This window comes from Callospermophilus lateralis, chromosome 10 (assembly GCF_048772815.1).
Source record: "Callospermophilus lateralis isolate mCalLat2 chromosome 10, mCalLat2.hap1, whole genome shotgun sequence".
Lineage (NCBI taxonomy): Eukaryota > Metazoa > Chordata > Mammalia > Rodentia > Sciuridae > Callospermophilus > Callospermophilus lateralis.
The window spans coordinates 1,533,851-1,603,957 of record NC_135314.1 but is presented as its reverse complement, the minus strand read 5'-3'; the positions used below and the strand labels follow the sequence as shown (position 1 = coordinate 1,603,957).

The window sequence follows — 70,107 nt, the reverse complement described above, 5'->3', positions numbered from 1 at the left end:
GCTACCAAGAGCAACGTGGCCCAGAGAACTGGCTGTCCCTGCTGGGTGTCTCCGCCAGAGCTGTTTGTGAGGTGCTGAGCTTCACCCAGAGTGGCTGCAGGCGCTCCCCACGAACAAGACAGGATCCCAAGTCGCAGGAGGGACTGGCAACCCATCCCAGTTCTGCCACTCCACCTCCAAGGGACAAACAGGACACACCCTGCTGACCAGCCTGCTGACCAGCCGCCCCCGCGGGCCTCCCTGCCTGGTCTGCTTCAAGGAAACCAGATGGTGAAGGAAGGAGGGTGTCTGACACTGGGAACAGGCATTACTCAGGAATGGTCCCTAAGACAGCTCTGAAGGTCACTCTTCCAGACAGGGAATGGCGCTCTCTCCAAGAACGAGGAAGAGACAGGGGGAGGAGAATTTGGAAAGGGTAGTTCTAGGTTACAGAACAAGGCCCTGGTATCAATCAGCTGTTCAACTAACACATCACTCGGTGGGCCACGGCCTGTGGTCACGTCGTGGGTCTGGTTTGAGGTGTCCTGAAAGCTCGCGGCCAGGGGCTGGGAGCTGCGCCCTGGTCAGTGGATCCATCCGTTTGGTGGGTGTGGCCGGGGGCGGGATCTCGCGGGGGGAGGGGAATCTCGCGGGGCGGGGGGTGGTCTCACCCGGACCCGGTCTCATCGGGGACGTGGTCTCATCGGGGGCGTGGTCTCATCGGGGGCGTGGCCTCATCGGGGGCGGGGCCTCGCCGGGGCAGGGCCTCGCTGGGGTGTGCCTGCGCCCTCTGTATCTCGCCAGGGTGCTCCAGCTCACCTGGCGCCCAGAGCGATGGAGTCCGCTGACCGTGGCCTGCTCCTCTGACCCAGGGGCCACGCAAGCCTCTCCTGCCCTCAGCCATTCTTGTCGGGTATTTTTGTCACAGTGATGAGAAGCTGACACCCAGTAGAGAACAGAACTGCCAATCAGCGGCCTCCCCTGGCGGCCACTGAGGCAGAGGGACCCCGGACAGTCATGGCCAATTGAGAGCAGCCCGGGAGGGCCTGGCCAGCCGCAGTGGGACTCCCTGCTCGGGAGCAGTGGGCGAGTTCACGGGCACCAGGACTCAGGCGGGGGCGGGCGTCCAGGGACGCAGGTGGAGCTGCCCTTTGAAAGTGACTGGAGCAGAGAACCCACGGGGCTGCTCCCAGCAGGGACCAGGCCCCCTCAGCCCACGCGTCCTCCGAAGGCCGCTGCAGGCCCTGCAGACCTCTCCCACGCCTCGGCCCGCGCTCTGGCTTAGCTGGCCTTCTGGCCAGGTGCCTCCCGGTTTTACCTGGTCAGGAACACCTTCTTCAAGACTCGCAGGTCGTGCACCTGATTCCTTCACCTGCGGAGCAGGGTGTGTTCAGGACTGGATTCCGTGCACCTACCACCGACGCTCCTCCCTCCACGGGAAGCCAGAGGGGCGACGGGTCCGGCGGCCTGGACCCACACCCGCTGGGTCAGCCTTTCACTAAGTCCACCTGATAGACAAAGGGCTCGCACAGCGCCGTCCAGCCCAGGTGTATGGTCGCTCCTCACCTGAGAATCCGCCAGGTCAACTTCAAAACGGCTGATGGCAGGTACAGGCGGGTATAGCCCAGTGTAGAGCACCTGCCTAGCTCGTGGGCGTCCAGGGTTTTGTCCCCCATTGAGGAAGGAAAGAGGAAGGAGGGAAGGAGGGAAGGAAGGAAGGAAGGAAGGAGGGAAGGAGGGAAGGAGGGAAGGATGGAAGGAAGGAGGGAAGGAGGGAAGGAAGGAGGGAAGGAGGGAAGGAAGGAAGGAAGGAAGGAGGGAAGGAGGGAAGGAAGGAAGGAAGGAGGGAAGGAGGGAAGGAAGGAAGGAAGGAGGGAAGGAGGGAAGGAAGGAGGGAAGGAGGGAAGGAAGGAAGGAGGGAAGGAAGGAGGGAAGGAGGGAAGGAAGGAAGGAAGGAAGGAAGGAGGGAAGGAAGGAAGGAAGGAGGGAAGGAGGGAAGGAAGGAGGGAAGGAGGGAAGGAAGGAAGGAAGGAAGGAAGGAAGGAGGGAAGGAAGGAGGGAAGGAGGGAAGGAAGGAAGGAAGGAAGGAAGGAGGGAAGGAAGGAAGGAAGGAAGGAAGGAAGGAGGGAAGGAAGGAGGGAAGGAGGGAAGGAAGGAAGGAAGGAAGGAGGAAAGGAAGAGAAGAAGGAAGGGGTTCCTACCTGCATCTTCCAAGCCAAGGTCAAACAACAAGCAAAAACCATTGCAGGAATACCTAGTGGAGTGGCCACGCTTACAGACTGAGGAGGGTGGGCCTTTTATGGTATGAAGTGTTCCCACTCAGGGTCATGGTATTTCTCTTTGCTTATTCAAGTCTTAAATTAGGTTCATCAAAAAAAAATTTACAGTTTTGGCTATGATTTTTTTGTATTTTAATAGTTTTTCTGTAAAGTAGGTCCTGTGAGTATCCCATAAATGCACTTATAATTTTATCATTATTGGGAAAAAAATTCCCCCATTTCCACTTGTAACTGGTTATTGTGAAGAAAATTGGCTCATTTTATGTAGTTATCTTGTATTTAGCAACCTTAAAGTTAGTGTAGAATCTTGTTTTTCTAGTTAAACATAATCTGCGAATAGAAATAAGCTTGACTCCTCTGTTTTAATATGTGTGCCCATTTATTTGTTTTCTGATCTTGCAGTATGACTTAGAGCATTCGAACACTCCTCAAGGCAGGGTGGTAGCAGACCTCATTCTGATCGCCGCAGGGAGATGGGCGTGGGGTGTGGTAGTCCTCACCAGGTTAAGGAGTCTTTCTTCATTTTCTCTCAGAGTAGGAAAGCCTGCTGAATTTTCTCAAGTGTTTTTTCACATCAGTGGATGTGACTTGACATGTTTTCAAGCCTCATTTTCAACAAAACTAGTGGTCATTCTCCATCCTGGTGCCCAGCCGTCCTTGGGTTCTTGCAGAATCACCAGGTCCACCAGGCTTTGCTTGCACTTGAGCTGGGGATGCCGAGCGGGCATCCTGGCCCTCACACCTTACTCACTTGCCTCTGGGTGTCCAAAGCCCCATCCAGGGCTGCAGGCACCCCAGAATCCATGCAGCCACCTGCACACTGCGGTGCCCTCCCCCGGGCCCAGCCGCCTTCCTTCCCCAGGCCGGCACGGGTTACAGTGGCTTCCAGTTGCTCCTAGAAGGAAGACCCCTTCAGGATGTGGCCCACAGAGCCCAGGGTCAGTCTTGCCTGTGGCCTGCAGTTTTGCCTTCCCCACTCCCCCCGTCCTCAGTACAGCTTCCTTGCACAGGCTGTCCTGAGGCAGGTCCTTCCCCACACTGTCCTCCTTCCTTGTTCTGAAGCTCTCAACCTTAGCTCTGGCTTAACTTCTGGGGAGCCCCTCCTCGGTAGGCACCTCCCTCTCCCTCACGGGTTCTGATCCCTTTCTCAGGTGGCCACTGCCCTCCTTGTCCCCAGACTGGAAGCTCCAGGTGGCCCAGACCACACCTCTTAGGGTTCAGCCTGTGTCAGTCAAGCATTTCAGAGTTAGGAGCTTATTATCTCCCTGTGGGTGGGCGCCAGGGATGCGGCGGCCTCTGGGTCGTGGGCGTGTGACCGTGCTTTTCCAAGGTGGGCAGCACTTGGACTGTCCTAAGACTGTTTCCTGGAGGTGAACTAAACCCACTAGTGAAGAGATCTGAGTCTTCCCTTTGCAACGTTTTTAGAGCCTTTCAAGCCTACAGAAAATGTGGCCACGCACAGAGGCCTCGTCCCATGGTCTTGCCCACTGTGTCCAGGTGCGCCTGCAGAGACGTCTGCCCTGGTTCACTCACTGGGACATAAACTGCGAGGTGACCTTCACCCTTACATATTTCCTCAGCTTCCTCCTTGAGATCATCCTGTCCAAGAGAACGGCCTGAGCCCCATGGGATTAGCCACCTTGCACCGGCTCCAGCCCCCGTGGGGCTCGCCCGGCCTTCCCACTTCTCCCATTCCTGGCTTGTGCAGTTTCCTGCTCCTTCATCACTTGTGCTGACAACGGCCTGCTGCCTGGAAAGGCACAGGCTGCTTGCAGATTGGCTTCCCAAGAATCCACGGCTACTCCTCCAGGAGATCTCCTCCTCCTGACCCAGGGCCACGCCCTCCTCACCCAGGGCCACGCCCTCCTCACCCAGGGCCACGCCCCCATCACCCAGGGCCACGCCCTTCTCACCCGGGGCCACGCCCTCCTCACCCGGGGCCACGCCCTCCTCACCCAGGGACACGCCCTCCTCACCCAGGGACACGCCCTCCTCACCCAGGGACACGCCCTCCTCACCCAGGACCACGCCCCCATCACCCGGGGCCACGCCCTTCTCACCCGGGGATACGCCCTCCTCACCCGGGGACACGCCCTCCTCACCCAGGGCCAGGCCTTCCTCACCCAGGGACACGCCCTCCTCACCCAGGGCCACGCCCCCCTCACCCAGGGCCACGCCCTTCTCACCCAGGGCCACGCCCTCCTCACCCAGGGACACGCCCTCCTCACCCAGGGACACGCCCTCCTCACCCAGGGCCAGTCCTTCCTCACCCAGGGCCACGCCCTCCTCACCCAGGGCCACGCCCTTCTCTCCCAGGGACACGCCCTCCTCACCCAGGGATACGCCCTCCTCATCACAGGGGGCAGCTTTGTTTTCTGGCCCACCCTTTAGGTTTGCCATGAGCTCATCTGATTTATTGTCTGTCTGTTTTGAATATCTAAGTTTTCTCCTAAGTACATATTAAAATCTCCACCTCTTTCTCTGTTTCTGTGCACTGGGGACACCCAGGGTGCTGTGCTGCCGAGCCCCACCCTGACCCTCTTCACTCTCTGTTTCTTCTTGTTCTAGAGGACACTGCGTGTTGTGGCTGCGGAGTGCTTGCGACCACGCCCACTCCCAGTCACCTCTCGGAGGTTGGTGTGTGCCATCCTCGGGGTCTGGGAGCTCTCTGGGCAGCCGCAGCTGCACCTGTGCCCCCGCTCCCTGACCTCCTGGTGTTGTACACACCTGTCCCTCCTCTCTGCTCTCACAGCCGGACACCACCATGCAGAGGCCACCTGTCCGCCTCCCTCCCTTCCATGACAGGCCTTGGCTTATTTCAGACACCACATTCTGTTCGTCTTATCCCTCAGGTTAGCTTTACTCCCTGGTTACCGAGAAGGCAGGGTGTGACCTGCGCTAGGCTTTTATTTACTGCTTCTCTGCTCACAGGGGTGAGAGCCCCGAGCAGGCTTTCTGCTTTCTGCAGGACCAGACCACATGCTCTGAAGGCCGAGCTGCCTAGGGACAAATGACCTTCCTGGCCACAGCCCGAGGCTGCAGGCCTCCTCCCCTGCTCCACCCAGCGTGCCATTTCGGCTTCCAGGGCCACCGGTTCCCACCTCCAGGCAAAGCCTACCTTCGCACACAGAGCATGTTCTTAAAATTCTTTGCAGATGAACCCACACACATCTGAGCCCGAGAAAAGCACAGGCTTTGCCTTCGCTCCGAGCCGCACTGTAATTTCCCCCAACAACCTGCTGACAAGACCAAGGGAAGCTGCCTGCCTGGGCCCTGGGGGATGGCAATTACGGGGTGCGAGGCCCAGGGGGGCAGCAGCACCCACTTCAAAGGCTCGGGCTGGGGCAGGAGGCTGGAGGAGGCCGTAATTAGTGGCAGCGGGCAGCCCTGGGCGTGCTCCCCAGCGCCCAGCAGCAGGGTGCGGGGAACAAAGGGCCCGCTGTGTGCCGGGGATCTCCTGGGACAGAGGGAGCTGGGCACCTCTCAGGGCCACGCCAGCGCTGCCCTCCCTCCCGGCATGCCCAGCACGGCTGCCCACCCACATTTCCTGAGTCAGGGGATGACCGGGCCTGGGCTGCCCACAGCTGGTCCCAGGCACAGGGCAGGCTGTGCAGACCCTGGACCTCTGCATGGGAAGGGCCGGTAGGAGACCTACCCTCATCGCCCTGGGGACAGCCAGCTGGGAAAGGTGGTCAGTAGGGGAAGCTTCCAGAAGGACCCACGCAAGGACAGGAAGGGACTCAGTGTGACCCCCACCAGAGGGCAGGGGCCCCACAGGACCAGAGCAGAGTATCTGGCCTGTGTGTGTGCCCAGGCTGTGGTCTGAAGACGTTTGAAGCCACGCTCAGGACAGGGCTGTGATCCCTGGGAGCAGGCGAGGCTGAGGCTCAGCTCAGGGCTGTGGGTGTGCCTGTGCCTGGGGGCTGTCTGCAGAATGTCCATCCAGGTGGGTGCCCTGCCCGAGGCCAGGGGAAGAGCTCCTGCGTGTCTGAGAGGCCCAGCCTTCGTCAGCATGGCTTTCTTTCTAGAAAGACCAAAGGGGTTGTTTGGGATTATGGGCTACTTATTTCCTTGTAGATTTCTAGTGTATTTTTAAAATCTAGTAAAGGCTAATTAAATAAAATAAAAGCTTAAACCATGGCCATGCTTTCCGAGCCTGTTCCAATGGTCTGGGGTGCAGGGTAAGATGCAGGGACTGGCCCATTTGGAGAGGGGTCACTGGACCAGCTCTTCCTACTGTTCTTCCTGCCACTGTCGAGATGGAGGAGGGGACAAGTGGAGGCCATTACTGAGCATGGAAACAGTTCAAAAAAAGGACGTTAATTTTGCAAAGGTTGTCACCGAGGGTCCCACGGGTTGCTTGTGTTGTGTGGCAGGTGATAGTGAGGCTGTTTAGTTAGTGCAAGGACGTCCAGCTTCAGCACCATGGCCTGGGGCAGCGTCCCTGCAGGTGGTGAGCTGGTCCCCTGGACTGCCTCTGGGGTTGGGGGCCAGGTGTCAGGTGGGTGTGGGTCTCCACCCAGCCAAGGGCCCCTACCGCTGTGCACCGCCTCAGGGCTCCCCTGCAGGACTCACGCCCTGCCTGCCACAGACCCTCAGCAGCTCAGGACCACACACGGGCCCTGCTGGGTGGACCCTCCTGCCCGGCTCATCTCCCCACCCACGGCTACAGAGGAAGACATCCCTCCCTCTCCGCCAAGGCCACCACGCCCTCAGCCGCCCCCTCCTCTCCAAAGTCCCCGTTCCTGGGGGTCCTCTCCCTTCTCCCCTGCCACCTCTTCCCTGGAAGGGAACCTGCTAAGGACCATCCTAGGATAACCATTCTCAAAGTCTAGTGCCCAGGAACCCTGAGGGTGAACTCAGCGTGGACCTGAAGTGCCCACTCCACGTTAGGGAGCACCCAGCTCTGCCTCCCAGAGGAGACCCCCTCCCTCCTGCCCGTACCCCTGGGATCTGACCTTCTCCATCCCTGTTTACAGAGCGAGCCCCTCCCCACTCTCCCGCTTCTCCCACCCCCTGCTGTTCCTTGATGCCCTTGAGCCTGATCCCCGCCCCTGCCCCTCACAGCAGAGAGCTCAGCCTGGGCCTGGGAGTTGCTGGGTCTAGCTCCAACGCGCAGCTCTCAGTGTGCGGATGCGCCAGCCCTCCCTGCCAGGAGCCTCCTTGGTGCTTCTGGAGAAAACCTGTCACCTCGTCCCTAGCTGGCTCTGATGGCCAGTTTCTGTGCCTTCCCTCAGAGCTGGTAACAGAAGCCATTCTGAGGTCCCCTGCAGCCCCACGGAGCACCCACGGTGCCACCACGGTGGTGCCAGGGCTGTGGGGAGCCAGGGAGGCCCATCCGCGCTCAGGGAACAGCAGTGGCGAGGGCGGGGCTGGGAGGGGTGCCCAGGCCAGGAGGGAGACCCAGGGCGAGGACACGGCTGTGGTGAGCGGTCAGGCAGCTTCTCCGAGGCGCCCTTGGCGCTCAGGCCCCATGTGCCTCCGGTCAGGGGACAGCGTGCGACCTCAGGCGGAGGAGCTTGGCGGGTCCCAGCCAGAGCTGAGCTGGCCTGGGGGAAAGTGGGGCTGGAGCCTAGGAGGCAGGAGATCCCGGAGGCCACGGGAGGAGCCACGGGCCACGGAGGCTCAGGAGGAGCCACCAGTGAGCACATCCACGGGAGCTGGCTGCTGCAGACCGCCCAGGAGAGCCAGGCGGCGGCCAGAGAAGGATGGGGAAGCAGAGAAGCACCTAGCAGGCCTGGGAGAGGACTGGGGGGACAGTCGGGGACGTCACAGGTCACAGGGTGTGGGGAGGCAGGACCAGAGGGGAGGAGAACACCACCCCCAGGGCACCGCCCTCAGGGCCGGCTGCAGCAACACCAGCCCCTCAGGAGTGCCCAGGGTGGCCCTGACCACCCAAAGCAGAGGCCACGCAGGGCAGAGGCGGCTGGGAGACGGGCCGGTCACCAGGGCAGGTGAGGCGAGGGACACAGCCGGTGGCTTCCACGCTGGGAACCACTGCTTGGTCCTGGGGGCTAGAGGTCACAGTCAAGGTGCCTCAGGGCTGGTCCCCTCGGAGGCCTCTCCTTGGCTGTGGACAGCATCTTCCTGGGACCTACAGCGTCATCCTGTGTCTGTGCCCAAATTTCTTCTTATAAAGGCACCATCATGTTGGATCAAGCTCACCCCCATGGCCGCGTTTGACCTTGGTCACCTCCTTCCAGCTCCTGTCCCCCAACATGGTCATATTCTGAGGAACTAGGGCCAGGACTTGGAGATAGGAATTTGGGGGACATAAAGATCATCATCATGGCAGAGAAGTCAGTACTTCTTCACAGGTTAACCCAGGCACAGAAAGGCACCCTGTGTTTTTTCCTGTGGAGCTGGGGATGCCTTTGTCCTCCTCTCAACCTGTCCGTCAGATTTGCACCGCTCTGACCACAACACCCAACAAACAACGTGGAGGGGGAAAGACTCACCGTGGCTCATGGTTTCAGGAATTTCAGCCCAAGGTTGGCCGGCTCCAAAGGGCTCAGCAGCCGGGAAGCAGAGAAGAGAGGGGAAGGGGCCGAGGAGAAGACAGACCCTTTCAGGGCGGGCCCAGTGCCCACTTCCTCCAACTAGGTCCCAACTCTCCATCAGCCCAGCCACCAATGGGCTATTCCATTGAGTGGACTGACCCAGTGCTGGGGGCAGAGCCCCCGTGACCACCGTTGCCCGAGTGCCCACTCTGAACCTGGTCGCGTTGTGGACGGTGCTTTCAACACACAAGCTTTTGGGGTACACTCCAGATCCAACCACAACCCTCAGCACTAGGAATGGAACTGGCAACATGAAAACGAGTCATGTGACCTCACCGGTGACACTGGTGGGACAGTGAGGAGTGCAGAGGACTGCAGACGTCAAACACACCCATGCTGGTCCAGCTGTCACCTGAACAGCTGTATTGTCCTTGGGTGGGATTCTGAAGTCACGGGGAGTTATAGCGTGGATTGGCCCCGTCACGAGGATCCACTTCCTGGATGAGAATGTGCTCATGTCTTATTTGTGTGATTTGTTAAGATAACAGTGACAGTAAAGCCACGAGTGCTCACAGTTTATCCCTGCTGACAGATCTGGGGATTGCTGTCAGCCATGAAGCCTCTGCGCAGGACAGCCCCCTCTATTATACCCAGCAAATACATTACATCACCTGGACACACACTTGCTTTTTAAAATAACTTTATTTTTCTTATTACTCAAGTCATAATAGGCTCATTGTTGAAACCTCATCTCATACCCATGAGACAAAGAAGGAAATGAAAATTAACCCTAACCCACAGTCAGAGATGACCACTGAGCCAGCATCTCTCATGTGCAGCAAGAATCTATGCACACACTCCCACGCTACATACAACGCACATGCAGTTCTACACGCAGACCCGGGCGGCTCTCTTCCCTCCTATGGTCTTTCCATAACCACCGAAGCAGCTGGCGTGGGCAGCAAAGCATCGAATCTCGGCTGTGAACGGCTCTTGATGGGGACCACCCGCCACACCCCCTACAGAGATGGGGAGGGCAGGAGCCAGTCCGGATGCCGGGTGTGCCCCTCTACCCTCCTCCACGTGGCAGAGTGGGTGTGCGTGAGCTCACCAGATGGCTCCCCACTGAGGCCAGAGGAGGGCGTGCACCCAGCCCAGGCTGGGGCTCTGAGGGCGGGGAAGGGGCAGGTGGAGAGGACTCCGCCCACCGTCCCCACACCACCCGAGCCCAGCTGCAGCACAGCAACCCCAGCAGGCCTTGGCCCGCCCGGCCCAGACAATGTGGCCAACCCGAGCGGTCCACAGGCTGAAGGCACGGCCACCAGAGGCAGTGCAGGGGACAGGGCAAGAGACACAGCCAAGGGACCTGACCCCAGGGAGAAGAGGGGCAGAGAGTGGGTTTCTTCTGATCCAGGGAGTCAGGCAGCATGTCCATAACCCCCAAGTCCCTCATGTACCTGCAGCCCCTTTGTGGCCGTGCAGCCCTGTAGGCCTCTGGCCAAGGCCAGTCCACTGACCTTCATCATAGAATTAAAGGGGTGAGGCACTGATGAGCCAGACCCTCATGACTCGGTCATCCTAGGTCCCACCTCTGAACCTCACTTCCCTCGGGGCCTTCAACACACAGAGGGACACGCAGGTCCAGGTCACAGCCTTCCACACTGGTGTCCAAGGCTCAGGTCTGTCCCACATGCAAAATGTACTTAGCCCATCTCCAAGAGTCCCCAGATTCTCAACAGTGCCAGCTCTTCCCCAAGCACAAGTCCTGCGTCTCCTCCGAGACTCGAGGCAAACTCTTGCTGTGAGTCCTGTAAAACTCCAAGCAAGTTCCACGCTTCCAACACACAGTGGTGGCACAGTGACAAGGTAAAACACACAGTGGTGGCACAGGCACAAGGTAAAACACACAGTGGTGGCACAGGCACAAGGTAAAACACACAGTGGTGGCACAGTGACAAGGTAAAACACACAGTGGTGGCACAGGCACAAGGTAAAACACACAGTGGTGGCACAGTGACAAGGTAAAACACACAGTGTTGGCACAGTGACAAGGTAAAACACACAGTGGTGGCACAGGCACAAGGTGCACACCATCACCCCGAGGGAGAAACAGAACACCCATCAAAGACCAGACAAAAGCAAGACTGAAGCCCAACGTGGCAAACCTCAAACCCTACAGCTCCACCTCCATCACAGGACAGTGGGAGGGGCGCCCAGAGCCTGGCACCCCGCCCCACAGTCCTGCTGGTCACCTCAGGGCCCCTCTCCTGGGCTGCCTCAGCGTCTGCCCACTCCTGGCACCGCTGACCTCTGGAGTCTCCCTGCACTGCAGCCTCAGTCTCTCCCTGTCACTTAGTGCCTGCCACACGCCGCCTGACCCTCTAGTTCCTCCTCTCAAATTGGGTGGACGCCTCCAAGACCCCGTAAGGCCTGCATTCCGCATCCCTGTGGAGGACACCAAGGCCTGCACCAGATGGAACGGTGTCTGGGCCACTTCATGGCTGCAACAGCGTCTCAGCCTGGCACTGAGCAGGTGGAATGAGTCTTGGTAAAGCTTCCAGGAGGCCTGTGCAAGAGGCTGCCCGCTGCCCGCTTCTAAAGCCAAGTCTTCCAAGTGAGTCTTCACGTTGGCATCAGCCTGTGATGGGAGGAGAACTGCTGACTCCTGAGAGGTACTCAAGGCATCTTTCCGATGGTCTTGGTGCAAATTACTGGGTTTCTCTTGAATAGTGTTAATCTCTTCAACAACTATGGTTTTTGGCCCCGATTTTACATGCATTTTTCCGGTCAAACTGTATTTTTTTTCCTAATTTTTCTGCTCTTCTTGCATACAGTTATTACTGTCAACCTGGCCAAAAGCCACCCGTGATACCTATACCACTGCCTGAATGCTGTGCCACCTTGAAATTTCCTCAACTAGACCAACCAGTCCACCACACAGTCTCACAAAGTCTTAGGGCACAGGCAAAATATAGGCAAGTTAGAATAAGAACGTAGACTGTAACACTTTTATACTGATATGTGTCTAGTACCTAACGTGCAGTGCACTACTGTGTAATGTGTAGTCTGAGGGTGTAACACTGACGGCCTCTGGTCCCCCTCCCATTAGAGTCCACCTGGAGACTCATGAGCACAGTCCTACTGTCCACCTTCCGACCAGCATTCCGCTCTTCTCAGCTCCCACCAGGAACGCTCACTAAGCTGCACTTAGTTTTCTGGGGCTTCTCTAACCCACATTTGCAGACCTTTCCAAACTTCCCCCAGAAACCACTTTCAAAATCTCCCAGACCTCATGGTCAGCTATAGTCAAAGCAGTGACCTCACCCCTGGCACCCCTTTTCTGTGATGACAGATACCTGAGAATTCAACTCAGAGGAGGAAAGATCTATTTTTGTTCGTGGTTTCAAAGGTTTTCATGGAGAGTCGGCCGGTGCCATGGCATTTGCCCCAGGCAAGGTGGAGAATCTGGTAGAAGGGTGGCAGAGGAGGCTGCTCAGCTCCTGCAGTCAGAACATGGGGCAGGGTGACCGTGAGGCTGGGGCCAGACACACCTTCCAATGCACACCCCAGTGACCTACTTCCTCCTATGAGCCTCCACCTCCCAACACTCCCATGGCCTCCCCATAACACTGTCGAATTTGAACCTTCAATGGGTCAGTCCCCTGCTGAGGTCAGAGCCCTTCCCCAAAGCCCCTCCTCTGCACACTGCTGTCCTGGAGACTAGCCTTCCACATGGACTTTCCAGACCCGGACCATCACACCTCCCAAAGCCCCCACCAGGGCACCCCCTTGAGGGCAGGGTGTCAACCTACTAATCGGGGGCACAGATATCAGTCCAAAACAATAGCCACAACCCCAGGTTTTCTTTTTTTACCATATGATTTATTTTTATTTTTTTAGTCATTCTGACAGCAGAGTGTATTTTGACATACAATACATACATGGAATGCACACACATCCATCATATTTCTATTCTATTCTGCTGCCCTTCCTATCCCCCCTACTCCTCCCCTCCTCCCCCATCCTTTCTCTCCAATCTAATGTGACACACTTTTTTTTCTTTTTCTCAACACAACATCAAACATGTATTCTGTATAACAATGAGGTTCTCCTTCCATCTTCCATGCAACTCCCCTTCTCCCTCTTTTTCCCTCCCACCTTTCTTCCCTATTTAGTGGTAGTCTTCTTCTCATGCTCTTCCTCCCTATCCCATTTTGAGTCACCCCCCTTATATCAGAGAAGATTCGGCATTTGTTTTTTAGGGATTGGCTAACTTCACTTAGCATAATCTGCTCTAATGCCATCCATTTCCCTGCAAATGCCATGATCTTGTTATTTTTTAGTGTTGAGTAATATTCCATTGTGTATAAGCTACATTTTTTTAATCCATTCATCTATTGAAGGGCATCCAGGTTGGTTCCACAGTCTAGCTATTGTGAATTGTGCTGCTATAAATATTGATGTGGCTGTGTCCCTGTAGTATGCTCTTTTTAGGTCTTTTGGGTATAGTCCGAGAAGGGGAATAGCTGGGTCAAATGGTGGTTCCATTCCCAGCTTTCCAAGGAATCTCCATACTGCTTTCCAAATTGGCTGCACCAATTTGCAGTCCCTCCAGCAGTGTACAAGTGTACCCTTTTCCCCACATCCTCGCCAGCACTTATTGTTGTTTGACTTCATAATGGCTGCCATTCTATTGGAGTGAGATGGTGTCTTAGAGTAGTTTTAATTTGCATTTCTCTGGCTGCTAGAGATGGTGAGCATTTTTTCATGTACTTGTTGATTGATTGTATGTCCTCTTCTGAGAAGTTTCTGTTCAAGTCCTTGGCCCATTTGTTGATTGGGTTATTTGCTTTTTTGTTGTTTAACTTTTTGAGTACTTTGTATACTCTAGAGATTAGAGCTCTATCTGATGTTTGAGGGGTAAAACTTTGTTCCCAGGATGTAGGCTCCCTATTCACCTCACATATTATTTCTCTTGCTGAGAAAAAACGTTTTAGTTTGAATTCGTCCCATTTGTTGATTCTTGGTTTTAACCCTTGTGCTATGGGTGTCTTATTAAGGAACTTGGGGCCTGCCCCCACGTGATGAAGATCAGGGCCAACTTTATCTTCTATTAGATGCAGAGTCTCTGACTTGATATCAAGCTCCTTGATCCATTTTTAGTTGACTTTTGTGCATGGTGAGAGAAAGGGATTCAGTTTCATTTTGTTGCATATGCATTTCCAGTTCTCCCAGCACCATTTGTTGAAGATGCTATCCTTCCTCCATTGCATGTTTTTAGCCCCTTTGTCTAATATAAGATAGATGTAGTTTTGTGGATTCGTCTCTGTGTCCTCTATTCTGTACCATTGACGACCTCAGATTTTCAATAAGGAAACTTCAGAGCGGCAAGACTTCTCCAGGCAAGATGCTCGGGCTCAGTGTGACATTTGTATCTGTGCAGGGCTGCCTGGTGGCAGAGCGACCGTGAGAGAATGAGAGAGGAAGCAGAGCCAAGGGTAGGGAAAGGGGCCAGCAAACAGAAGGCAGGTGAGGAAAGACCCCAGGGCTGCCCTCAGAGGGCAGAACCACTGTGGTGCTGCACGAAGCCCCAGCTGGCCACCTGCTGTCAAAGAAGAGCGACAAACAGAGACAGGAGGACGGCACTGCCGGGTTGCCCTGGGCGAGGACGGGAGCCAGGGAGCCACAGGAGCTCCCGGCTCTGGAGAGAGAGAGAGAGCAGGAGTCTCAGTCTCTCAAAGGAGCTGCCACCTCACCAGGAGAGGGTCAGAACTCCCCCAGAGCCGTAGGGAAGGCCGGCCAGAACCCAGGTGTCTTCGGTGGGCAGGTGGCTCTGGCTCAGCTCAGGAGCCTGGCGCATGCGCCCTGTTTCGGGGTTGTCCCTCAGTATTGAAAACAGTGGCCTTGGGCTGGGGCTGCAGCTCAGGGGTAGTGCTCAGCTCGCACTTGTGAAGCACTGGGTGGGTCTTTAGCACCACATAGAACAAATACATAAAATGAAGTATCATGTCCATTGATCACTGAAAAATTATTTAAAAAGAAAGAAAGCAGTAGCCTCTGAGCCGGCGACTCCTGTCAGCGCTCCCCTGCCTGAAGGCGTGTGCCAGGGAGACCATGAAGCCCCAGTGAGGCAACAGGCAGGGGACGGTGCCTGCCCTGGAGAGCCCCGTCCGGCCGTCAGCACAGGGACTGCAGGTAGTGTGTGTGGATACGCTGCGGACATGGGAGTCCGGGCAGCCAGGAGGACTGTACAGCGACCCTCACAAGCTGGCCGAGGTGCACACTGTCCCTCCCAGGGCGCAGGAGCCCTGCCGCTGCAGGAAGGCGGGGGGAGCCCAGCCTGCTCTGTGCAGCTCCATCAGCGACCAGGCAAGACCACTCCAGCTGGCCTGTCCACCTGCGCGGAAGGCAGGGCCCTGGCCTGGCACAGCGCGGAGCCAGCTCCTCTGAACAGGCACCCTCCCACTCCAGGCACCGCACACCAGGTGGCAGGAACAGTCCCGGTGATGAGGGGACACCCTGCCAGACTGAAAGGGCCAGTGGGAGCTGGAGTGAGGCGCGGCCGCAGAGACCCTAGAGCGGGGGCGTGGCCACAGAGACCCTAGGGTGGGGGCGTGGCCACAGAGAGACCCTAGAACGGGGGCGTGGCCACAGAGAGACCCTGGAGCAGGAGGCGTGGCCACAGAGACCCTAGGGCGGGGGCGTGGCCACAGAGACCCTAGGGCGGGGGGCGTGGCCACAGAGACCCTAGAGCGGGGGCGTGGCCACAGAGAGACCCTGGAGCAGGGGGCGTGGCCATAGAGAGACCCTGGAGCAGGGGGCGTGGCCACAGAGAGACCCTGGAGCAGGGGGCGTGGCCACAGAGGCCCTAGGGCGGGGGCGTGGCCACAGAGACCCTGGAGCAGGGGGCGTGGCCACAGAGAGACCCTAGAGCGGGGGCGTGGCCACAGAGACCCTAGGGCGGGGGCGTGGCCACAGAGACCCTAGGGCGGGGGCGTGGCCACAGAGAGACCCTAGGGCGGGGGCGTGGCCACAGAGAGACCCTGGAGCAGAGGGCGTGGCCACAGAGGCCCTAGGGCGGGGGCGTGGCCACAGAGACCCTGGAGCAGGGGGCGTGGCCACAGAGAGACCCTGGAGCAGGGGGCGTGGCCACAGAGGCCCTAGAGCCAAGGCCCCAAGGGCTGCCTCCACTCCCTGGAAGCTCCTGAAAGACCTTCTTTCCTTGGCTGCGCTGAAGGGTGGCCCTGAGAAGAGAGTGCTGGGATACGACGGGGTCCCCAGGGCAGGGAGGGGCAGTGGCAGTACCTGTACCAGCCTCGGGGGCCCAGGAAGCTGCCGTGTGGGTGGTGAAGTCAGGAGGAAGGCGAAGGTGGGTGGGCCCGAGGACCAGCCCCGTCCCCTCCTCCACAGCCCACCTGCCCGTCAGTCCACCAACACGTCTCTTAGGACGACTCTGGGTGTGCACACAGCCCACTGACACACCTCTGCATCCTGTGCTCTGGGCCACGGGAGGAAACCGGTTCTCTTACCCCTTCCTCGGCCTCAGTGTCCCAGGGAGGAGGCCAGCATTTCCTTCTGGAGGGTCAGTGAGGGGCTTCAGAGGAAAGGACGCCCGTGAGGACTGCTGCCCGCCTTCTTCCGGCGCCAGCTGCTGCGTGGAAGAGCTCTCCTGCCGGAGAGGCCACGTGATGCTGGACGACCAACACTGCCAGAGGGAGCCTTCTGGGAGTGACCTCCAGCCCCTCCGAGCCTCAGAGACCACTCCGGGCCAGCATCACCTGCAACCCCACAGGTGCCCTGCGTCACAGCACCCAGCTTAGGTGTGAGGGGCCACGCCCCCTGCTCCAGGGTCTCTCTGTGGCCATGCCCCCCGCCCTGTCTTAAGCAGCTAGGCAGGGCCACATCTCTGCAGCAGAAGGGCATCAAGGCGCTTTCCACTGGACACAAGCCTTCTGGCTGGCGGGCGTCCATGGGTCCATTCGGGGCGAGGCATCCTGAGCTGACTCAGGTCACACTAGCAGCAGCACAATGTCCCTCAGCTGAGGCTGTCAGACCCAGAGCTACGGTGGCCTGGTTTTGCTTCTTTCCCCAGCTGCCCCGGGGCCAGCCAGCGACACAGGGGCTACTTAACAGAAGCAGCATCAGAAACCCTACCCCAAGAACGCACTCTCCAGGGAATCGCCTGTTGTGCTTCAAAGTTCTTTCAGACAGTAGGGTAGCAAGTATGATGGTGGACACTTCTACACAGTTTGCCTTAATATTAATTAAGAGAAATCCAGGAAAAAATCTGAAAGAATTATCCAATGTCTAGTGCCTGCTTTAACTCTCATTTCCACGCCCACGGCCAGTTCAGCTGCAGAGCTACGAGGGGCCAGGAGGGAGTGGTCCAGGTCATCGCTGCACATGCCACTGGGTCTCCCTGTCCTGCTCTCCCTGGACAGTAGAGAAGGCTGGGCTCAGGGGCCAGCCACAACTGAGCCAGGCTGGCCCTGGCATCAACTCCCCTGGCCCAGGCGGTCCTGCTGTCTCCAGGGACCAGCCCCAGGGGCATCAGCTGGGACCCACTACTGAGGCAGCCCTTTCCTGCCCAGCCCTGTGGGTGAGCCTCTGGGGCCAGTCGGGCAGGAGCAAGAGGGCTCCCGCTGGGAGTGGGAATGCTGAGGGCCCCAGGAAGCGCAAGATGGCAGGAGATGGCGGGAGATGGCGGTGGGGGGGGGGAGATGGCGGGGGATGGCGGGGTGGGGGGGGATGGCGAGGGATGGCAGAGGGCGGAACTGGAATGAAACTCAAGGAAGTGCCACAGAAAGGCAGCAAACCCCACTGTCTTGAGTGTGACCACGACCCCAGGCACGGGCAGGTGAGGGTCAGCAGGCATGGCCATCTGCTGGGACATCTGGCACTCAGAAGTGTCGGGCCAGGACCCTGGGGAAAAGGCCAAGGAATGGGGCAGAGCAGAGCCCCTCTCCAGCCCAAGGTGCCCGAAGCCCCACCTGAGGGCAGTGGTCAGTCACCCCGGGGCCACTGTACTGAAGGGACTCTGTGAACAGCCAGCGCCACAGGATGAGCCCAGAAACACTGCTCCGTGTGTGGGTGGCAGCCTGGCCCAGGACTTGCCTGGACCCAGCTGGCTGGATGCGGCCTCTGCCCACGTGAGAAATAGACACTGGTGGGAAGTGACCTTCATGCGGTTTGGTCCAGCTGCGGAGAGGCAGCCAGCCTGCCCCCTCCCAGGTCCCAGGGCACACGGAGGCGGAGCATGGACCTGGCCAATGGTCTTCTCCTCTCTTAGCTCGTCTAGATCAGGCCGTGGGCACCCCAGCTTCCACTTTCAGCCTGAGAAAGTCACTTTCAACTTTAGAGGGGTCCCCAAATTCAGTCTGTTTCAAGTGCAAGAAGCCAGCCACAAAAGAGCAGAGGGACTGCCACCCAGTGACAAGACGCGCCCAGGACAGACGCAAAGCCAGGCAGAAAGGGGTGCAGGGTTTCCTCCCGGGTGACGAGAGTCCTGGCAGACAGGCAGAGCCGCACCACAGGTGGCTGCCCCTACCACAGGACCCACAGGTGAAAATGGCGAGTTTTAGCTCAATTTAAGGAAGCGAGCCTGGTGCGCAGTGGGCCACACCTTCATTGTTAGTTAAGTCACGAGTGTCTGTGGCCCTTCACGATGGACCATGACGGCAGAGCTGGTCACTGTCCTCTCAGCAGAGACTCCCACAGAGCCGTGAGTGACCCACAAGCCTAGCCTAGTCGGGGCTCAAGTGACCCCTGAAAGTTTTGCTCAGGAGTGGTCAGTGGGCTCAAAGACAGTGCCTTCTCCACAGGGGGAGAACACGGTGACTCTCAGGAAGTGCCCAGCACAGGTCAGTGCTGTGGGTGAGAGCCAGATAGATGGACCTGCATACACACAGACAGACGGAGCCCTTTCTGAAGGCGCCAGGCAGGCCTCTCGTGAGCCTTTAGTGCCTCTAACTGGGCTGCTGGGCAGGCTGGGCAGGCTCACTCTGACCCGCAGCCTCGGGCTTGGAAGGTGGGCGTTCAGTTCCTCTTCTCCGGGCTTCTGCAGGGTCTGGGTGTCAGCACCGTCAACAGCTCATTCACCAGGGCTGGCGCCCGCTCAGGCAGAAAAGTGCCCTGAGGCTTTGAGTTCTCGGATGGGTGCCCACAGCATCCAGAGGCTGCAGGGGAGGGACGGGGCTTTGGGAGACATCCATGGACACTATCCACAGAGCTGGCCACTGGCCAGCCTGAGGCCTCGAGTGCAGCGGGGCAGGGGAAGGAAAGGAAGCACGGCCCATGTGGACTTGTCGTGGGACTGGGCAGGGCTGCAGTGGCCTGTGGCCAACGTTCCTGGGCTGCTTTTAGGACCACCCAGCAATTTATAGACATGGCCACCAGAGGCGGAAGCCTGGCTTGGGGAATCCCGGCCACCGTTCCAGAACACACCGAGTGTTGACTTCTCAGAGACTCCAGGACCATCACTCCGACACAGCCTCCCGCGGGGTGTTGTCCACCTGGCCAGCAGTGTGAAGGAGGGGGACTGAGAGGCTGGGTGGACCAAGATCTGGCGGGGCTCCAGGGGTGAGCCCTGTGGCTGCTTGGGAAGGCCTGGGTCTGTGGACCTAGGGGCTCCAGGCCTCCTCCCAGACCACTGTACGCCTGTGCCCCCATCTGGCTGAGCTTCAGGCTCAGACATCCGCCAGGTCTGGGGCAAGGAAGCTGAGGAGGGAGGACAGGGTAACGGGGGTCCAGACAACAGATACTGACCACTGACCCCACCTCTTCCCAAGCTGATCCCAGGAAACTCCCAGGCACCAGAAGGGCTTCTGGCACCTTGGGGAGGCCCTATGTGCCGGCCCCACCCATAGCTGCAACCCTACCTGCCAGCCACGCAGCCTGACAGCTCATGCCGTCCGACAACCGTGCCCGGAGCAGCTGTCCTTGGGCTGGCAGCCGAGCCTGGGAGGCATGTCTAGGGGCAAGGCAGACACCAGCCTGCCCGAGGCCTGGGGCCTCTTGCCACATCTTCCCCAAAGCATCTGTCTTTGTCTCGTGGCTGCTCCATCTGCCTCCCAGGCTGAGTGCAATGCAGCCTTGGGCCAAATGGACAGGTGGAGGAGTGAATGAACGCCAGCCCGGCCCTGCTGAGGGCTGACGACCCTGCAGGGGGCCACACAAGGCCCCTCACGGCAGCTCTGCCATGTCCTTGCACCCCCAGAGCCTGGCCGGGGCCTGGGGCACAGGCCTGCTGCACTGGTTCGGAGTGGGCATGTCTCGAGAGAAAAGGTGTCCAGGGGTCCCCAGAGAGAAGTGGGGAGTCGGCCCAGGACCAGCAGGGCCCTGGCTTATGTGACGGAAAAGACTTTCAGCAGACGCAGCCAGAGCACGAGGGGACTATCTGGGAAGCGACACACACTCAAGGCAGAGTATGGGCTCTGGAGACGCCTGGGGGGTAAGGCAAGGGCCATGCACCAAGGACAGTGCCAGCGGCGTCCAGGGAGAGGCAGGCTAGTTCCCGGCTCTTCCTCTACGAGGAACTGGGTGAGGGTAGGCGTGGAAGGTGTGTGGGAGTGGCATTGTCAGGTGGCCTCAAGACAGGTCTGGAGGTCCTGGTCAGTCTCCGGATCCTCAGGTGGACGTGGTCTTCATTATCTGATCAATAGAGAGTACCGGAAAGTCCTCTAGATCATAGGTTCCTCAAGACATCTCTCCATGCGGAGTCTGATTATTGGGAGTTAGTTGACACTGCACAGGTAGATTCACAGATTTCTCAAGAATTCAAGAGTAACAGGCCTGAGGGAGAGAGAGGCCCAGGGGTGACAGGCATGGCACTTGGAATCAAATCCTTTTTATTGTGGTCCTTCTTCTGTGCCTCCTCTCCCCTATTTCTTCTCTCTGGCCTCAGGCAGAGCAGCTGGAGGCAGCCAGGCCTCCTGACTGTGCAATCCGGTGGCCCTTCTGGTGACAGCCTAGCTGAGCATCTGCTGCTCTCAGCTCTGGCCACTGCACTCCCACGAGTGGCCTTTCCCGGGCTCTGCCCTCGCTCTGTGCCCTCACAGACGCTGGAGCGTGCGGTGACACCAGCTCTCCCTGGCCTCCTGTCCCAGCACTGCAGACCTGAGCCATGATCCCCAGCGGGGAGGAGCCTTGTAGGCGGGAGACCTGAGCTCCAGGTGTGTGTGCAGACAGGCGAGCTGAGCTCACCAGCGCAGGTGGGGCGAGGGGGCAGCATGACAACTGTCAGCCCGCAGGGATGACCAACTGCTGGAGCCACCCCAACCCGTGCTGGGCTGTTCCTCCTGGCTCACACCGGGTGCTGGCGCGAACACTCCCCAAGGGAGCAGAGCCTGGCAGGAAGCCTCCCTTGGAATTCACCGGAAACTTAAGGTGCCAATTATAGGTCGGCATCAAAACCAGGAATGCCCCGTCTTACCCAGCTCGACCCACCCTCAGGGCTCTGGTCACTGGGATCTGCCCTCTGGCCTCTGAGCACACGCCCTGCCTTGTGGGGCTCCTCAGACCGCAGAGGACAAACCTGCCCTTAGGCCGAAGGTCACAGAGCCTTTAGGAAGCCCACCAGGGTCCCCAAGACGACATACCAGGGTTCAGGTTTCTCACCCCACCTGGGGCCTCTGAGAGAGGAAGGCACTTTGGGGTGTTTCTGTCCCTGGGGTCCTCAGCTCAGGGCTCCATCCCCAGGAGGTGAGCCCCAGTGGCCGAGTCTGTGTCCTGTCCAGTGGCACACCGTGTGGAGGGCAATGCCCTAAGGAAACTGGGGCACCACAGTCAGGGCACGTCACTACAGCCCTTCACAGGCCTGGCGTCCAGAGCAGACCCCTGTGGCCCTCCCCTGGCCAGCCCCCTGCCACTCCAGCCACAGACCGATGCCCCTCTGACCCAGCACAAGCCCTGCCCCTGCCACTCTGAAGTCAGGTCCAGTTACCTGCTGTTGCCACCTTTACCACATCTCCAGAGCCCACCGCCACCTCCCGGCCTCCGCTGCTGGCCTCTTTGCCACCCCCACCCCCATGCATTCACAGACAGAGGGCTCGTGGGAGGACACGAGTCCAAACACATGGCTCCTTTCAACCTCCCAAGGATGTCCTGATGCTCAAGCGTAGCTCCAACCCCAGACGCTGCCTGCAGGACCTCTGGGCTGGGTTCCGGCCCCAGCTTTACCTGGGGACCCTCTGCTCAGGGACTCTGACCTGCACCTTCCTGTTCAGCCTGTTCCCCTGCCTTCTGTGCACCCCTCCATCCCAGGGCCCCCGAGACACCAGGACTGCCAGGGCACCCTGCTTCCCTGGGGCTGCCTCTCGCTGCCCCTCACCCCTTCCCACTTGCTGTGTCCTGAATCCACCAGGGACTCGGCGGTGGCCACCTCTGCTCACCACCCTCCTCCCCAGGCACCTGGGGAGTGCTGAGTGGACAAAAGGAAATGAATGAATGCGTGACTGCGGCACTTTTAAACCTGCTGCTCCGAGTTACTACACACAGATGGGAAGAACACGGCATTGGGAACGCCCCCTCACAATGACAGGCCCTGCTTTCCCACGTGGCTCTCTGGTGTGTGTGCACTTGCTTGTGTGAGAGTGCATGCATGTCAGCATGTGTGTGTGATGTGTGTACATGCATGGGTGTGTCTGTGGTGTGTGCACATCCATGTGTGTATAGGACATGTGTGACATGTGTGGGTGTGTCTATCATGTGTATATTCTGTGTGCATGAGGTGCACATGTGTGCATGTGAATGGGTATGTGCATATGTATGTGTGCAGCTATCCGAGGGGAAGGCACTTCTGGGTTTCTCGGCTCCGGGCTCCATTCCCAGAAGGCAGAGCCCCAGTGGCTGAGTCTGTGTCAGGCACGCTGCGTGCACACGCATGAACACTGTCTGCATGTGTGTAGTGGGTATGTGCATCTGTGCTTATATGTAGGCGTACATGTGTGTGCCCGTGTGGTGGGAGTGTGCGTGTCTGCACGTCTGTAGGTGCGTGTATGTGTCTGCTTGTGTGTGGCATGTGCGTCCTGTCTAACCAGCAAGGGCAGCAGCCTCGTTAGAGCCTGAGGCTGAGTCACCTCCGCCACAGGTAATTACCTGGGGAGCCCATGCTTTGAACGGAGCAGATGGGTCCAGATAGGAGCCAGATCAGCCACTGATTGCATCTGCAGGTGGCTGAAGGGGAGGAAGCTGGACATGTTCCGAGTGTGACTCCGGGGGTTTCAAGTGTGAGACACGGAGCAGCGGAGCCACCGCTAATGAGGCAGCCCACGACGGGTCTCGACCTGTGTCTACACCCGTAAAAGATGAAAGAGCTCCCCTGAGAGGATCCTGCACTTTTACCACCAGTGGCTCCCAGCAGGCCTGGTCCCCTCCCTGCCCTGGGCATCTGTGGCCAGCTCTATGTGTTCACTGTGGTGGTCCCGGAACCCAACCTCAGGACCCCCAGGGGCCTGCTCACCCCCCGCCTGGGACAGTGACGGTGCTGACAAGCATGCTGGAGAGAGTGAGTGTGCCAGTGGGCGGTGGCACACCTCGTCCAGGCCATGCAGGAGGCAGAGGCAAGAGGGTCCCCAGCCCCAGGCCAACCCCAGCCACCAAGCCAGCCCCTCTCAAAATAGAAAGGGCCGGGGGCGTGGCTCAGGGGCAGAGCCTGGCCTAGCAGGAGGCCCTGGGCTGATCGGTACCCAGAGGAGGAAGGAGGATGGAGTGTGCCTGCCAAACAGCTTGGGCCAGGCTCCGTCAAGCCACATGGTTGTCCTGTCACAGAGCCCGTGTCCAGACCCAGGTCAGACCCAGGCCGCCTGACCCCAGAGTTCTAGTGCTCAGCCCATCTCCAGGCACCTGCCAGGTGTCGGGGACAAGATGCCCATGGCTTCAGAAAGAGGGCACTTACGGAAGTTCAGCCCACACTTTGATTTTTAAAAACCACTAGAGCTTCTCAGAGAAGTTGTCTGCAGTCAGCAGGGTGATTAGGGAATCCCCAGTGCAGAAAATCACCATGAAAAGATGGGTATGCGTACAGTTCAGAGAGGAAGACCACCCTGGACTTAGAAAACCAGGAGGTGGGGTGAAGGTCACCTCTGTGGAGGAGGGCAGACTACTGACAGAGCCGGGGACGCCTCCAGAATCCCATCAGTGTACCCCACAGGCAAGCCCAGGAGAAGACAAGACCCGACCTGAGCCCAGAACGTCCGCTGCTCAGGGGCCTCACAATGGCAGGAGGCTGCTCAGAGGCTGAGTCTCCCCAAAGGCTGAGAACAGGAGCCAGCAGTGCCCAAAAGGGGCGGGCTCCCTGAGAGCACTCCTGCCCCCAGTCCAGGGGGGAGGCCAGCCCACCCTGCACAGCCACAGTGTGGCCAACAGTCACCCCGTGGCCCCCAAATACCAAGCCCAGAAATTACTTCAAGGCAATCTCCATATACTAGTGGCTGCAAGCACCTAGCGGAGCAATTTGAAAAATCTGATCTGGAAGAAAATAACATCTTCAGCCTCAAGTTATTTTCTAGGAGTGTATTTTAACACAGTGCCCAGGATTCAAAGGAACCAGGCACACACGCCAAAAACCAGCGCAAATAACCGGAAACGGTCTCCAAAGACTTCAGATGGGGAATGACCACGTACAGATATAAGAATCTAGAAAAGCTTGATGATTCTGGAAGTTGGAAATTAGTAAAAAAAGTGAAGTTTACATGCTTCTAAACACCACAAAGAAACAACAACTGAAAGTGACTGTAACTGTCGGTTTACTACTGCTGCCACTATGGACTCACGACAGAGGCTAGGAACAGGCCGCCACCCCGGCAGCTCTGGAGGTCAGGGGCCAGCTTGCGGCACTAGCGTCAAGTGTCCACGGAGCTGCTCCTTCTGGGGTGTCCAAGGGAGATCTGTTTTCCTACCTCCCCAGCTTCGAGGGCTGCGCTCCTCCCTGGCTGTCACTAGCCGTTCTTCTCTTCGCTCGCCCGGGTGGGCGCACCTGGATGGCACAGGAAAATTTTCCCATCTCTGGATTTTTTTTTTGTGGGGGGGGGGGACAGGGGGTACCAGGAATTGAACTCAGGGGCACTTGACCACTGAGTCCCATCCCCAGCCCTATTTTGTATTTTATTTAGAGTCAGGGTCTCACTGAGTGCTTAGCGCCTCGCCATTGCTGAGGCTGGCTTTGAACCCGCGATTCTCCTGTCTCCCAAGCCACTGGGGTCACAGGCTGCACCACCACACCCAGCTAGGTTGTTTTTTTTTTTTTTTTAAGTCGTATACCTTTATTTATTTATTTTTATGTGGTGCTGAGGATCAAACCCAGTGCCTCACATGTGCAAGTCAAATGCTCTACCACTGAGCCCCAACCCCAGCCCTCCCATCTCTAGATTCTTTTTTTATTTTTTATCTTTGGTACCAGGGATTGAACTCAGGGGCCCTCGACCACTGAGCCACATCCCCAGCCCTATTTTGTATTTTATTTAGAGACAGGGTCTCGCTGACTGGCTTAGTGCCTCGCCATTACTGAGGCTGGCTTTGAACTCAGGATTCTCCTGCCTCAGCCTCCCGAGCTGCTGTGATTACAGGCTCTAGATTCTTAACTGTACTTGCTAAGTCCCTTTTGCCACATCAGGTAACTATGCACAGATGTCTAATTTAGGACACAGACATCTTTGGGGCCCATCATCTGCCTAGCACAGTGACCGTGATCAACTACTCAACAGATGGATTTAACAAACTTAAGTCATAGCCCAAAAGAGAATAGATACAATGAAAACAGAACCAACTGTACCCAGGAAGAGGCAAGGAAGGAGGAAAGAGCGAGGATCCTAGAGGACGCGGTGGGGAGGTCCAGAAAGACAGGGAAAGGAAACCGAAAGGACATTTGGACATAGCAGCTGGGAATGTCCCCAAACTGACCAAATCTGATCTACAGATTCCATCCAGCAAAACTAAGCTGAGTAACCCACAGTCACCCTCGCGACTACAGAGAACAGAGGTCAGAGAGGAATGCCTGAAGCGGCTGAAGACAACCAGCGCCTCTCCAGAGGAGGGCAGGAAGCCTGACCGCAGCAGGGACTTGCAGGCCACCAGACCACTGCCCGTCCAGTCGCGGGCCCCTCACTCAGCAGCTGCAGGTAAGCAGGGGCCTTCCAGAAATATTCATGGGACGTGCTTTGTGCCAGGGCACATGCTGCCTCTGTGCAGTGGGTGGAGTCGGGAGGAACCAGACTGAGCAGGTCACGGGGCTGGGCGGTGTGGAGCCCTCCCCAGCATGTGAGGCCCTGGGTCCACCCCAACACTAAAGGGAAAGGAGACCTGGAGAAGGTGAGGGCGGCCAGGCAGAGGGACCGGCCAGTGTGGAGACCTGGGGCAGCAAGGCTCCCAGGCTGGGTCCTGCAGGACTGGGAGGACACTTCTGTAGGATCTTTTTTATGAATTAGGAACACCACCATGCCAGGCACAGGGGCACACACCTGTCATCCCAGCTACTAAGGTGGTGGAGGCAGGAGGATCCCAAGTTCAAGGCCAGACTTGGTAACTTAGGGAGACCCTGTCTTAAAATAAAAAATAAAAAAGGCTGGGGATAGAGCTCAGTGGAAGAGTGTCCCTGGATTCCATCCCCAGCACTGCAAGAAACAACAGAATGCCATGGGCTGGGCTGGGCTCAGGGCGGAGCGCTTGCCTGGATGTGTGAGGCACTGGACTCAATTCCCAGCACCACATGGAAATACATAAAATAAAGGTCCATCAACAACCAAAAAAAAAAAAAAAAATCTTGGTCTTCTTCATAATTTCCTTAAGACCCCTCAAACTTCAAATTACTTTTTATTTTTTTTAATCCATTGAAAAACAGACAGGATTGGAGTGATAGGAAAGAGGGGGAGGATGTTGCTACCAGGTTCTGGGAAGGTTCTGGAAAATCAAAGGCTAGGAGGGTTAGGTCACCCTGGAGGGGGGGGCACGTCCGAGTGCGGAGGGGCTCAGAGCACCCAGGACCTGCCTTGCAGAGCAACAGACCCCACCGAGGCTGGCCAGCCTCACGCCAGCTGACACATTTCTCAGGAGGTTCGTCTGTGGCCTGCCACGGGGCCTCTGCCTCCTTTGCCCCTGCTGACTGTCCAGCCAGCTGTGGGAGCAATCAAGAACATGCCCAGGAAGCTGTTGGCCATGGTGTCTGTGGGAGCAGTCCCGTGTTCCCCGGGGGAGCCGACAGCCCGGTGGCTCTGCAGTGGGGGAAGATACCAGACGTCTGTGTGTGCCTTAGGACCAGTACCCATGCTGAGCTCTGCCGTCAGGGCTCAGGGACCTGGCAGCTCTTGGAGCGAGGGACCCTCGGCAGCTGGTCACAGGCATCCATCACTGTGGAAAGCCTCAGCTGCCTGGGGCAATGGCAGGTAATGCCGTGCCTTGTACCGGACATAACATGCGCACAGACCAGGCTCAGGCACCAGGAAGCAGGAACTGCCCCTGCTGACCCTCACAGGTCTGCCTCAGCCCCTGCTCTGGCTGATCTTATCCAACTTTCCCAGAATGACCACAACGTACTTTCAGTAGAGGTCAAAGTTTCCTCAGTTTGGTAATCTGTTGTCACCAGAGGCCACTGCCATGATGCAGGTAGGGGAGCAGACAGGAAGGTTGGGCAGTGAGAGGGACCCCAGGAGGGCCAGCACTGAGAGGTTCAGGACAGGGAGCAGAAGCACCTGGAAAGAGGCTCCAGAAGAACCAGGGGAGACGGCTTGGCAGGGCTCGCAGTGGGCAGGTGGCAGAGAGCCAGCCGAGAACCGGCAAGGACAGGCCACGGCAGACTCTGGGGACCAGGAATCAGGCTGGTGCAGTACTGGAAGGGAACCTGACCAACCCCGCTCGCCCCAGAGACCTGCCTCTCCCAGGCCCCCAAAATGCCCTCTGCAGGCCGGCAGAATCTGACCGCAGCACCAGCCCCGTGGCCTGGAAGCCCACCAGGCCCTTCCCGAGGCTGGCAGTCCTGCAGCCTGACGGTGGAGCTCCCCACCACCCCTGAGCACGGGGGCTGGAGGGGCGCCAATGCTTGAGGTCCAGGCGGCTCTGCTCCCGGGCAGTGTGCAGCCAGGGCACAGGGAGCCCCAGAGTGCAGCCAGCACAGTGCCCCCCTCTCGGCCTTGACGCGACTGTGGCAGGCCTGTGCAAGGGCATCATCCTCAGCCTCGCGGTGGGGGCCGCAGGACCCGCTCTCCCCTGTGGTGACGCTCACCTGGGAGCCAAGCGTGTGTAGGCTGGCAGATCACAGATGATTCATGTGGCTAATTTACTTTATGACAATCATGCTAAATTTAGGTTAATTACTTTTTAATCATTGTCTCGAGGGTACATGAAAATACTTGAAGCTGGCCCACAAATGTGGCGCGCTGCTGGGTAAGCACAGCACTATCTGATAGACCGGATGCCAGCCTGCGGGTGTGGCACAGAGGTGGCAGGGGCTGGAGGCCTCTGCCCCACTGGAGGCTTCTGTGAGCAGCCGGGGGCCTGGTCACAAGGGGCCTCAGATGCCGCTACTCCGGGTCCGCAGACTGCAGTGTGCCCACCAGCCCGGCACCCTTGCCCTCCCCAGGTGCAGGATGTGAGCAGCGCTCATCAGATGAGTGGCCCTGAGAACCCTCCCGTGAGGCAGCTTGCACCCCGCTCAGCCCCTTCTCCGGATCTCCTGCCCGCAATCCCTTTCTCCAACAGCCAATAGTGAACCTCCCAGATGGCAAATCTGGACCCTGGGCTGCAGGGCCGGCCTCAGCCCCACCAGGCTGGGTTCAGAAGACCCTGCCTCCCTGAACCCCACCCTCCTTCCAGAACCTGCTCCTCTCCTGCCCAGTAATTCGCCTGGCCCCGTCCACTGAGGCCTCGGCCCTCCCTGCTGTGCCCCCAGCCTGGGGCCTTCTCCCGCCACCCTGCTCACCAGGTTATCATATTGGCAGACAGATGAGGAGGTCCAGTGGGCCATGGGAGTGAGGGCTCCCAACTGTGCACAGCGGCACAGCTAGTCGGAACATGCTGACCACAGCAGGCGAGCTCTGCACTTACCCCACAGCCCTGCTCAGAGCCCAGCTGCCCAGGGTCCCTCACCCTGGTGTGTCACAGCAGCCAGGACTGTCATTTACCCTGCCCTCCAGGGCCTGCAGCTATGGGCCACATGCCTCAGAGACAGAATGCCCTCCCACCCAGAGCTCGCTGGCCAGCCCTTCCTCCAGCAGGACTTGTCCCAGCTCCAAGCACCCACCACGGGGCTCTGTCCTGCTTGCTTCTGCAGAGAGACAGAACATCAAGGTCTGTGTGGGAATGTCCTCTGAGCCAGGCCACAGCTGGGGCAAGGCTGCTGTGAAATCAGCCCACAGTGGCTTTAAAACTGGATTTATGCTCACATCCTTCTTTAGAGACTCTTCTGGTCACTGCAGTGACTCGGAGCAGGAGCGACAGGAGGCCTCAACCCCATCCCAGCATGCTGAGAGAATGACCCCCAATGAGGTCAGCCCTGTACCTGTGAAGGCAGTGATGGCTGGAGCCAGCGTTCTCTTCCTGGGTTTGCTTTTCCAATTATAAAAGTGACATCCTGGTTCTAGCTAGGGGATCACCACAAAGCCGAGACACGCACTGCCTCTGCTGCTGTGCCAGGCAACTATTGCTGGACACTCAAGCCTGGACATGCTGCCAGCTAAGTCTACATGTCGCAGGCTCCATCTACAGGGGCCAGGGTGGATGAGGGCTGCTGGGTGAGCAGCACTGGGCACCTGGACCAGAGGACGCCAGTGCAGGCCCAGAAATAGCATGGGGCGGGCAGACTTGCCCTGTGGGCCTTCCTCCGTGGCTCCTGGGAAGACAACTCCCGCTGAGGCGGAAGAGCCTGGCGTTTCAAGCACGCAGGAAGAGGAGCCAGAGCCACGCGAGGTTCCAGTCGGGGTGGGAAGCAGGCGCAGGTGCGGCAGGTGGTGCACACACGAGCGTGAGGAGGGAGGGGTGCCAGCCTGGCGAAGGCGGACCCGCAGAACCTGCAGACGCTGCCCCTGGAGCCCACTCCAGGAGGACTACCGGCCCAGGAGCCCCAGGAGGGTGGTGGCGCTCGGCAGCCCTCCCTCTTGGAGGCGGCTTGTGGCAGGTGCACCTCCCTGAGGATGTGTGTGCACCTGGCCTCCAGACTCACCCAGATGGAAGGGGTGCGTGAGAGCTAGCCCTCCTCTCGGTGGGTCCCGCGTCCCGGGAGCCAACATGTCCCAGACCCAAAGCATTGAGGAACACCCTGCACCTGTCTTTGTTCCCTTGCTGTTACCTGACCACAGAGAGAGACTCCCTGCACAGCATCTACCTGTGCTGACACGGTGGTCAGCCATCTGAAGGGATTCACACTCACTTACAGAGGCAGATCACCTACACGGACACTGGCTCACACACCTTACCCGGGGAGGTAAGGAGACCCCCAACCACCTGCTGCAAGCCGTAGGTCCAGGAGGGCCAAGGCGGGAGCTGGCAGCAGCCCCTGCTCCTCAGATGCGCCCTCCACCCCTCCTCCGCCTTTCTGTCCCAGCCAGGCCCCTAGCGCACTGCATGCAGCCAGCTAAGTCTACGTGTCTGGCTGCAGGAGTCCGTTCTTGCCACAGTCTAACTCAGCGGCCCGTGGGAGCAGACAGCAATGTGACCCACACTGGGGTCCACCTGCCAGGGTACCTGCCAGCTCTGCTCTCTGTAGGCCAAGCCCAGGAGCTGCAGCTGCCATTACAGTGGATACTCCACCTCCCCAGCCATCAGGACGGACGGACAGCCAACCACAGGCAGCCCAAGTGTGGGAGGAGAGACAGAGGTGGAGACAGCAGGTGCACCAATGGGCAGGCTAACCGCTTCCCTGGGACATGACCAAGTCACCCCACACTCGGTGACACCCGGCCCACAGTACCATGTTGGGAGGGCCCAGAGCAGGCGTTGGGGTGTGCTGCAGCCTCCACCCCTGCCTGGCTGCTCTAGCAGATGGGAAGCGGTCCAAGAGGGAAACCCGTGAGCACCCGAGTCGGCTCTGCCCATAAGCTGCAGCTGTTTCATGTGGTTCCAACTACCTGGTGCATTACCCAGGATTCCAGAGACCCATCAGCAAAGGACAACTCTGCACGTCTCCTGTCTCCACCTGAATCGGTTCCAACGTCAGGTTCTCTGCCAGAGAGCTAAAGGCACACACGCACAAGCACGCATGCACACGCACACGCACCTTCAAAGGAACTGCCCCTCCCCAGCTCCCAGCAAGCAGCATCCTGGGTCAGTGCTGTCGGCGAGCTTCACAGGCACAGGCACAGGCAAGGGTGAACTGAACCTGCCGGGAGGCCCCAGGGCAGAGGCTCCACCACCCCACACGGGGCAGCTCCCCTTTGGACAGGCTTGGGTGGAGCAGCACTAGCGACTCACTGCTGACTGCTGCTGACAAGCCTCAGGGACGCTGGTGCCGTCCATCAGTCACAACGCTCCCTGACGCCTACCCAAACACTCATGCCCACTGCCCTCTGGGGGGCCAACAGGAGGGCTCTGAGAAAAGAGCCAGCTGTCCCCTCCCAGCTGACCAGGGCAGAGAGGGCACAGGTTCTCTGACCCTGGTGATCACTATGCAGAACTGGTTGTTTCTGCCTTCAGACCCGTTTCTCAGGTTAGACACCAAAGGCCCAGAGAGCCAACAGCCCAGGGGTACCAGCAACAGGCTACATCAGGCCTCTGCCCGCTGTAGCAGGACCAGGAAGTGCACCTGTCCTTCCTTCTGTCTTGACACCCCAAGCAGGTCCACCTCACGCCCATCTCTGTAGCCCTGCAGGACAGACCTGAAGTGTCCTGGGCGGCTTCTAGGGCCGCAGGGCACTCACTGGGCCAGGTCACAAGCCACATGCTCCTCAGGCACCAGGCTCGGCTAAAGGCAGGCCTGGGGCTCCCCAGCTCTGGATGTGACCCTTAGTTGAAGCCCTGCCTCACCCAGACCCACACCAGCTGGGCAGCGGCAAGTGGGGCCACTCAGTGCAGGGCCTGTGCCAGCCAGCACTTGTAGCACACTAGCTTGCCAGGCAGAAGTCAGTGGCTGGTGCAGCAGCACCCTCAGAAGTGTAGCAGCAGGTGCCATGCCCCGATGCTGACCAGCCCGCTCCACTTGCCCAGGTGGCACCCTGTGGTTTACAGCCCACCTTTCCAGGCACCCAATCCCCAGGACAGTCCACCCTACCATTCACTGCCTCCACCCTGCACGGATCCCCCAGGGAGAGGGCAATACAGTCCAGAAACAAAGCTCAGCACTGGGCGCACCCTGTGCCACTGGCCTGGCCAAGGGGAACGTGGGACTCTTGCCCTCACCTCCATCCTGAATCTTGAGGCTCAAGGAAAAGAGCTTTAGAGAACCACCTGGTAGAATCGAAGTTCTGTGAGTCCCCAGACTGCACACAGGAGACATCCACTTCTGGGGCTGGTGAAGGGTGCCCACAGCACAGAGCAGCCCATGCTCTGTGCTCAGTCCTGTCCTTCAGCCACCACAGGACAGAGGATGCCACGCGGGAGCCCACATGAAGCCCAGCCTGTGTCTCGCGACTCTGTGTGCACCCTACTTCTGCCTCTGGAAAGCCAGCTCCCGCAGGAGCAGTAGCAAATCTGCTGCAGGTGTGCATGCCCTCCCAGGCAGAGACCGCCCAGGCCACAGGGCTGCCACTGGCAGGCTGCTCAGTCCCCATCCCCAAGCACCAGCCCTGCTCCCGCCTCAGCACAGGGCTGGTCTGGCTACTCTGTGGCCCAGACAAGAGGTTTGTGGAGCTCAGTAAGTGCTGGCAGCAGGGCCCAAGGGGCAGACACCAGACTCGGGTGATCAGAACCCCTTGTACAACTGCTGCCTACACCCACAACCAGGCAGCAGCCAGGCCCAGGGCACATCATCTCCAACCTACAGGAGCGAGGATGGGGCTTCCCGAGGAACCCCCGGGCTGGAGGCTCCCAGGGCCAGGCAGGTGAGGCAAGCTTTCTCCAGCAGTGGGAGAAGGGCCCAGGAGCTGAGGTGAGCACAGGGTGTGGAGTTCTCAGCCAGCAGGTGGCTGGTGGCAGGAGCTGGTCTCCGAGGATGGGTCTGGTCTGGACTGCACAAGGGGTGCAGAGCTGGGTGAGTAAGTCCATACAGAAGCAGGTGAGGCGGAAATGTCCACATTCCCTTGGCCCTGGGGGACTTCTGACTCCAGAGGGCCCTGGATGTAGGCTAGCAAGTGTGGGAAGGGAGGCATATGGCCTTTGAGGGGGTATGACTTCCTGTGGCTCAGGGAAGAGGCCTGTGACGCCAGGGGAGGGGCAGCAAGGAACATGGACCCCCACAGGGTCATCTCTTGTCCTGGACACAGGTTAGCCAGCATGATAGAACCATATGGCCGTGGGCACAGGGTCCTGGGACAGAGGTGGGGTCATGCGATCCTGGCAGGAGGGACACAGGCTGCAGGCAGCTGAGTGGCTCAGCAGCAGAGGGACCTTACCTCTGCAGGACGGTGCACACTGGTCCCCTTGGTACAGCCCTGCCTGTTGTGGGGGACACAATCCACACACGTCTTCAGTTTCCACTCAGCACAGGCAGGACCCATGTCCAACACCACTCACCTCTGACAGGATCACCACCCAGCACGTGAGGGTCCCAGAAGGCCGGCCAGGGATGCCCCCTCTCTCCAGGCCACTAGGGCCAGCCCCAACTACACCTCACACCTGGGCTGCTCGTCTCTCCATTCCCTCCAGGCAGGCATCCTGAACCAACCCCACCCTGTGGCGTGCCAGCCAGGCCCCTCCCAGCAGTCTACCGGGCTTCCCCGGCTGCACATGGGCTTGGGCAGCTGTGGGGCCCCATGCACCCACGGCAGGGCAGCTGTGAGCCACAGCCAGGGGAGCAGGAGCGGCAACTGCCCAGGGCCAGACCGGGGCTCAAGCGGTGAGTGTGACCTACCAATCCCCAGAAAGGTGCAAAGCCCCCACACCCAGGAGCTGCAACCCTGGCACTCCCACTGCTACCCAGCAGCACTCTCCCAGGAACCAGATGGGCACAACCGAGGGTGACACTGGACCAAGACATACTAGGCCACTGCAGAAAACCAGAGCAGCACGTTCAACATGGTTTAGACACACTCCACTGCAGTGCTGGGCCACCCACACACCCTGCTGCAGTCTGCTGGAGACCAGACCCTCGTCCAACTGCTGCCTACACCCACTACTCGGAAATGCAAAATCCAGCTCCGTCTCCTGTATCCTGTCACAGACCCCAAGCAAGAACTCTGGGGGCTCCAGAGGGACAACACAGAGAATGGAGGAGTGGACACCAGACATAAGACGTAAAGCAAATGCAATTTCCCAGGGCTAAGCCAAGTCGGCAGCAGAGCACCCCTGCGCTGGGCGACGCCTGCAGTCGGGCTGTGCACTGCCTGGGGTCCAGCCAGCTCCGCGGTAAGCAACCCGGGCCTGGGCTCCCATCCAAGTAGACAGAATGCCACAAAGAAAACCACACTGTGGAAGAAGGGGAAATATAGAACTTTATTTTTTAACATAGTAGTTCAATCCCACCACAAAAAAAGGGACACTGTTTTGTTTTTCATTTTTCATTCAATAAATACAAATTAATAAAAATACTATGTTTTGTAAAGAGACTGCCACTCCTCCCCACCTCCCATGGACACCTACAGGTGACTGTGTCCCCGTGGTCTTGAAGCAGGCCAGCAGCCTCCCACAAGGCCACCGCTTCCTACTCCAGGAGGCTGCATCTCGCTCATGCCTGCAAACACTATGCAGCACCCTGCCTCCCACCCTTCCAAACTCAAGTCCTCCTACAGAATTTCAGACATTTAATTAATCATTAAACGTTTCTGAGAAGGAACAAAACTGGCCTTTACAGAAGCTCAACAAGGAGGCCCTGCACTAGGAATTGTTAACACCATGAAAAGTGAGTTTTGGTAAGAGACGGGCACACTCGCGAAGGGAAGTGAAGAGGCTAGTGTGAAGGGAGATCTGTTGCGTGTCACACCGGCCATCTCCTACTTTAAAAAACTGACTCCTGGGGAAATGCAACCTGTTTGGAGCAGGCCAGACACCAGCGTCCCCACACAACAGATCTGTGTGTTATTGCTTGTGGTGTCCCCTCCAGGTACTGTGCTGCTCAGCTCTCTGCTGTCAGAGACAACTAGGCAGCATCAGAGTCACAGACTGCCAAGGAGTGCTCCCTCCACCTGGGGCTGGAGCTGAGCCCAGGTCCATTCTGCTGGGGAAAGGCACACCTCTGCACTCTGTGCCAACTAACAGTAGAGTCCCATCTGACCTCAAGGGCAAAGAGTAGTCCTGGCACAAGCACACCATGGGGCAGAGTCCTGGAGAGACCCAGCTTTTAGTCTAGAAAGGAGAAACTCCTGCAGGACTCAGGAGAAAATGTCAGTAAAACTTCGAAGACCTCCCCTTGCCTGCTCTGGCAGTGCACAAGCAATGGCGACAGAACGCTAGTCTCCTAAGACTGCAAGCAGGAAAGCCACTGGTCTCCATGGCCAGCAACGATCTTCTGTTCTGTGTCCCCATTTCTCACTGCCTGTTTGCAAAGCATCCCCAGAAATATTTCTAAGTGTGACTGTAATGCACAACAAATGAAGAGGCTCTACCTAGGCTGTTACAACCTCTGCTTGTAGAACACAGATGAGACGTCATGGACGCCTCACAGGGCATGTGGAACTGGGGGTGGGGTACAAAGTGTGCCAGGCCCTTCCCCACGGTTGCCACAGGCCCCATGCCTTTGCACAAGGCAGGTGGTCTTCCCGGGCCCTCAGTGCCGGGGCAGGTGCGGGAGGGAATGTGGACTGGTGGTGGCTGGGAGGTTCAACAGCCTGGTGCCCTTCCTGAACCCCCCATGGGGAGGAGCACTTGGAAACCGCAAAGCTGTCCTTACACTACGCAGGTCGTGACTCCAGAAGAGAAGCCTGTTTGGGGTGGAAAGGTTAAGAAACAAGAAGTGCTGTGATTCTGCAAGCTTGCCTGTTTTGGTGGCAGCATGGGCAGCACTATCACTGAGTGTCCTGAGGGCAGCACTGGAACTGTGCTGTCCTGCCGTCCTGCCGTCCGCAGAAGCACAGCCTCAGAGCCCCAGAGACTTCTGCACGATCTGCCTGGCAATCCTGTAAAACTGCTCCCGGTCGTCCCGCCACATCTTGGAAGCATCCACATTAGCTCCACTTTCATCGTTGGGCTCTGAAAGAAAAGGGAGACCATCACCGCGCACAGGAGCAGAAGCCACCATGTCACCTGAAAACGCGGGGCCCCTGAAAGCAGGTCTGTGGCTTCAGCAAGGGCCCTGGCACCTGAAGGAGGCTGAGAACTGGTCAGGAGCAACCTGCCCGGCCTGGAGGCACATGACTCCCCCACCAGCCCCTGGGATCGGCAGCTCCCACCAACAGTGTCTGGGTGGTCCCTTTAGAGGGACAGGGGCCCTTATTCCACACACCCCAAATTCTCCTCTTGCCAGAATCCTACCCCCTCTCTATTCCTGATTGAGACGGTACAATACCCATGTTCACACTGGAAACAAGTCTCTGCACGCCACTGAGACCAAGCCCGAAGCCCTCACAGCCAGGCCCTCTTGAGCCCACCTGCCCTCCGGAGACCACTGAGGGCTGCAGAGACCCCCAAGCCACTCGGCTCTGCTCCTGATCCAGCACATCATCTGCCAGACGCTGTAGGCATGTCTTTTTAAGGCACCACTCAAGGACATGACACCCACTGCCATTCCCAGAGCTGCCAGCCACCTTGCTCACTTCTGCAGGGCTCCTCCCTCCCCAGCCTTGGCTTCCACCACCGGCTGGTAGTGTCCCACCACCTCTAGCCTCAGCCCGGCTGCTTCCTTGGCCCCAAACACTTTCCCTCCCTCCTTCCTCATCTTGGGAAGTGGTCCAAAAGCCCCAGCGTGCATCTGCTTATCAGGACTTGCCACATTAGCCCGTAACTGTGGGTTGAAGAAGTTGCCCTAGGATATGGGACCTTGAAGCTGGGTCTCTGATACACTGAGCTCTGCAGACCCAGTGCAGTGTGACATACACGAGAACCCCAGTAAACGCACACTGAGAACAAGACACCCCAGGTGTAGAGGATGGCTAGTCATGGTCAATACATGCTAAGACACCAGACTGCCTTAAAACTCACGACATGGAAAATATGCCCTCAGCTTGAAAAGTGCAGACAAGCTACACTAAGTGTAAAACACAGGTGCAAACCAACTACCCAGAGTAGGGCAGACTGCTGAGTGTTTGTGAGTGGGCTCTCGGGAAGACGGCGCCCGCACAGGCCCATGGCGCGGTTGTCTTACCTGCCAGCATGCTCACCACTGACAACAGGATCTTCTCCACACTCTGCACAGGGCTCCACCTCTCAGCACTGCTCTCGTAGCCCATGGGGTCATCGCCTGGCGCATGAAGGATGGAGATACAGACTCTGCCATCTGGGTAGACTGCAAGGGGCAGGATGGCAGGTGAGCGCAGGGAACAGCGACTGAGGGGGCACTGAATGAGGTGGGCTCGTGGGTACAGAGGGCAGGGCTGTGGACACACACAGCACCATGCACATAGCTAGAGGGTACAGGGCCTGAGCCTCCCAAGGCCCTGTTGTTTGCTGACGGAGCTCTGGGCCAGCCAGCCTGCCTAACCAGCCACAGCAGGAGCCTACTTTCTTAGGATGTCTTTAGGAATGATCTTCAAGAGGAGTAAGCGAGAGGCAACCTGCTATGTATTTCACCAACGTATCGAACATGATCAGGGTTACTCACAATACTCTTGAGAGCCAGGTTTCATGGACGTTCCTAATTTTACCAGGAAATCCCTGGATGTGACCATAAAATACACACTCATGTGGCTAGGATAAAGGAACTGGGATTACTTAAGTACCCAGAAAAAGAACAGCACTGCAGTAACTCCTTCTAATATTGAAGAACTACATTACTGACTTTTGTTCAAGAAGGGTCTGAAAAACAAGGTGCACACTGGTCCTGGACCCTAGGATGTCCACCTGTAGTCCACAAACAGAGAATCTGGATACAGAACCTCTCTCGCCATAGTAGAAGGACCACAGACATCAGAAGTTTTCAACCCCGACGTCACCTCCTCATGTCACGTGGCAACACTGCACCCCAGAAAGACCAAAACTCAAGTGTCCCCCACCAGTGCTCTCTCACTCAGTCCTATTAGGCACAGTCCTCAAGTCTCTTGTGAATCTGCCAAGCTGCTGGCTCCCCTCCCCCTCCCCTGCAGGGACAAGGCCCTGGCGCTCTACACTACCAGAGTAGCCCTCTGGGTGTCACTACATAGGTCACGCTCCCTCCCTCCAATGGCCTTAGGATAAGCCTCCACTTTCACACCACAGGCAGACCCTGGCTCAGCCTGCCTTCCTCCCCTTGCTCGGGTCTACCTTTGACCCTGTGCCCCACCATCAGACCCACCCGGGTGGCTGGCAACTCCTGCTTCACGCCCACAGGTGGTCAGCTCAGACCTCCATGATGCCAGGCCCTTCCTTTGTGGCTCAGTGCTCAACAGTGACTCCCCCACATCAGAGCTGACTCCACTTGGGCTGTCACACTCACCATGACACCAAGCAACTCTACAAATGTGCAGCATTATTATTTTGGGGGGAGAGTAGTGAGAGGCAACTGGGGATTTAACCTAGGGGCATTTTACCACTGAGCCTTTTTTTAACAGTCTTTTTATTTTTTGAGATAGGGTCTCACTAAGTTGCTGAGGCTGGCCTTGAACTTGCAATTTTCCTGACTCAGTCTCCTAAACTGCTAAAATTATAAAACATGCACCACCATGTTGAGCTTGAATTATTTCTTACAGTTTTTACTAAATGACCAGTCTTAATATATATATGGACCTATAGAAAAGTTCTCAAAAATTATTTTTGCAAAATAAAAATGTCCGTTTTATGGTAAGTCAAAATTTAAAAGATGTTTATTAATTATCTGAACATTAAAAATAATGAAGAATTACTGGGGAAGTAGTGTAGCTCAGCAGCAGAGTACCTGTCTAGCATGCCCCAGGCCCTGGGGTCAGTCCCCAGCACTGCAAACAGCAGCGACGTGATGCTGGGAACTCCTCCTGGGAAGTCCTTTCAGAGTGGCATGGACCAAAACCACTTCCAGCAGTACTCACTGTTGGGATGGAACATCTCGCAGGTGAACCTCATCTTGGGAGGACTCAGTGGGTAGTCAAGTGGGAAACTCAAGATGGCAGGAAAAACACCAAACTCAAAACAGGTATCTTCGGGGCCCCTGGAAGAAAGGAACCATAGACAGAACCTCAAAGCAGACTCCGCGATGGCTACCACATTTGACAAGTGAGAGAAGGACGGGTTTCTATCACAAGTGCCCAGAAAGAGAAGGAGGAGGAACTGCTCTTTTCTTTGGGTGGTCAGTGTGTCCCAGGGTCCCATTCAGCTGACGGAACCTGAGGGTGAGCACCCAGACAGAGTGCAGCCATTTTCACACCAGGAAGGCAGCTGCCAGGCAGCACCACCTCACCACGGGCCCGGAAGAGAACCAACACCAGCGCTGCAGGGCCTAGGGACCCTGCTCCTGAGCAGGTGGCACAAGGTTACTGAAGGACCAAGCGCAGCCACGGCACTCCCACGAGGGTGAAGAGTCATGTTTTAAAAGCTATTTCTATTTTAAAAGTTTAAACAAGCCTAAGGAGTGGTTTTTTTCTAACAGAGCAGGTGTGTGATCCTGTGTGTACCCAGGGCAACAGCCAGGCCTCGGGTGCACAGCAAGACCACCTGACCTTTAGCCCCAGGCCCCCCGCCAACACACCCCACCCCTATGGGGCCGTGCTCCTCACACGCCATGGCAGAAACACACCAAGCCATTTCAGAAGTCTGTTCACATCCTGACGTCCTCTCACCTTGGTGGAGGTCTGGAGGCAGCAGGAGAGCGAGTGGCAGGAGCCAGCCTGCAGCTGATGTCCATTTTATGGACTGATCAAGCCCGCCAAGAGCAGTTTCAGGAGGCCTTGGACCAGCTGGGTCATGTGATCCAACCCACCGCCACCAACACGGAAATCCAAGGAATTGCCTCAGGAGCACCCAACACATGGACGACTAAGGATGAGGCCCTCGCCCACAGCCTGCTTCCTGGTTGCAGGTCCACGGCAGAAAAAAACCCAGCAGGGTCCAAGACCTGGATTTCAGGGAGGGGTCACCCCCAGACCTGCCTTCTCCCACCTGAATCCAGGAACGGCACAGGGGAGACAAGCTCTAAATTAGCATTCCTCCAACAGAACTCTCAGCAGTACAAACCTGTTCAAAACCAACAGAATTATTTTGCTCCAGGTTTTCGAGACATTAGAGGCAATATTACTTCTACAATTAAAGAAAAAAGACAGAAAGAGCTGTAATTTCATCTGATGGTGACACTCAGGGCCTTAGGAGAACAATGAACTGCTTTGTGGAGCCATTTTTTTCAAGCTAAGAGACAAACCTTGCCTCTGAAAATTGTCCTGCTACTTTTTCAGGAAAAAAAAAAAAAAAAAAAAAAGAGCTCCTTTGTTTGGAGGAGTGACTGCACGACAGCCTTCAGGAGCCCTGGCACGAGGCCAGGGCATGGCCACCACACCAACAGGGGCAGGCCTGAGTCTAGCTATTGGCACAGCAGCAGTGTGTCACAGGGCTGGGCACAGCCACTCCCAGCGGGCCTGACAGGCCAGAAGCAGCCAAGAGCGGCCAGGAGCTGCTGGGAGCCACCACCAGTGAGGGTCATGCTGCTCTTCCTGCCAGGCCTCAAGAGATACCTGCAGGGCATCCCCCTCCCAAGGTAGGGACAGACATGCTCAGGAGGCATGCGGCCATCCCCAGCACCTCATCCAGCACCAGGGCTCGCAGCACACACATGACAGCTGAAGAAAGGGGGACGACTGCTGCTTTCATCTGACTGCCGAGCAACGGGGAGCCCAAGGACTGCAGGACTGAGTCCAGGTCCCAAGTCACTTCAGTACTGGCCTCAGGGACAGACCCAGCTCAAAATGCAAGTCAGAAGGTGAGACGAAGATACAATCTTTAATGGTAACATTGTAACCATGTCAGGAAGGCCAGCCTGCCTGTGCCTCCTACTTTTGGCACCAGAATCTAGAACAGAAAAATGACTGGGTAGTGCCTTTGGAATGAGCCACGTGGGGTTTGCCCAACACTTTGATAACAGTTCTTTGTTTCTCATAATGGGGCTTTCTTAAAAAAAAAAAAAAAAAAAAATTGGGTCACTCCCAGCCTCAGAAGCATGACCAAACATTTCCTGAAGTGCACCCACACCTTGACTCTCAAAGCTACTTGAAGAGTCACAGCTCACAGCTGGTCTGCGCAGGGACTTCTCTCGTTCCTAGAATGCCCGGCCTTGGATAAGCATGCAGGTGGGTAGTGTGCGGGCATCCTGCTGACTGGGAGTGCCGAGGACACGACTGGCCAGGTCAGGAGACAGAACCAACAGCCTGTGGACAAGTTTTACTACCATACTCTGGACACCTTGTTTCTGTCACTGAAGACAGCCTCAGGGCTGGGATTGTAGCCAGTGGCAGAGCCCTTGACTCGACCATGTGAGGCAGATCTTTAGATCTTCAGCACCACATAAAAGTACACAAAACAAAGGCGTGCTGTCCACCCACAGCTACCACTACAAGACAAAGCAAAAAAGACAGCCTCGGCTCGAGATCCTTAAGAGAAGAAGAGAACAGGAAGAAAAGGAAACAAAACATTTATCCAAAGCAAATGAGTCTACCAAAGACTTTCATCTCCCTGATTAAAAAGACAGTCTAACAAGAGCATTGTAATGTTCTGAACAAGACAGTCTAAGTGACCTCAAAGGCCTGCAACAGGGAATTCAGTCACATCAGAGTGAGGCGTCGTATTAGTACTGCATGGCAGAACCCCAGGTGAACCAGCCTGAGAAAAGGCAAGGCTGACTGACTGCAGCTCCCACTCCTGCAAGCCAGAGCCTAACTCCCCAGACCCCACCCCAGGCCAGCCCACAGGCGTGGCTCACCTGCCCTGTGAGAATCAAACTCCATCAAACTCCATGACAAATGTGCTGGGCTTTCACCCCTTGCACACGGGGGGTGGGGGGTGGGATGGGGGGGTGGGGGGGTTGGATGGTGCAGGGGGCCAGCATGCCTGGGTGGGCATTTGCTGCGAGCACCTTCCCCCTCAGTCTGCCTGTGACAGAAGGTTAGGCAGGTGTTGGAGGCTGCTGTCTCTCACTCTCACAAAGTGTGTCACAGCACAGGATAGAACACCTCGGTCACACATACAACATGGTGCCAAGATATCAGAGACGATACCCAGTTGTCACTACTCGGAACCTGAACTACACCAGTAAGGGACAACTGTGCTCTGCAAGTGGGAACCCTGAGCAACAGAACCACCCCACCCCACCCCTCCCCCCATCCCTCCCCCCACCCCATCCCTCCCCCCACCCCGACCGGCACCCAGCCGAAGGCCCACCTCCCTTCAGCCCTGGCTCTGTGGTTCACAAAGGCTGTCACCAGGCATCCCCTTTGCCAGTGCCACGGACCGAGGAGGCCACACACAAGCCGCACTGGGCCTGCCTGCTGACCCAGCCAGGGCTAAGGGGTGCTGACTACATGTGGGTGTGGAGCCCAGTTGGGAGGCGCCTGCTCCAGATCTTCCCACTGCTGGCTATAAGAAGCTGTGACCTGGGAAAGGGCCCTCCCGCACCTCTGCTGGAGCAGTGCCCTGCACGGATTTGGTCACCCCAGGTAACTTTGGAAAGGAACCAAGCCAAGAACTGTGGGGAGACGAGGAGGGAGCTTTCCATTTGGAAAACAGTGGTGGTAACGAAGATCGTATCATCCCATACCCTTGTTTTCATGACTAAACCTGTCCAAAAGGAAACTCAGCTACACCCTGATTATTTTTTCAGGAATAGAAATTCCTGAAAAACTTTAAAAATATTTAAACTACATTCAAAAGTGCATCAATCAATTACAAGAACTTTATGGTGAATTATAACATAATCACTTTCTAACATAAATCTTATTTATCTAGAAAAATATGTAAGTCTTGGAAAATATTCAAATACAGAAGCATATAGACCAAAAAGCAAACCCTCTCTCCCCTCCCTGCCCTCCCCCACCTCCTACAGGAAATGAGGTGACCTGCCCATTCTTCTTTCAGGCTTTCCTTATGTGTAGCTCACTGCCCTTAGCACCAAAACTGGCTCTCTTAAAGGTAAAAAAGGTATCATGATATTGCCAAGAATTTAAATGGAAAGACATTCCACCTTCATGTACTGAAGAGCTCAATGTTAAGGTGGCAATATTCCTCAAACTGATCTAAAGATTCAAGGAAATCCCTTATCAAAATGATCACCTGCGTGTTGGCAGAAACTGACAAGCTGATCCTAGAACGTGTATGGAAACGCACAACGCCATGAACAGCCTAAATGAACCCGAACAAGAACCCAGCCGGAGGACTTGCATTTCCCAGCTTTAAGACTTACTAGTAATCAAGACACTGTGCACTGGCACAATGAGGGAGCACAGATCAGTGCAACAGAACTCAGAGTCCAAACATAAACCTTGCATTCAAGGCCTGATGACTTTTGATAAGAGGGCCTGATTTGCTCAACAGGAGAGGGCTATCTTTTTAACAAAGGGTGCTAAGAAAACGGCATCCAGGTGCAAAAGAAAGGACCCCTACCTAACATACACAAAACCAACTCTGAATGGCTCTAACTAAACATCAAGAGCTACAAATCATTAAACTTCTTAAAAAATAAATAAAAAAAAACAACTCTGTAACCTTAGTTATGAATGACACCAAAAGCATGACCCATTTAAAAAAAAAAAAAAAACTGCTAAACTGCACGTCATCAAAAGAAACAATTTACTTGTTCCCAAAATACATACTCTTATGACTTAATATGAAGAAGAAAAAAAAAAAAAAAAAGGCCAGGCATGGTGGCACACACCTGTGATCCTAGTGGCTTGGGAGGATGAGGCAGGAGGATCACAAGTTTGAGGCCAGCCTCATAAACTTAGTGAGGGCCTAGGCAACTTGGTGAGACCCTGTCTCAAATTTTAAAAAAATAAATAAAAAGGGCTGGGGACACATGGGTTCAATCCCTAGAACCAAAAATAAGAAGATAAATATAAGAAAACCAGCTAATTAAAAAATGGGCAGAACTTCTGAAGTCCATCAAAGGCAATGTATGAGTGGCTACCAAGTCCATGAGAAGACAATGGACCTCCGCAAACACTAGGGAAGGTATGTCAAGTCCACAGGGAAGCAGCACTCCACATGGCCACGCCAGCTCTGGTGAGACCAGAAAGACCTGGGAAGGGGACAGTGGAGGCCCAGGTCCACTGCCCACAGCGTGAGCCATGGTGAGCTGCTCCTGGAACCCCTCAGTGGCTTCTGGAAATCAACCTCCACTGCACATCCCAACAATGGGACACCTACACAGTGAGCTAGAAGACAAAGGCTTGTATGCAGAGTTCAAAGCAGCATTGTTCAAAGCAGTCAAGAAGTGAGGACAATCCAACATACAGCGTCCAGTGAGTGGACAAAACAGAGGTGGAAACAGGAGCCACTGACCGCCATGACCCTGGTGACCAGTCACACTGTGAGTGAAGCCCCATGGGACATCAGACACCGTATGGCCCCCCTCACAGAAGTATCCAGAAGGGCACCACAGTCAGAAGGCAGGCGTGTACTTGCCTGGGGCTGCCAGCAGGTAAGAAGGTCTCTCTGGAAAGGCTACAGAACCATCCTGGTGATGGCCGCAAGATTCTAGAAACCTACCCAACTCTGGACGAACACACTTAGTTCAGGTAAAACATATGGCACAAGAAAGACATCCCCTGAGGCTGCTAGAGAAGATACCAGGACACCAGGGCTTCCGGTCTCGGCACTACCAGACTTTGGGCCAGACGGCTCTGCTCCAGGGCTGTCCTGGCCCTGTGGGCTGTCTTGATCCACCATTAGATGCTGCAGCAGCGGTCCCCCACCCTAGTGGTGATGGCCAAAAACTCTCTAGACATTGCCAAATGTCCCTCAAGGAATAAAAAAATCAAACAACTGGCGGAGACCCACAAATCTGCGGTCTGCTGTACACACACACACACACACACACACACACACACACTGCAGGACCCTGCACAGTGCTCGGGGGCATCCCAATGTGGAGAGGTGCCACAGGTTATGCTGGACAGAAATGCTTCCTTTTTGTAATGTCTGCCATGAAGGCTGCAAGAAGCCGACTCCTGACACCAGATGCTCTGCAGTCCAAGTACAAGAAATGCTAATATAAAAGATGGCCACAGGAATCAAGATGTGAGTACCAGAGCAGGCCAGGCCCCCTGGCAAGAGAAACAACAGGCTAGAACATGGGCTCACTGTGTAAGGCAGCTGGAGAACCTGGGCCCCAAATGCAGTGTCAGGAACACAAAGGTAGAGTCAAGAGGGACCTCCACCTTTCAGGAAGGGGAAGGTCCTTCTCAAGAGCCTGCTGGCTTAGAGAGGCTGCAGTTGTGAGCCACTGTCGGGAGCTGCCCTGGATGCAGATCTTCAAGTCCTGATGCTGGGGCACTGACTAATCATTGCCTTCAGTCTGGCATGAGAGTGCCAGGTCACAATAAGTTGGGCATTGTCCCAGCGTGGACAGCAAGGCGTGGCTCCAGGTGTAGGCGTCACCTGTGAAGGTTGAGCTACACTCACCTGTTTCTTGGTAATCCTACCCCTCTGCCCTTTTTGGGACAGAATTTTCCATGGAACCTCCCCTTGTGAGTTCCCTATATAAGAATAAAAAATTCCGGTGGCTCGCTCTCTCTCCACAGACCCTTAGGGTCGCAGAGCTGTCTCCGGAACATTGGAAAGGAATTTCTGTGTCTGCGTGCTTTCTTTGTTGTCTTCTTGAGTAACTGGAGTAGTTAGATTTTGTGAACCCAGCATTAGGTTGCCACCTAGGAGAGACGGCAATAAGCCATGGCAGGGAGGTCCCCAAAGCTAGCTGCCTCTGGAACACAGAGCAGGATACAACAGGATATGAGAGTCCATGACTTCCACCTTGCCTATCCTGCTCTCTGTTCTACAGAGGTGCTGCACCCCAACAGCTAGGCTTAGTGGCAACAGGGTGGCACCAGCCCCAGACCCAGTGGCCGAAGAGACCTCAAGCCATGCAAAGAATCCTGGGCCCATCTTGACCCCAGACAGGGCTGGAAAGGCCAAGTGCCCAGTCCCGAGCACAGCTGCAGGGTGCATGCCTTCCTGTGGCCCATGGTCTCAGCCACACTTAGCAGGGCAGCGGACAGCTCTGTGCTCAGCCACCTTCCACTTTTAAACTGCAGACACTGCCAGGAACTTTATGACTTGGCCCTCTCTTATCCATTTAGTTGGTGCTCCCAGCCCATGCCATCAGCCTATGTGCTGAGGTGAAGATCTGGGTCCATGCTGCATGTGCACATAAGGGCCCTGCTGTAAAAGACCTCAGTCGCATCGCCTGGCCAGCTGAAGAGTGTGGAGGAGTGCAGGCCTGAAGGCAGGCACGGGCACAAGCCAGAGGCCTCAGAGCACTAGGTACACAGGAGGCCCTAGAAGGCAGCAAAAAAGAGGGAGAAGGGGACCTATCACCCATAGGAAGAGCACAGCCAGTGTCTGCCAAAACAGCAGGTGAGACGAATCGTGGAGGACAGTTAACTCCCATAACAGATGTTTTAAGTACATCTGTAAACGGCCTCTTGTTTGTGAAGGGTCTGGAACAGGACCAAAACCCACAAACTTAACCAGATCTTCAAGCAGGGGAATTCCACACGAATGCAAAAAGCCTTATTCAAACACAAAAACACTCTCCCTAAAAATGGCTCTAATTACTTTTTAAGTCAGGTTTTCAAAATATTAGTTTCATTTTATGTTGTTTATCTAAAATTAGTGGTAGTTACCCTAACAGATTTTAACAATGAACACTTTAAAATCCACACTGGAGGCTCAACTGTTCCCTCACGAGCTTCTGAACATGCCTACCATGGATGCACATAAGCCAGCACCTCCTGAGTGCCACAGAACCTTCAGGTGCCTCTGACCTCTGCACTCCAGCAGGTCTCCCAACAACACACGCACCCTGCGGCAGGCTTGGGGCGGGGGGGCGGGGGGGGGCGAGGAGGGGGGCAAGGAGGGGGGCAAGGAGGGTGGCGGAAGCTTGTGAATACTATGCAGGTGCGTCTGTGTTGACACAGCACATGGCAGATGAAACAAGCAAGTCACACATGGGTTCACACATACACGATCTACAGCTTCTTGAAATGTAAGCAGAGCTGACCTGACACGGGCCGGCACCACAGCCCACCAACTGCAGGACAGCACCTGCATGGGCTTGCCATCACCCGTGACTGCCTGGGCAACAGACATGAGAGCAGTTCCCCTTATCTGTTACCCAAAGTCTGAAAACTTGAAATGGAAAATTCCAGAAACAAACAATTTCTAAGTTTTAAATAATTTTATTACAGACCAGTGTTGTAACTGTTCTGTTTACTATTATTATTTTGCCTCACTTATAAACTTAATATGGACATGTACAGGAAAAGGCAGTGTCCAGTTTCAGGTATCCACTGGGGTCTTGGCTAGACCCAAGGATGACGGGAGACGATGCGCCACACATTAGTTCCAAACACTTTAACCCTAACCCACAACCAGGGCCTTGCACTACCAGGAAACGTCAGGTCTGCTGCACGGCAGTCTCTAGAGTATGTCCAGTGATGATCCTTTAAGCCCTCACTTTCACATCGATGCTCCTATCACCTAACCCTCCCGACCACAGCAGCCATCTGCTTCTCAGACGAACACACAGATCATCAGGAGCAAAGAGACACAGGCAGAAGCTTAATACCCTACCCTACCCACAGCACAGCTGGTCCAGTAGCTGGCAATTCCTCCCGCTGGGGCCCAAGTGCTTAACCTGTGGGACATGACACAGCCCCAGGCAGATGGTGTTGAAATGAATAAAATTAGAGGGCATCCAGCTGGTACTCACTGAGAACTGAATGCTCACTGGAGGGGAGAAATACCCATCCTGTCTGGGGTCACTAGAGCCTTCTGTGTTGACTGTGACATGAGAGCAGAGGGAAAAACAAGGCCCGTTGTTTTTCCTGACAGAACCATACTAATATCTCCCAACAACAAACAGGAAGCACTCAGACAACTAAGGTTTCCACCAGTTCTAAGGAAACACCTGGAGCCTTCTACACGATGCCTGTTGTCTTCGGCCTTCAGGTCAGAGCTGGAGAGGAGCTGACCGTGTGAAACCCACTGGCCCTTCGTGCCTGCCCGCTGCTTCAGAGCCAGCACTCTGCAGAGCGTAGCACTGAGGTCCAGTTCTCAGGAAGCACCAGACATCAGCAAGACACGGTCAACTTACATGATCAACGCCTCCCATTCAAAAAAATTCTCTTCATTCATGGGACCTGCAGGAGAAGAAAAAAAGTCCACCACATCTTAATTTTGAAGATAACTCTGGCAATTAGAAGAAAACCATATGAGGAATTTACTTAAGTAACTTACCTGCCACAATTCCTTCTGGAGGATTCAGGGTTAATTCTATAAAATGAAAAAGCAAAACATTATGAAACATTCTAAAAACCTTTTTACAAAGTGTAGGACTGTGAGTTACAGAGAACACATTTAGAAAGAGAACAGTTCTGTCTGCCCCAAGTGAATGCCAGTGCGGTCACCGTATCAACAGGACTGAGAACAGTCCTCCACATAAACACAATTTCAGAGCCACCAACCTTTACATGTTATGAACAAAGGCAGTAAACTGTCTTTCCAGGATACTCCTCCTCGCCACCTGGACTTGAGCTCACGAGTCTAATACAGCACATTACTCTTCTCCAACCACATGGGTTTCTGTCACCCTAAGTCATCACAGACTTCTCTGAAGCAGACAAGCCTGACATCACCAAGTAGAGCAAAGGCTCTGCAGGTGGACAGCCAGACACCAGCACTGACAGACAGCAAGCACATAAGACGGTGCCCTGCCCGCGCCCCACAACTCAGGTCTGGGGACTGCTGAAGACAGGCCCGTGCAGCCACTGTGAAGCCACCACGGGTTGTTTCAACCTCGGCCTCACTTTCATTTGTGCTGTTGTTTGAAGCTGGTGAGTGCCCAAGGGCCCAGGTGCTCAAGTCTGGTCCCAGGGGTGGCACTGCAGGGGGACCCATGGAGGGGTCTAGCATACTGCCCCTCCACTCTGGCTTCCTGTTGGAGCCATACCAGCCATCAGGCACATGCTCCAGCCAGTACCATCCACCATGTGATGCCATCCACCACCCTCCCAGAGTCAGTGCTGCAGATCCTGCTGGGGTGGTGGCTCAGAAGTAGAGCACTCGCCTAGCACATGAGAGGAACTGGGTTCGATCCTCTGCCCCACATTAAAAGAGAAATAATTTTTTAAAAAATGATCCTGGGGCTGGGGATGTGACTCAAGCGGTAGCGTGCTCGCCTGGCATGCGTTTGGCCCGGGTTCAATCCTCAGCACCACATGCAAACAAAGATGCTGTGTCTGCTGAAAACTGAAAAATAAATATTAAAAATTAAAAAAAAAAAAGATCCTGTACCTTTAAATCTCCAAGTGTGAGCTGAACAAACCCTTTTTTTTTTTTTTGTAAAGTTCTCTCTCTTGTGGTAATGAAAAACAGACTGACACAGTGTGGCAGAGTTGTCAGATGTAAGGTCAACACTGAATAACTGGCTAGTCTTTCTATTTATTTGCAGGTTTAAAAAATGAGTTATGGGGCTGGGGATGTGGCTCAAGTGGTGGCGCGCTCGCCTGGCATGCGTGCGGCCCGGGTTCGATCCTCAGCGCCGCGTACAAACAAAGATGTTGTGTCCGCCAAGTACTAAAAAGAATAGATGTTAAGAGATTCTCTGTCTCTCTCACTCTTTCTTTAAAAAAAAAAAAAAAATGAGTTATGTAATGGAAATTATAATGGAACACACATAAGTTTTTGAAAGATATACAAGATCGCTACCAAAGCAGGAAACATGAACAAAGAGTTCTAGAAGAGCTTAATAAAAGGGGATTGTACTCCATTCATAAGATTAAAAACATCAATCTCCTCAAACTGAATCTGTAGATTCAATGCAACTTCAGTCAAGATCCCAGCAAGCTTTCCCATTTAAATCTGACAAGATGATTCTAAAAGACACAAGAAAATGCGAATGACCAAGAGCAGCCAGGGCACTTTAAAGAGAAGGAAACACTGCCTGCCTGCCCACCACCGCCCCCCTGCCCGCCCCCCTGCCCACCCTCCCCCACCACCCCCACCCTGCCCAGGCTTCCTCTAAAGCTCAAGTCTCAATAGGTGGTGGTGCCAGCAGGAGTTAAAGTGCCCGAGGGAACAGAAGCAGACCCTTCCCAACAGCCCCTTGACTCAATCCCAAAGCAGCCTAGGGTCGTGCCTGGACCTCAGTGTCCCAGCCTCCAGAAGTATGAAGATCAATGTTCCTGAGTAAGCTCCCTGGCCCAACAGACTGAGCTACCATAGCAAACAGGCACAGAAAAAGATACTAACACTGTGGGCCATGAGGCAAAGCAGATTAAAACCACAATGAGGTACAGCGCAGTCTCTTTAGTGTGATAAATATCTCCATTTTGCCAAAACGGCTAAAATTAAAAAAGACCAACAATACTAAGTACTGGCAAGTTTAGTAGCTGGATGTCATGTGCAGGGAATGTGAAGAGCTGGCGTAGCTCTGGGGAACAGTCTGCTTCTGGTGAAGCTCAGTTAAGACCCCCAATTCTCCTGTGCCACGTGTCCCCATAAGCTTATGTGAAAGTTCACAGCAGCTCTATTCCCAACAGCTCCCAAATGGTAGTCCTCAAATATCCACTGGCTGGTAAATGAGCAAAAGAATGGCACATCCAAATGACAAAGCAAGGTCGACGAACAGGCCACCAACACAAAAAACACAGACACCTCGCAAAAGCACTAAGTAAAAGAAGTGGGACACAAAAGATTGTGTTCTATTTACATGAAATTCTAGCAAAAGCAAAGTACAGCAGCACAGGGTGTGCACCCCTATCAAACATGCCTGGGCTCAGCCAACACCTGCTCAGCTCTGGATTCTGGAGCATCTAAGACTCCAGATTTCTGAATTATGGGTGTTCTACCTGTTGTAAAAACCAAAGCCAATGTTGCCAGAGAACAGAGAGAAGGGAAGGGATGGCAAAAGAGCACAAAGGGGCATTAGGGGGCAACAGAGTATTCTACAGTGTGACTGTAATGATGACTATATATTGAATTATGTATTCAAACCCAACATTTTATTATGCATCAATTTTATCTCAATAAAGCTGCCCACAAAATTAATTTGTTGTTTTGTGAAATTTAAAACAACAAATCTCAGGATGATAACGCAGAGTTTCTTCATGCTCTTCGCACAGACTTCTTCACAGGCCCAACAGTAAAGTCGACACCAGGAACAGCAGCCATAAAAGGAAGAATGGGCACAACAAACATCCCTGCCCAGGACGGTGGGGGGGTTGTGGCTCAGCCGTGGGGCGCTCGCCTAACACGTGTGAGTTCCACCCTCAACACCACATATAAATAAAATAAAGGTACTGTGCCCATCTACAACTAAAAATATATTTTGAAAAAAGTCCCTGCCAAGTACTTCTGATATCAGAAGACACCTTAAGGAAAATGAAAAGGCAAGTCCCAGAGAGGAAGAAATTTGTAACAGATATGACCAACAAAAGGCAGTGTCCAGAATGTTTCAAGAATGCCTTACAAACACTTACAAATATAAACAACCCAAACCCAACAGTGGCACACGCCTAAATCCCAGTGAATTGGAAGGCTAAGGCAGGAGGATCGCAAGTTTGAGGCCAGTCTCAGCAATTAGGGAGGCCCTAAGTTGCTTAAATTTAGCCAGATTCTGTCTCAAAATAAAATGAAAATGAAAAGGACTGGAGATGTGACTCAGTGGTAAAGCACTCCAAGTTCAAAAACAACCCAAAAGAAAAAAGAAGCAAGACTTGAACTAGCATTTCACTAAAAAAAGAAAGAAAAAAAAAAGTATGTGGCCTAGACACACAGCAAGGAGCATGGCACATTAACCTGGGGAAATGCCAGCTGAAACCACAGGACAGCCATGGCACCACCAGCAGCACCAACTGCCAAAGCGAAGACTGAGCGAACGCCGTGGGCAGGGGTGAAGAGTGCCCCCGCCAGCCTCAGCCTTCCGCAGCAACGAGAGCACGCTCCAGCCACAGCTCCAAGAGGCCCCACAGCAGGTTACTCCAAGGCAGAAGATGGAAACAGCACCCAGACACCTACCATGAGGGATCGGCGCACTGTGATCTTCATACCATGGGACAAGGATGAAAATAAACAACCCACAACTGCCCACAGTGTTGCTGCCAAGTGAAGCCAGGCCCCAGGTACACAACACACAGTACAGACATTCCAAAACACAAGCAAAAAGCCACACTGTCCAAGAATGCAAAGGGACAGGAGGAGGCGACAGCTGCCCTGGGATGGCACAACACGTCCTATCTGCAGCAGGCCCCTTCTCTTCTGGGCAGGGGCTGAGGCTGGCAGTGGCTCCTGAGCAGGGACTCTTCCCTGAACTCCTCTCCTTCACACTAATGCAGCTGTAAAAAGAGAGGTGACAGGCAGGGGGGCAGGGCAGGGGACGATGAGGACAATGGCTGTGCTCATGGCCTCGACCACATGAAGGCTTGGTCGGCCTCACTGCACAGCAATGATACTCCACAGGCTATTTTTGTAAGGGTGCCGGAAAAAGAGATACCACAGGGCAGAAAAGACAAAGCCCCAGAGTAACTGCAGCACAGGTGACCACATAGGACTGGGGCAGAGAAAGGACCCCTAGCAGTCCCCAAGAGAGACAAACTGCCCTGCGCAAAATTAGCAAAGACATAAACACTTCAGAGAAAAAAAGACCACAAACTTGTTTTTTTCTGTCTTGTATGTAGAGAAAAAAAATCCTACATATGAGAAAAGATGCTCAACCTCATTCATGACCACAGTATACAGATGCCACACACTCCGAAACTAGTAAGAACCAGGTACTGCACACCAAGGACTGACTCAATTGCCACTGGAGGGACACAGGCCGTGAGGGACATACCAAGTGGTCTGCCCCTCTAGAACAACTCCATGGCCTCATTTCCTCCAAATGTATACCATGAACACACATACCAAGGATGTTCAAAATGCTCAGCCATGTCTATAAAATCTGAAAACTGGGGCTGGGGATGTAGCTCAGTTGGTAGAGTGCTTGCTCACATGCACAAGGCCCTGGGTTCTATCCCCAGCACTACACACACACACACACACACACACACACACACGGCTGAAAACAGGGCTCTCTTCCACCTGTTGAGGCACAGCAGACATAGTAGGTACAGATGAGGAAGACCCCAAGCTAAGAGCCCAGCCGTGGCCACTCCCTGGAGAATGGCTCCCTGAAAGAGGGCCCTACTGATGCTTCTGGACTCTTAGGCAGTGGCCCTAGTAAAGTGGCTCCCCTGTATGAGGTTCAGCGCCAGGCTGGAGCCAGAAACTACCGCTCCCTGAGGCTGAGCCATGAGGGGAAACTGGTTCTGAAGCTGTAGAGCCTCCAAGGGGATGGAGACCTGGGTGTGTCGGACAGAACCCTCCACCCAGCTTCAACATCCACGAGCTGCCATCAGTCACTGTGGTCAGGACTGGTCTTCATCCAGCACAGTTCCAGCACCCCAGGGGGACAGCAATCTGTAGAAACCCACCTCACCATGAAAAGGCATCGCAAGAAGAGGAGTCCGTTCTCTGGACAAATTAATTAGCATTTTGAAACTGGTACTAGAAACTCTATTCTGACTCCCTGAAAATACTCTGGGGTACCACACCTGGAATCTGTGACTGCAGTTTGCTGGGAACCACAATATTTTCACCTGGCTATAATTTTGGTTACTTTTTTTAGACAAGGAATGGAAAAATAGTCAATACAGTTTTGTTACCTCACTTATCCCCGAAATAGAAAAAACAGGAAGCACAGTTTCTTTTGAAACTCAAAATTTCCATAAAACAAATATGCCCAATAAAATGTTTAAACTCCACTTTGATTAGTTTGTCAGGAAAAGGTTATTGCAGCAACTCAGGTTTATATCAAAGAAATCAAAATAGAGCAACCAACCCTTCATGCAACTTCAGGTCAGATTAGAAGGCTGACAACTTTACAACCATACCCTAGACATCAAATGAAATTCAGCATGTTTTCAGGAGTCCTTACTGAAATCGAGTCAGACGTGTAATGACTTATTTACATTTCCCTGAGCATGGACTGAAGTCCTGAGTACACCCTAAACACGATATGCCATCTCCTATCTAAACAGGATTTCCTGGCAGGCAGGTATTTGCAAATTTTTTGTTCCCATGTATGATCCTGCCCTCACCTGGATTTTGGACTTGTCCCTCCAGAGAGAGTGAATTCCGTTAAGCCGCCCCGTTGGCAGTACTTTGTTATAGCACCCCTAAGACACTCCTCCCTCAGTTTCTCTCCCACAGTCCCAGGAAAGGCTGAAGTGTGAAGTTACAACATCAAAACAGCTGTTTAAAACATTTGGGTTCAGCAGCTTGGCAGGCTTAGAAAGGAGGATCATGAGTTCAAAGCCAGCCTCAGCAAAAGTGAGGCGCTAAGCAACTCAGTGAGAGCCTGTCTCTAAATAAAATACAAATAGGGCTGGGGATGTGGCTCAGTGATTGAGTGCCCTGATTTCAATTCCTGATGGGGGAAAAAAAATGGGTTCTTCTCCAGGTTCTTTTTTTTTTTTTTTTTTTTTGGTTGTATGAATGAGGCAAATTATTTTGCCTCTTATTAGATTTCCAGTAAAATTGGGGGGCCTGAACAGACCACATCCAGAGTCCTACCCCTCTAAACGCCCACAGACTCTGACTAGTCCAAATACAACCAAGTATGCCTGCACACCTATCCCAATCTCCCTACACTCCATTCCACACAGAGGGTTTCTGTTAAGTCTCCCTGTACACTGGAACATGCTACCTTAAGGACACGGAGGACAAGATGCTAAGACAAGAAACACAGAAAGGAATTCTATCACATTACTAGGAGGCAGGAAAAAATGCCCTAAATACTGCACTGATTTTCTGTACTGCTGTATTCATTTCCCATCACTGCTATGCAACTCAACACAAACTTCTAAGTGCCTTGGAACAATACCATTAATGACCTCACAGTTTCCAAGCAACAGAAGTCTGGGCACAGCATGGGCCAGCTGGTTCTCTGCTTACTGGATCACGGGCCAAAATCAAGGTACTGGTAGGGCCATGGTCCAGGTTTAGACTATTGACTTAACTCAGTCCCACATGGCTGCAGCACTGAGGTTCCAGGCCCCAGATGGGCTGCGGCAGGGTCGCTCTCAACTTCTCCCCCTGAGCCCCATCAGCCCATGGGGCCCCTTCCTTCCATTCACAGCCGCTCAGCAGACACAGTCCTTCTCTATTTCTCCTCTGACCTTCTCACTTTTGAGCCCATGAAAACAAGCCAGGATAATCTTCCTCTCTTTGGGTGCTCATTAGTAACCTCAACTACATTCTCCCAAGTCCCACTTCAGTAGCCCTAGACAGTGCTTAAAATAATCAGGGCACTGAGGTTCAAAGGAGACATCTTTAAAGTGCTGCCTTCCAAATGTAATCCAAAATTTCATTTATTAACACACTAAAATAATAATAATAATACACTTCTGTGACAGCGTTTTAGGAATCAATAGTAACTCAAGTTTTCTTACTGCAATTTAATTGGTATGACTGAAATAATGGATGAGGCTTTTATTAAGGGCAGTAAAGGGGGAAAATAAATCTTTCTTAATGCACATATCCTTAGGAAATACAAGTTCAACAATGCAAAGACTGGACAGATGCAGTAGCAGCTTCTTGATTCTCTATAAAGGGGCTTAATGGTTTCCTTCTCTATAAAAATGAGAAAATAATGTCTGCTCACAGTCCAGACACAGAGCTAAAAAATGTAAGAGACAGAAACAAAACTCAGATGCCAAGAAATGCTGTTCACACGTGACCACTTTCCCGACGTTAACAGCCCCCACAGCCAACCCTACTCAGAGTGAACCTTCTGTCCCTACTGCCCTCTAAAAGTCTCTCTTAAATGGGCAAACACAAGATCCTTCTTTAGAGGACCCTGTATGTTAATGAGCCTGTGTTTGCAACACGTAAGCTTGCTCAGGTAAACATGAACTCCAGGCGCAGGGTCACCAATACACTTCAGAAAACTAGGCTGCAATCAGATTCATTATATCAGTTTATTTTCAATGCTCTCCCAAACCTGCCTCGATGCAATAACAGTAAGAAGCTAACCTTTGGAGGGCCAGGTGTCAGGCTCCCAAAGCACTCGCGCTGCAGGACCAGCTTTAAGCTCTCGGGGCTGAGAGCTGCACGCAGGGGCAGGCGGACCACCCGATCCCGCGCCCAGGGTCGGCGGGAGCCACAACCAGGCCGGCTCCGGTCTGCACCGGCCAATCCCGCGGCCGCACGCTCCACCTAGAGGCACCCCGGAACTCCGGCGCAACTCGGGCGGGCCGCCAGGAGCTGGGGCGCCAGGGCAGTCCGCCGCCGCGGGGTCGCCGGTCCCCGGTCCTCCGCGGCTCCCCGGCCCCGTCCTCCCTCCCGCCCTCCCTGGCTTCCCGGGCCCCTTGGCCCGACCCTGGTCCCCGGTCCTCCGCGGCTCCCCCGGCCCCGTCCTCCCTCCGCCCTCCGCGGGGCGAACGCCCCGGCAGCCGCGAAGATTCGACGGCGATATCCACCCGGAGGCCCGGCACCGGTGCGGCGGGGACCCCAACTTACGCTTGTACTCGGCCATCAGCCTCTTGAGCGCCGTACCCGCCATGTCCCCAGCCGCTGAGCTGGCCGCCTCACCTCGCCCGCGCCCCGACGCCGGGGTCGCTTCCGGGTCACCACCTCGCCAGGAGCGCTTCCGGGGCGCGGAGCGGCGTGCGCAGCGTCTACGGCGGCGAGCAGGGGCGCGCACCGGGCGTCCCGCCCACTCACACGCCGCGCCTGCGCGGAGCACGTCCCCGCCTCACAGCGCGCCGCGGTGCTGCAGCAACTGCACGGTGCTTGGGGTTACCCCACTGTCTTCCTGCCGCTGCGAGCGCGGCGTCCCGCAGTCGCGGCTTCGCTAGCGGCCACGCTCGAGGGGCCGGACCCCCGAGCCGCAGCGGGGAGGCCGAACGGCGCCCCCTCGGCGGGCCGTAAGGGAGCAGGCTCGCCCCGTCTCCCCGCCACCGCGCAGCTCCTAGCGGTCCGGCCGGGCGCCCCGCGGCGTCGTGCGCTCCCCCAGCGAGGGTCCCGCCCAGCCGGTGTGTACCAGAGTGGCTTTCCTAAGCAGCAAGTGGGAGCAAGCGCCTGGCTGCTGGGCCCCAGCCCGCGGTCTGCAGCGGAGAAGGTCCTGGCTGCTGGGCGCGGGTGGGGGCTCCTGGGACCAGGCCCTTCAGCCAGCACGGAGTTGCACGGGGGCCTAAGATGGAATAGTTAATGGGCCCCAATTGAAGTTTTTTTTTTTTTTCAAAATGTAGAAACTATTCATTGATAGTAATCGATAGAAACATTCCAGCCAAGCTTTTTCCCTGAACCTCAGAAAAACCGAAGTGGAGGCAGACCCAAATGGAAGTTACAAGAATGTTCGGGCTCCAGGGCGAACCAAGTACTTTTCCGGGGGCTGATTATCAGCGTACATTTTGACCAATAGCATTGGTATTTTCCCCAAGACCCCATTAGCAAACATTGAGCAATGCCCCACTAATACGTTTAGACCGCAACCCCTGGTGGGTCTCTGGCCCCTGCAGGAGCTGTCTATAGTCGCTTGAATAGATCCTATTCCTTTCATTCTTGCCTTTGGTTATTATTGTCCGTGAATGTCATTTATGAGACAAGAATCCCAAAAGAAATTGGCGATGAGCTGCTGGAGGGCACAGCCCGACATTAAGAGCTGCACCACACCACCTGGAGAGTGGAGAAAAATCCAGCCACCCAGGGAGCTGTCCCGCGTCCCATGCTGTGATTAGGTGCTAACACTATAATGGGCTTTCTTGGCTGCTAAGGCCCCTGGCTTACCCAGACACCACCACTACCCAAGACAGAAGTGGAGCGTCAAGCTTCATCTCAAACTCTGGTTGCAGTAGGCCCTATCCCCTAAGGCTTCCATCGAACCCCAAGCTTCTTAATGCCAAAAGATGTTACTCCAAATTCACAATTTACATAAATTCCTAAAAATGAAGGAAAACCTCAAGGTTGTTGAGGTGAAAAAAGCTCAAGTGACTTTGTTCTACATACAAAAAGACCTCTTGGCCTCCTTTATCAAACGAAAGGCACCCCAGACCACCTCCCGCCATGTGCCATGAAGGTGATTTGGCAAATGGTGCCATCTCTGCCCTGTGCTTTAATCCATGTGCTTCTGCTGATCGCTGGACCTGCAGCTCCACTGTCCCAGCTGCCTTCCCTCTTTGTCCTAGTGCTCACACAGGCAATGGACCAAATCAGCTCAGCCACTCAACCCTGGTCTTGTCTCACCATCATATATTGAGACTTTTTAAATTTTAATTTAATATTTATTTTTTAGTTGTAGTTGGACACAATATCTTTATTTCATTTACTTATTTTTATGTGGTGCTGAGGATCGAACTCAGGGCCTTGTACCTGCTAGGCGAGTGCTCTACCGTTGAGCCACAATCCCAGCCCCTGTACTGAGACTTTTCAAAGCAAATTGGTAGTAGTTCATTTTCAAAATGGGTAAGTGGTATTGGGGTTGTGGCTCAGTGGTACAGCACTTGCCCAGTAAGTGTGAGGCACTGGTTCAACTCTCAGCACCACATATAAATAAACAGTCCATTGAGAACTAAGAAAACATTTATATTAAAAAAAGGGGGGGATAAGTTATCATCAACTGCACATCTTAAGCAAAGACCGAAACATCCCAAGCTAACATCCAGACTCACCTGCCTCCAAAATCATCCTCCTCTTTACATAGGAGTCCAGAAAAGGAAGGTGAGGCTGGAGGAAAGGTGGGCTCTGTGAGGGCAGAGGATGAACTCTGGGTAAAAGGAAGGTGGACCACATGGATGATGTGCCAGTGGGGGGAGCAGGTGTTGGGGCATTCCACTGCCCAGCAGCTAGCTTCCAAAGCAGGTGCCCCAGAGGCCTTGCTGAGTTATGACATGTGCCCCAACCTTCAAATGCAGTGTTTAATAAAAGCCAAAAGACAGAATACCAAACTATCTTTACTGTTTACAGTAGTAAAGGGTAACATAATGTACAAATTGGTGAACAAACAACAGAGCCAACAACATCCCACCAGAGCCCATACAGCAAAACAGGAAATGGGGACATTTCTGCAAGATCTCAAGCAAGCAAGGTGATGGGTCACTGTCAGGTGACTATAAAAGGCAGAGAATGGCCATCAAGCAGCAATGGATCCTTACAGGACGATAGGCAGAACTATGAACATTTTAATTGGTAAAGATTCCCAAATATCTCACAGAACTGGAGTCACTGTTCTAATGCATAATTTCGATACTTATTTGGACAGTGGCAAAGTAAAAATCCATAAGAACACTAAGTCACCTTTCTGTGGGTTTCTTTTGCAACCACACTTTGAAGCAGCTCTTTTATACAACATAACTGCAAATTCAGTGATATTTCATCTTACTTTATATAAAGACCATAATTATCTGTTAGAAGTAAATCTGAGGCCACAATACAATTACCAAATGAGAAACATGGTAATTATTTCCTGGTTTTGAAAAGATAAAAGCTGGTTTTGGTTGTGCCAATCATTGCCCACATACCCACACCCAAGCACCGAGTGCAGAGGTGGCATCCTGGGCCTCAGACCCAGAGGGGACACACTCAGGAGCAGAAAGCACTTGGGCCTTATTACTGAAGGACTTATTTTGTTTTTTACCTTTGAAGAAGTGTTCCAGTATTTTGCCTTCAACTATACCATATGCTTGATGAAGTCTGTCATTTGCAGCTTTTAGAATTTTAATAATGCGCCTGGTGGAATTCCACCCCCCCCCCACTCTCCCACAGATGCACAGTGTGAACATGAGCTCTCCACGTGATTCGGACAAGTAGCTCCAGCAGTGACCACTTCTCCAGGGGTGAGAGCCTGGCCACAGACTGAAAGCCAACATTTGGCCACAAGTTTGAAGGAAAACATGTTTTGAGAGGGGCAATGAACAAAACCGAGAACAAAAACAAACCCAAAACCTTAAAACTCATTTCACAAAGAGAACAATGTGATTGGCCCAATGTAAGCTGTAGACTCATCCCTGCAGAGTTTTGAGCTGCACTTGAAGTGCTTGGAGGATCGTTTCGGTGACTGTCCTTGTCTCTCTCGGACTCCTCTGTGATCAGCGTGGTCGCTCACCATTCAATAACAAACGCAAGGACGATGGCCGGGTGTGGGGTGGTCCCTCTGGAGGCCATGCCTCCCGTCTGCTGCTGGAACACGTCGATGGTGTCCTCGTCCTCCATCTCCAGCTGTCACAGTCCCAGGCAGCCCAGCGAGAAGGGACAGGGAACATCAGAGGAAGGGAAGATGTCCGACTGCCCCCCCACACAACCTAGTCACCCCCTGCTGTGCTGGGCCACCCCTCCTGTGCAGCACGCAGGGAAATCACAGTGACTGCTCCCCACCTCGTGTGCTCCCACAAAGCTCAGAAGAATAGTCACAACTAAGAATTCTGACAGAAAAACAGTGATTAAAAAATACACTGAGCGCTGGGAATACAGCACAGTTGGTGAAGGGCTTGCCTCCATGCACCAGGCCCTGGGTTCAATCCCAGCACCACCAAAAAAATAAATGAATAATAAAATAAACTGGGACTGAGTGATAGAGCACTTGCCTAGCATGTGGAAGCACTGGGTTCGATCCTTAGCACCACATTTTAAAAAAATAAAATAAAGGCATTGTGTCCATCTACAACTAAAATAATAATAAATAAAGTAATTCTTATTACTTATTATTAATAATTTAATTATTATTAAAAAATAATAATAAATAAAGTAAACTGAAATATCTAAAATTCCTGGGACAACTACACAAAATCAAATTCCAGTGAAGAGCTTCCAGTTAGCCATGCAAGTGCGACGGTCATGCCTACAAAACCCAAAGGCAACTGGATCTCCAAGGAAGGGTTCACAAAGTAAAAGCCCACTGTGGACAGGGATCCTGTCACTCAGAGACCAAGGCAGAGGTGGACAAGCTTCCTGCTCCTCCGACACAGGAGGGATAGAGACCCTCCGACCTCTCCCCATTCTCTAAGCATGGGAGCTTCTGCAATTCCCCAGACTGACTGAGGCCAGGAGTAGGAGTGGGAGCTCCCAGGAGGCTTCCCAGAAGTCCCTTCTAGGCCCGCTGCAGACACACCTGGGGAGGCTGGAGCCAGGAAGCATCACTGCTCCTCCATGCCACCTGCTCCTGGCTCCTCACTCCAGCCCAATGCCCACCAGCCCTTTCTGCTCTCTTCCTCCCTGGGGAGTCCTTGCAGAGCCCACCCCTTTGGCTTAGTCATGTATGATTTCCAAAGGTGGCTAGAATATTTTTTGCAATAATATTTTCAATATTTATGCTACTAAATGTCTTGCAAAAATATTTTCACGTGAAACATTCCAATTTATTCTCACCACCTCTAAGGAAGAAAAATCAAGTACCATCTCCATTTCACAGGGAGACAAAACTGAGACTCCAAAGCAAGTGACTGAGACCACAAGGGTCGGGTGTTGGTGAAAGAGCTGCACTTGGGACTTGAGCTGGAGAACATCTGGCTCCAGGGACGGGCTCTCTGCACCACAGCACCAGGCCCTTTGCCGTGAGGAAGGCGGGTGCTCACCTGCACTTCACAGGACATGACGGGCACCCTGCCCACCCACAGCACTCACACAAGACGCCACAGGAGACAGGAATCAGGCCCAGGTCTAGCCAGATTGACTGCAACCACAAGCTAGGAGTCCACAGAGCCACGGCAGGAGTCCTGGCAGTCCCACCAACGGCCCTGGAAATCAACATGACTAAGCCAATGGCAGTCCCACCAATGGCCCTACAGCACAAGCCCCACACTCAGATCCCACCTCAAAGACAGGGTGAGGTCTGACAGTGCCATGTTCTCATTTGAAAAACATCCCAAAATGCCAAAACTTAAAATCTAATAATTCAAATGATCAAGAAAACGTAAGGCATTCTCTTATGTGCAGCCCTCGGTAATTCTCAAATAAGCATTCCAAATGGTCACTGTGCAGACGCAGATGGGGAGGAGGTCCTGGACACACAGAGCTGGCTTCATACCTGGGCTGGAGTGTCTGTTTCATTAATTGGCTGCCCATCAAACCTGAATCTAATCTGTCTCATTGACAAGCCCTGGAAAGAAAAAAGCAATCACCATTAAGTATCCCAGATAACATAGCTTAACTCAAGGAACAAGAATGCCTGTCAAAATATCAGAATTCTGAATGTGCACTGAATTATGACCCAGCTGAGTATGAACACAGTGGCCCTTATCGATGCCATGGACCACCCTGGAAACGGCTCTCTGACATCCTTCCCCTCCCTGATCCACCCTCTCCATTCCACCCAGAAGCCAAGCAGCGCTTCTGTGCAGCCAGCACCACTGCTTCCCCCTTTACAAAGTCCCCGTGGACACACAGGTCAGGTGGCAAGAAGGCCACATGGAGGGCAGCAGGAAGGAAGGGCAATGACCCCTCCACATCCTGAGGGAGCAGGTGAAGGAGGCTGAGGACAGAAACACTCATTGGTCAAGCAGCTCTGCTTCCCTGCAACAGGACAAACAGGGTACAGTGCGACTTGGCTGCCTCCAGAAGCTGCAAGGAATAACATGGAGAAATGAAAAGGCACAAACCCTAAGGACAAATGGAGAAGGGAGGAGCCAGCAAATAGGCTGTGCTGTGGGGCTGCTGGTCCAAGGACATGGACCTCGGGTCTCAGGGTGCAGAAACCAATGAGTTGCAGGAGGGGTCAGCCAGTGAACTGGGGACAGAATCAGCATGCAGCTGATTCTGATGGCTGCTCAGCAGATACCCACGTCATGGCACCAAGTGTCCCTCCCAAGGCAACCAACAAAATGTCCGCTTCCTGGAGACGCAGACTTGGGAGCAGGCACCATACTCCAATGGGCCTGAGCCCCTCAGTCCTCCACCTGTGTTCCAGGATGCAGGACAGAGCCATCCACTCCTGGGACGCTTAGTGACCCTCAGATGGCAGCATCTGGGTGCCCCAGTCAGCAGTCCCAGCAGGCCAGCACCTGTGGACGTGTGGGCCCCTCAACACACCCCGAGCACAGTACGCACCATCAGCATTTCGGTGTTTGCTCCTTCACCATGCACAGGGAACTAGGGGCAGAGGACATTTCAGGAAAGACAGAAGGTGAGCTCAGACAGAAGGGGAAAGGCACCGAGGAGAGGGGACACGCACCAGAAGGGCCACATGCGTGCACACAGAGCCCTCCACAAAGTGACAGCCGCTGGCTGCTGCTGAGCAACAGGCACAAGCAAAGAACAGACGGAACAAAGAACTGTTGGAAATTACAATCCTGACAGAACTAAGACTGGCAGTGTAAAAAGACAGAGCCGGGGGAAATGCCCAGGAAGGGACCCACAGCAACAGCTACATCCAGAGCAGGACAAAGGACACCGTGGAGGACGGTGACTGCAGCAGGGTCAAGAATCCAGGGACTGCGACCAGGAAGGACAGAGTGCACCCCCTAGTCGAAGCCAACTTCAGACGGAAAGGGAGACTAAGGAGGAAGGTGAAACTCAGGCCTGGGAAGAAGCTCAGGATACACAAGACAGAGCTTCACAGAGAAGACGGGCCACACACAGGACCGTATCAGGACATCATCAGTGTCATGAAAACTGCGCTGCAGGCTGAAAGGAAGGGATGCAGAGGCTGCTGAGGAGAGGGAACTCGCAAGGCCCTCAGCAGGACCAAGAGAGGCAGGGGAGGCAGGGGCCAGTACTGGAAGATGCAGGGGCTCCATCCACCAACACCCAGACACTACAGACCAGCAAAGCAAAGACGGCAGAGAGCAGCCCAGCACTGTGGACGTGTCCTGCTGCAACAATGCACACGGATGCCAACCCAGGGCCACGGGACAGTGTGCAGAGGGCAACCTCGGGGGCTCCTTTCCCACCCTTCACAGCTGGGAATCTCACAAGGTCACAGCCTAGGAAGGAGGAGGTGAGTGTGCAGCTGCCGCACTCCCAGGGGCCAACAGCGGCTGCCCCAGGAGCAGGGTGTGACAGTGGGGCCAGAGGCCCAGGTCTACATTCCAGAGATTTTTGTTTAAAACATATTGGAAGCAGGGACTGCCAAAGCCAGTGTGGAAAGCAGAGGTGACAGTGTGCTGAAGAAAGGCAGTTTCACAAGCCACGCCACATCCAGGGGCCCACTCAGGACAGGCCCCTGCCGAGGGCCACCCAACCACAGGGCTGGGGCAGAATCCAGGAACAGCAAGACTGGCCCACCACAGGCACACAGCAAAGAGCAGCAAGCCCAGGATCCAAAGACTGTAGGGGTTGCTGGACAGCACCTGCCTGCCCAAGGGACACCAGGTGGGCCCTAGTGAGAGCAAGAAACAGGTGGCCCGAAGCATAAGCTGTGGCCCTCAAGTTCACATGACACTAGCAGCAGCATCCAGAAGTGGCCGACCCCTCAGGACACGGAGGAGGCTGACTACTTTGAAACCTGGTCAACAAAGGGGGCAGCTCAAGACAGAGCACCTGCCTGTCACACCTGAGGCCCCCAAAATCCCATGATCCCAGCACTACACACACCCAAATCTAAACACTGGAAACCAAACTGTGATAAGGGCAGTGTGTCTGCAGGAGAATCTCAGCTCCACGCCAGCTGCAGCTCCTGGTTCAGCTGTCAGCCCATACATGCACCACTACCCATGAAGGCGTGGGCAAAGAGTCCCAACTGCAGGAACATGGGGGATGCCCATGCCCCAGCCAGAGGCAGCCCTCAGAACCCTGGTGCATCTGTGGAGGGAGGGCACCTGCGTCCCCAGGCCGCCTAGGAGCCGGGGCAGCAGCCTGTGGCCAGCCCGCACCTGCCTCTCGCAGTAGGCCTTCATCAGCTTGCTCAGAGGGGTGTGCCTCTTGATCTTGAACTGCACCACTGAGCCATCCTGCCCCGCCACCTTCAGGTTGATGTGGTCGTTCTCCGTCTTCACACCCTCCTGCAAGAGACAGGACACAGCTTCAAAAGTTGGCTCAAGATAATTGTGAATTAGGAGGATCACAATTTCAATGCCAGCCTCAGCAAAAGCCAGTCACTAAGCAACTCAATGAGACCCTGTCTCTAAATAAATAAAATACAAAATAGGACTGGGGATATAGCTTAGCGGTCAAGTGCTCCTGAGTTCAATCCCCAGTACCTCTCCAAAAAAAGAATGTTCTGCCAATTACCAATGTGATATTAAATATTGAATGATAAATGAAAAGATCTGAACTTAATGACATTCTCCATTCCCCTTGTTCAGTCTGCCTCAAAATATTTTTAAATAATTTAGCCCATTTCTAATTCTTACAATACATACAAAATAAAAATAGTACAATAACAGGTGCACAGTACAAAAATGAATTATGTATGTTTTTTCATGTAAGTTAAATATTGTTCTCTCATCATATTAAAATAATGTGCATAGAGACTGGGGTTGTGGCTCAGCAGTAGAGCGCTCACCTAGCAAGTGCAAGGCGCTGGGTTCCATCCTCAACACCACATAAAAATAAGTAAATAAATAAAGGTATAAAAAAAAGATGACTGTGATTTTAAAAGGCAAGTCTTTATTAAAAAGTCATTAAAACCAACCTAATTCTTAAAATTCTCCAGCAATGCAGAGTCACTCATGTGACTTTTATTTTTACACAGAATTTATTTCTAACTTCCTCTCACTAAGCACCCATGCATAAGGAAATGTGGGGCAGAACTGGAGTCTCACAGAAAAAGCTGATTGAGTCAAAGAAAAAAAAAGTCATTTAATAACAATCTTGGAAAAAATTAAGAGACAATCCTTTGTCCTAGAATCGCTCTTATGAAGGTAATAAGAACACATGTCCACAGGTTACGTGGCTGGTAAGACAAAAATCAATATCCACAACCTTGAGGGACCCTGGCACCTGAGGGGCTTTGTGGGACCAGATTCCATCGGGGGCTCCCAGCTGCAATGCCATCACTAGGACCAGAGGAGCCACCTCTGTGAAGTCTCCACTTCCGAGCAGTCCTGTCCTGGGGAGCTCAGTGTAGAGCAGGTGCCTGGCATGCATAAGGCCCTGGGCTCTATCCCCACCCACCAAACCCATCAGCCTATCTGATGGCAGTCATCCTGGTGCTTTATTTTTATATAATTCAAGATACACACAAGCTACCGAACAATAGCATAATGAGGGTTCTTTGTTGCCTGGAAGAACATTTTGAATCAGTTCCAAAGTTTATGTTAAGGGGCAGTGAGCCACCCATATAGGCCACTTAGTCTGAAAAGGAAGTGAGGTTCCAGAGCTATTTTCTGTTTTCCAAAGTACGTCTGGCCCACCAGATTGGCTACCTGGGAGTCCACAGGAATGACCTGTTTCTTACAAACTCAGTGAGGCCCTCTGACCCAGCGGAAGGCCAAGTCCAGGGCAGTCTGCAGAGTCTGTATGTCTTCACACACAGGCCTGGCTTTCACCGTGTGCTAGAGCCCAGACTCCACGGAAGCACCCTGTCCCTCTGATGCCTGTTGCTCCCTTCTTTTCCTAGTGGGGAGAGTCAGGCGCCCTCACTCTCTCCCTGAACACCTGGCACACCTGGCCAGAAAAGGGGAGCAAGGTGCGGAAGGCTTGCACATTCATGAGCTGTGGAGCTCCCTGTGCACAGCCCTGGAGATCTGGCAGGAGCAGAGCCTGTCCAGGGAGCTATGGTGGCCTGAAAAGTGGCACCTGGGGTGAGGGGCTCCAGCAAGGAGCTGGTAGACGCATGTCCCTGCAGCACTTACCCACCCCTCTGGCGAGGGCCAGTGGCCAAGTGCCTTCCTCCTCTTGGGGAATGCCAAGGCTTGCCCTGCAAACCGCAGCCCTCTCCAGAGCACAGCTCCAGGCCTGGGCAAGGTGGTAATGCTGATCAAGGGACGTGAATAACCCAAGGCCCTGCTCTGCCACAGAACCCCTTGAGCTTCCCCCTTCACTGCCCAGAGAGAAGGATGCTAGGGCTTCTTCATCTAAACAGATGCAGGACTAGAACCCTGAAGCCAGCAGAAGCACAGCAGGTGCCAGCACAGGCCAGGGGGCAGGCCTGAGACACTCTGGCCCCCTAACAGAGACACCAAGAGGGAACTGTCCCAGCCCTCAGTGAATCTAATAAGTGAACTTAGGAGTTAAGAAAGAAAGCTGAGGCCAACCTGGGCGACTTAGCGCCTATCTCAAAATAAAAACTAAAAAGGGCCGGGGATGCAGCTCAGTGGTAAAGCACCCCTGGGTTCAATCCCCGTACATCAAAAAAGAAGAAAATGAAAAGACCACATAAATTTTATTATATTTACCTTCGTTAAGGGAAGGTGAGGTAGAAAAGAGCTGGGCTGAGGCGGGAGGATCCCGAGTTCAAAGCCAGCCTCAGCAGAGGCAAGGCGCTAAGCAACTCAGTGAGACCCTGTCTCTAAATAAAATACAAAACAGGGCTGGGGATGTGGCTCAGTGGTCAAGTGGCCCTGAGTTCAATCCCTGGTACCTCCCCCCCCCCCAAAAAAAAGAGCTGGGAGAAGCAAGTAGGAAAGTTGGCCCACCAAGGTCACATTCCCATGTAACAAGGCAGAAACCCAGAACCCATGCAAGCTCAAGAAACTGATAGTGAAGCATCTGTGACCCAGTGACCATATTCTCTCCAAAAAAAAAAACAAATTGCAACACAGTAACCTAATTGGACAGGGGCACACATGAACACCAGACTCCTGGTACCTGGACTCAGAGACCCACTGTTTTTTTAACCTCCAGTCAAGAGCCTTCAAGGCCAACCTCTTCCCCTCTGATCTTACCATATAAAACCCCAGACAACAGACACCCATTGGCAACCCTCTCCTGGGACCCACCCTTTCAGGAGCTCTGCTTTCTATTACTCCAATAAATCCTGTTACTTTGCTCTTGCCCTTTGTGTCCCTGGATTTCATTCAAATTCATAAGACAAAGAACCCACCCAACCCCATGCTCTGTGCTACAAAGTCACCGAAAAAGCACTAGGGCATCTGTGCCTGGCCTAGGATCAACAGGTGCTCACCCAACAGGTGTCTGGGTGGACAGTGGTGTAATAAGGCCCAGGGCTGCAGTTGGACCTTTCCTCAAAACTATCACTCATGGGGCCAGCCGAGGCTTTCGGGTGGGTTCCCCCCGTCCTGACAGCCAGGAGCCCTCAACTGAAAGAGAGGGTGATCTATTTCAGGACCAGGCAGGTGATGGAGAGGCAAAAAGCATTCGGCTCAACACTTTGTTATCTACTGATTAAAACAGACCCCCACAGGTCAGAACACAGGACCAAAACTTTCCGTTTAATTAGGAGTCAGCAACCTTGGCCTTCCCAGGGACTACAGTGGGGCCCGAGTACCGCGATAGCCAGCAATGCACCACAGGACTGCCATCAAGGTGAGCACATGCAACCAGGACAGCGATGGGGGTGGGCACCCACCTCAGTACTCAGATGGAGGGCGGCCACCCCAGGACGTAAAAGAGGGGTGCAGCCCAGGACTGTCATAGGTGTCTGCCCTCCAGGATTGCTATGGGGGTGTCCCAGCACCAAGGAGCTATGGGACTGCTCAGAAGGGACGACTTGATGCTCGCACAGTCACGCGCTGCCTGGGAGGCTGGACTCGACCTACAGCCAGAGGTCACGCCGAGGAGAGGGGCGGTGGCACCGGAGTGAGGACTGAGGAAGACACGCCAGGTGCAGACGCGGGAGCTGCACTCGCCAGCAGGGTCTGCGCTCAGCGACAGCGGCAGCCAGAGACGGCAGGCTGAGCAGACCGGGTCCCAGGCCACCAGCCCAGCGGCTCCCCAGAGATCCAGGCTGACGGGCCTAAGAGGCGGAGTCGAGAGCGGGCACGTAGGCCGGGGGCGGAGCCAGGGCGGGCCCGGGAGGCGGGGCGTACTTCGGGGCGGAGCCATATGGGAGCGAGGCACCATCTGGGCGGGGCCGGGCAAGCCGGGCCCCCAGGGCGGAGCCGGGCGAGGCAGGGCGTGGCGAGGCGCGCTGGGGGCGGAGCCGGGCGAGGCGGGGGCGTGGCGAGGCGCGCTGGGGGGGCCGCGGGCGCCGGCGGGGGGAGGGGCGGCGGCGCGGTCCGCGAGCCGAGCTCCCGGCAGGTTGGCGGCCCGCGGCGGCGGCTCTGCGGGCAGCTGGCGGGGCGGTCGTCGCGCTTACCTTGGGCTTCTCCTCGGACATGGCTGCGCGGCGACAGCAGCGAGGCGCGGAGGCGGAAGAGGCAGCGCGAAGCGGGCGAGTCACGCTCTGGGCCCCGCCGCTCTCCCGCCGCAACTGCTCGCGGGGCCGCGCTTTATCCCCAAATCCCGGCGTGCCGGTTGGCTGGGCGGCATCACGTGGCTGCGCGCGTGCACGATGCGCGCTCCCCGTGCCTCGGGGGCGCGCCCGGCCGGTCGCGGTTCCAGGCGGTTGGAAATGCGTCACGGGGCGGATCCCCGAGTATCCCGAGCCCCGGGGGCGCGCAGGGCCGGGGGCGCGCAGAGCTCCAGGGTGAGGAGGGACCCTGGGCGCGCCAGGCTTCCGGTTGGGGACGGCGCCAAGGTGCGCAGGGCCGGGGTGGGGGCGGGGGCCCAGGGTAGTGGGTGCCTGCGCTCAGGCCTGGGAGGCTCTCTGGCGTGGCAGGCCCCGCGGTGTGCAAGGTCAGGGCCTGGACGGTGTCTTGCGGGGCCTGGGAACCACCTGTCCTGGTGGTTCCGTTCCACCCACCTCGCCCTTACCATGTTTAGTTCCGTGGCAGAGCCCAGGCCCCTTTCCTGTGTGCAGACTGCGCTTCTAGGAGGTAAAGGAAAATTAGGGCAGCCTGGCCAACCCTCTTCAGGGGGCCAGGGAAAGAAGCAAGTGACCTGTCCTGGCTTTCGGAATAGGCTCGAGCCCTTCACTGACTTGAGGTGAAGGTCCCAGTTGCAGGCCGGGAATGTTCCAGGCCTGCAAGCCTCATCCACTGAAGATAACCCACATTTTGTTGGTTGAGTGAGCCTGCACAGATTCCTGGGTCCTGAAGTTCTAGGTGGGGTGGCCAACCACCCACAAA

At 54.9% G+C, this 70,107-nt stretch overlaps 2 protein-coding genes across 2 annotated transcripts; both read right to left on the bottom strand.

Moving 5' to 3' along the window:
- Positions 1-35,536: 35,536 nt before the first annotated feature.
- Positions 35,537-56,732, bottom strand: Ube2g2 (ubiquitin conjugating enzyme E2 G2). The gene is made up of 6 exons (XM_076867114.2): positions 56,627-56,732; positions 48,305-48,340; positions 48,162-48,207; positions 38,902-39,020; positions 37,068-37,208; positions 35,537-35,956 (listed from the first exon to the last, which is right to left on the bottom strand). Exons 1-6 carry the CDS (start codon positions 56,667-56,669, stop codon positions 35,844-35,846), a joined length of 498 nt encoding a protein of 165 aa, XP_076723229.1. The 5' UTR covers positions 56,670-56,732; the 3' UTR covers positions 35,537-35,843.
- Positions 56,733-59,040: 2,308 nt separating this feature from the next.
- Sumo3 (small ubiquitin like modifier 3) lies at positions 59,041-69,381 on the bottom strand. Its single transcript, XM_076868388.2, has 4 exons — positions 69,237-69,381; positions 64,909-65,037; positions 62,127-62,198; positions 59,041-60,322 (listed from the first exon to the last, which is right to left on the bottom strand). The coding sequence occupies exons 1-4, from the start codon at positions 69,255-69,257 to the stop codon at positions 60,206-60,208; spliced, it is 339 nt and encodes a 112-aa protein (XP_076724503.2). The 5' UTR covers positions 69,258-69,381; the 3' UTR covers positions 59,041-60,205.
- Positions 69,382-70,107: the final 726 nt, after the last annotated feature.

What these genes read in the sequence shown, in the direction of transcription:
- Ube2g2 (XM_076867114.2), bottom strand. Translation starts at nt 56,669, where the DNA reads ATGGCGGGTACGGCGCTCAAGAGGCTGATGGCCGAGTACAAGC. An exon ending in GCTGATGGCCGAGTACAAGC is followed by an intron (nt 48,341 to 56,626) that starts GTAAGTTGGGGT and finishes TTCATTTTATAG; the next exon opens with AATTAACCCTGAATCCTCCA. An exon ending in AGTGGTGAGCATGCTGGCAG is followed by an intron (nt 35,957 to 37,067) that starts GTAAGACAACCG and finishes CTTTTCTTTCAG; the next exon opens with AGCCCAACGATGAAAGTGGA.
- Sumo3 (XM_076868388.2), bottom strand. Translation starts at nt 69,257, where the DNA reads ATGTCCGAGGAGAAGCCCAAG. An exon ending in AGGCCTACTGCGAGAGGCAG is followed by an intron (nt 62,199 to 64,908) that starts GTGCGGGCTGGC and finishes TTTTCTTTCCAG; the next exon opens with GGCTTGTCAATGAGACAGAT. An exon ending in AAACAGACACTCCAGCCCAG is followed by an intron (nt 60,323 to 62,126) that starts GTATGAAGCCAG and finishes GGACTGTGACAG; the next exon opens with CTGGAGATGGAGGACGAGGA.